Source organism: Triticum urartu, chromosome 5A, assembly GCF_056163025.1.
Source record: "Triticum urartu cultivar PI428250 chromosome 5A, HENAU_Tu73, whole genome shotgun sequence".
Lineage (NCBI taxonomy): Eukaryota > Viridiplantae > Streptophyta > Magnoliopsida > Poales > Poaceae > Triticum > Triticum urartu.
In genome coordinates this window covers 585,947,538-586,019,626 of record NC_141877.1, presented here as the reverse complement: position 1 = coordinate 586,019,626, position 72,089 = coordinate 585,947,538, and the positions used below count along the sequence as shown (strand labels likewise).

Below are 72,089 nucleotides of genomic sequence, written 5' to 3'. Positions count from 1 at the left end.
GCAACGTATGTAGTTATGCGGTCTGACCGATAAAGATCTTCGTAGAATATGTAGGAGCTAATATGGGCATCTAGGTCCCGCTATTGGTTATTGACCGGAGACGTGTCTCGGTCATGTCTACATTGTTCTCGAACCGTAGGGTCCGCACGCTTAAAGTTATGATGACAGTTTCATTATGAGTTTATGTATTTTGATGTACCGAAGGTTGTTCGGAGTCCCGGATATGATCACGGACATAACGAGGAGTCTCGAAATGGTCGAGACATAAAGATTGATATATTGGACGGCTATATTCGGACACCGGAAGTGTTCCGGGGAAGTTTCGGATAAAACCGGAGAACCGGGGGGTTACCGAAACCCCCCGGGGGGTTAATGGGCCTCATGGGCCTAAGGTGGAGAAGAGGAAAGGCAGCCAGGGCAGGCCGCGCGCCCCCTCTCCCCCTTGTCCGAATTGGACAAGGAGGGAGGGGCGGCGCCCCCCTTTCCTTCCTCTCCTCTCTCCCTTCCTTCCCCCTCTCCTACTTGGACAAGGAAAGGGAGGGGAGTCCTACTCCCGGTAGGAGTAGGACTCCTCCTGCGCGCCTCCTTCTAGGGCCGGCCGCAACCCCCCTTGGCTCCTTTATATACGGGGGCAAGGGGGCACCCTAGCACACACAAGTTGATCTTCGTGATCGTTCCTTAGCCGTGTGCGGTGCCCCCCTCCACGATATTACACCTCGATCATATTGTAGCGGTGCTTAGGCGAAGCCCTGCGACGGTTAAACATCAAGATCGTCACCACGCCGTCGTGCTGATGAAACTCCTCCCCAAAGCTTTGCTGGATCGGAGCCCGGGGTGCGTCATCGAGCTGTACGTGTGTCAAGAACTTGGAGGTACCGGAGTAACGGTGCTTGGATCGGTTGGTCCGGGAAGACGTACAACTACTTCCTCTATGTTGCGTCAACGCTTCCGCTTCGGTCTACGAGGGTACATAGACAACACTCTCCCCTCTTGTTGCTATGCATCTCCATGATCTTGCGTGTGCGTAGGAATTTTTTTGAAATTACTACGTTCCCCAACACTTGGCTCGAACCGGGACAGAAGGCTGGGGTTTAGTCCCGGTTCCAGCCACGAACCGGGACAAATGAGTTGCCTATATATACCCCTCACCCATGAGCAGAGCTCTCCACAGTGCTCTGTTTTTTCTGGCCGGCGAGGAGAGGGCATTTGGGTGCTCTATCTCACCTCCTATGCACACGAGGTGTTCGATGAAATGCCCGAGCCACGCTAGTTAAGCTTTCTCCTCTCGAAGCTCGACCGCCAAGCTCCATTTTCCCCGAGATTTGTCTAGGTTTAGCGGTCCATCACGTCCCGTCCCCGTCTTCACCGCCGTCGATTGCCTGCGCCGATCTCGTCGCCTGCACCACTGTGGTGAGCCTCTTATCTTCTTCTGAAAGAAAAAAAATTCTTACTTTAGATAGATACTTGTCTAATTTTCTTACTTTTATTATTGCTTGTTATTATATAGTGCGATGGTTTTGGTATCCGCCACCGTCGGCCCTCGTCCTGGCTATGATTCGGATGTGGTATATATTATCTTTTATAACTATTTGGTCCATTTATTGTTTATGACAATTATGCCCATCAAGTTGACATAGATTTTATTTATGTAGGAGGTAGTTGAACCGGAAATTCCAACCGACCTATTGTCGAGAGGTTAAATTTAGTTGAAGAAGAAAACAATTACTTGAAGGAAAAAATAAAAAAAATTGAGAAGGAGAAGATGATATTGGAGTTGCATGTTGCGGATGTCGTCGATGATCAAAAGATCAAGATGGATGCAATGCGGTTGAAGATGAGAAAGATTAGAAAATATGTCATTCATACCGAGGCTTGGTATCATTATGCCGTTGGATCAATTTTTACCTTGGTTGTGATTATGATCGCATTTATTGTTGCATTAAAAGGTTTCACATAGTTTCAATATATGTTTTAACTAGATGCTCTGGAGAGCTATATGTTGTTCAATGAGAACTATGTATGTACTTTGTTTTTAATGTGATGATGAATTTCTATTAATTTGGTCACTTATCAATCCATGTGAATTTGTAATGGTCTTTGACACACATAATGTGATGATGAACTTCTATTATTTTGGTCACTTATCTATACATGTGGCTTTGAATGGTGCATTTTGAACACACAAAAAGTCTGGAGTTGAAATAAGTTTTAAAAAATGAAATCCCTTTGTAACAGATGAGTTTTCGTCCGAAACCCTGATACTTCGAAAGAGATTGTCCATTTTGTACACGAAGTGCATCTAGTTTTTGTCGTAACCCTCTCAACTTTTTAGCACATGCTATGTGGGTGAAATGATGATACCATGCCGACTTTCAACCTTTTTAGAGTTCATTTGTAGTGCTTTTCAATTTCAAGGTCATCCAGCTCAAAAAAATCAGTAAATGCATGAAAATAACAAATCAAGTCAGGGTTGAAAATTGATGATGTGGCTTTGAATGGTGCATTCTGAACACACGAAAAGTCTGGAGTTCAAATAAGTTCAAGAAAATGAAATCCCTTTATAACAGATGAGTTTCCGTATGAAACCCTTATACTTTGAAAGAGATTGTGTGTTTTGTACACGAACTGCATCTAGTTTTTGCCGTAACCCTCTCAGTTTTTATGCACATGCTATGTGGGTGAAATGATGATACCATGCCAACTTTCAACATTTTCAGAGTTCATTTGAAATTCTTTTGAATTTCAGGGTCTTATAGCTCAAAAAAAATCAGTAAATGCATGAAAAACAACAAATGAAGTCAGAAAGGGTTGAAAATTGATGATATGGCTTTGAATGGTGCATTTTCAACACAGAAAAATTCTGGAGTTGAAATAAGTTCAAAAAAATGAAATCCCTTTGTAACAGATGAGTTTTCGTCCGAAACCCTGATACTTCGAAAGAGATTGTCCGTTTTGTACACGGAGTGCATCCAGTTTTTGCCGTAACCCTCTCAACTTTTTAGCACATGCTATATGGGTGAAATGATGATACCATGCCAACTTTCAACATTTTTGGAGTTCATTTGTAGTGCTTTTCAATTTCAAGGTCATTCAGCTAAAAAAATCAGTAAATGCATGCAAAATAACAAATGAAGTTAGAAAGGGTTGAAAATTGATGATGTGGCTTTGAATGGTGCATTTTGAACACACAAAAAGTTTGGAGTTCAAATAAGTTCAAGAAAATGAAATCTCTTTGTAATAGATGAGCTTTCGTCCGAAACCTTGATTCTTCGAAAGAGATTGTACATTTTGTACACGAAGTGCATCTAGTTTTTGTCGTAACCCTCTCAACTTTTTAGCATATTCTATGTGGGTGAAATGATGATACCATGCCAACTTTCAACCTTTTTAGAGTTCATTTGTAGTGCTTTTCAATTTCAAGGTCATTCAACTTAAAAAAATCAGTAAATGCATGAAAAATAATAAATGAAGTCAGAAATGGTTGAAAATTGATGATGTGGCTTTGAATGGTGCATTTTGAACACACACAAAGTCTGGAGATCAAATAAGTTCAAGAAAATGAAATCCCTTTGTAACAGATGAGTTTCCGTATGAACCCCTTATACTTCGAAAGAGATTGTCTGTTTTGTACACGAAGTGCATCTAGTTTTTGCTGTAACCCTCTCAATTTTTATGCACATGCTATATGGGTGAAATGATGATACCATGCCAACTTTCAACATTTCCAGAGTTCATTTGAAATGCTTTTGAATTTCAGGGTCTTATAGCTCAAAAAAAATCAGTAAATGCATGAAAAATAACAAATGAAGTCAGAAAGGGTTGAAAATTGATGATGTGGCTTTGAATGGTGCATTTTGAACACACAAAAAGTCTGGAGTTGAAATAAGTTCAAAAAAATGAAATCCCTTTTGTAACAGATGAGTTTTCGTCCGAAACCCTGATACTTCGAAAGAGATTGTCCGTTTTGTACACGAAGTGCATCCAGTTTTTGCCGTAACATTCTCAACTTTTTATCACATGCTATGTGGGTGAAATGATGATACCATGCCAACTTTCAACATTTTCAGAGTTCATTTGTAGTGCTTTTCAATTTCAAGGTCATTCAGCTAAAAAATCAGTAAATGCATGAAAAATAACAAATGAAGTCAGAAAGAGTTGAAAATTGATGATGTGGCTTTGAATGGTGCATTTTGAACACACACAAAGTTTGGAGTTCAAAAAAGTTCAAGAAAATGAAATCCCTTTGTAACAGATTAGTTTTCGTGCGAAACCCTGATACTTCGAAAGAGATTATCCATTTTGTACACGAAATGCATCCAGTTTTTGCCATAACCCTCTCAACTTTTTAGCACATGCTATGTGGGTGAAATGATGATACCATGCCAAATTTCAACCTTTTTAGAGTTCATTTGTAGTGCTTTTCAATTTTAGGGTCATTTAGTGCAAAAAGAATAAACTAATAGCAAAAATAATGAACTTAAAATAATCAATTATAATAATATGTTATGATAAACTAAAAAAAACTATAATATTCTTCAATAGAAAAAACAATAAACTAAAAAGTTTTTATAAAAATCTAATAGCAAAAGAAATCAACTAAAAAGTTTTTATAAACCTCTAGTATTTTTTAAACTACAATTATAGAAAATTTATGCAACTAAAATTATCAAAGTATTTTCTGTTCAAAACATTAATGAAAAAAAGAATTTTCATAAATAAATTTTTTTGTTAAAAACTTTAATAGAAAACTAAAATAACAAAATCTGTTCTTGATTAAAATACAGATTTAAAATTACCTAAAAATTACCAAATTTAATATAATGATAAAACACAATAATGTTAAATAGCTGGAAAAAAGAATCACTCAAAAATATATTTTTATAGTAAACTTATTCACAAACTAGTAATTCACACTAATTTAAAAGAATTCAAATTTGAAAATTAATGGCACTAACAGAAAGTCTATAATTTTAGTGACCCTACAGCAAAAAAATTAAAGAAATAAAGCAAAAAAGAAAAGAAAATAAATAATGCAAAAACAAAACAAAAAACTAGAAAAAATGCCACCTACTAGGCCATAACGGCCCGAATACGACTAGAAACCCCATTGGGCCAGGATTCAGGCCCACGGTTGGCCCAGCAGGCCCACAGGCACAAGTGACAGATTAGGCCCGACAGCCTGCAGTTAAAAGGAGCTCGACAGGGTGGGCGCAGCAGCGCTTATAAACCACTCTCGAGCTCTTTCAACTAGCGAGGTGGGACTAAACTTTTGACGCCGGCAGCACAAGGCATCTGGTCCCGGTTGGTGGCACCAATCCCCCCCCCCTTTAGTTCCGGTTGGTGCCACCAACCGGGACCAAAGGCTGCTGAAAAGAGGCCTTTGGTCCCGGTTGGTGGCACCAACCGGTACTAAAGGTGGCATTCGTCCCGGTTGGTGCCCGAACCGGGACCATTGCTTCATCTATATAACTGGCACTTGTGAAATTCTTCATTCAGTTCGTCTTCCCCACCCCGACGACGCCGCCAGGCTGCCCCTCTGCGCCTCGCCCTCGCCGTCGTCGCCCTGCCTCCGACGCCGTCCCGCGCCGCCTAAACGCCGTCGCCGCCCTGCGCCCCCTGCCTCCTCGACGCCCGTCGCCGCGCCCCACCCGCCCCCGGCCTGCCTCCTCGTCACCCGTCGCCGCCCCCTGCCTCATCGTCGCCTGTCGCCGCGCCCCTCACCGTCGCCGCGCCCCTCACCGTCGCCCCCGTGCATGCTCTGCCTCCTCGTCGATCGCCGCCCCCTTAGTGAGCTCATATGAATTTTCCTAATTTAGATGTGTAGTTTAGACGTGTAGTTAATTGAGTTGTTGTAATTTGTTCATAAATGAATATGCAAAAGTTAGATTTTTTTTCATATATAATGTAGATGTATATGTAGTGTATGTATGTATGGATGGATGTGTAGTTATATTATTTTAGTTTATGTTTAGTTTAGTTTTAAGATTAGGAAAATTTTAGATGTGTAGTTATATTTATTTAGATGTATAGTTAATTTAGATGTTGTAATTTGTTCATAAAAATTGTGCACTTTTGTATAGAAACTTTATTTTTTTTCGTATGTACGAAAATGTAGAATGAAAACAAAAACAAACATATAAGAAAAAACAAAGGAAAAAAATGAAGAAGGAAAAGAAAACCGCCCGACCCGGCCACCACCGCATTTTCATAAAGTGTTTCCACCGATGAGTCCGCGTCGCACCGATCGAGCACCGGCGGCGAAGCAAGTCTTTGTTTAAGGTAGTTCTTTGTTACAGTGAGGGGGGCGTCGGGAGCACCCCCCGGCCCTCTCGCTCGACCAAAACTCTCGAGGACACCCAAACCCTAGAAAAAACGATGTCGGTCTCCTACCCCCTCCCGCCGCGCCCCTACCCAATCGACAAACTCTCTTGAGGCCACCCAAATTTACCAAGTTAAAAGAGCGTTGTCGTCGAGGCCACCCCGAACCCTTGAAGCATTGTTGAGGCCACCCTAGACCCTTGAAGCGTTGTCGAGGCCACCCCAAACCCTAGAGAAGCATCGAGGCCAGGCCACTAATATGATTCCTTATTGTGCTTAGCTAGCTAGTTCTACGTTTTCCACTAATATATCCATCTGTCATGTTTGAATAATAATTTCCATGTTGTAAATATTTGCAGAAACTATGGATCCGCACCACTGAGACGAAGCAACAGAAGCGGTGTTGGGGGAGATAATCGCACACGGAAGTGATGCCGTCTTGTCGCTTCTCAACGACACATGCACCGATGGTCTGGAAAGACATGATGAAGAAGCAGACTACGACGACGATGATCAAACAATGGAGGAGGAAGGAGACCATGATGACGGCTCCGGTGACTGAATGGAGGGGGAAGGACACCGTGATGTCAGCTCCGGTGACCGAATGGAGGGGGAAGGACACCGTGATGACGGCTCCGGTGACCGAACGGAGTCCGGCCAGGTATATATATTAATTAATTAAGCTTGTGCTGACTATAGCTAATTGATGCATTAATTGTTTTTGGTATGTACACATATTAACTCTCTTCTTTTTCTTCTTTTCTAGCCCTCCGGATCGAGCAACACTTCGGTAACGAGACGAGGCTTGAAGAGAAAGTTGCGCGCGGATGAAAGGTACAAGATCATCGAAATTGATCGCGCTGGCCAACCGATTGAACCCCTCCGGACCAAGCAAAAATTTAATGCTCAGTGCGGGGTTCTAGTTAGGGACATGATCCCGATCAGCATCGAGCAATGGTTGAAGCCTAAGGACAAAGACTCTCAAGTGTCTTATGTCAGCGATAGGCAGAAAGTTGATCCTTGGACCGCGCTGCAGGAAAATTTCACCTTCCCGCCAGAGGAGGATCCGAAGAATCTAGTTAAAAAGCCAATGATCAAGGCTTATGCTCTTAAGAAGATGGCTGAGCTATTCAGGAGGTGGAAGAATGAGCTGAAATCATCGTTTGTCGACCAAGACAAGACTCCAGAATTCATCGGCCGATTTGAGAAGATAAAAGATCAGTGGCCCGCATTTGTCACCAAGAAGAAATCTGAGAGAGCAGCGAAGATGTCAGCGACAAACAAGAAAAATGCTGCAAAGGAGAAGCATCATCATCGCATGGGGTCAGGTGGCTACCTGAAAGCCCGGCCGTTGTGGGCCAAGGCTAAGAATGACCTCATTGATAAAGGGATCGAACCAGAGACGCGACGCTGGCCAGACCATTGCAGGACTTGGTTCTTCGGGGTTGGGGGAAAATTGGACCCTGTAACAGGAAAGTGCGTTTGGACCAACGAGCAGCTGAACACACCCATCGAGAAGCTTCAGGAGTATATCAAAAAGGCGCAGCAAGGGACGTTCGTTTTGGACAGAGATAACGACGAGCTCACAGAGGCCCTCGGGAATCCTGAGCACCCCGGACGGACCCGAGGCATGCCAGGCTCCCTTTCGTGCAAGGCTGGATTTCCTGACGCAGGCGGTTACAAACGCTGGGAGAGGAAGAAGAAAAAGGAGTTGACCCAACTACGGGCGCTGCACGCAAGGGTACAAGCGCTAGAGGAACGAGACGAGGCCCGCAGCACGCGACCTGCCGAAGCTGCTACACCCGAAGCTACCCTGCCATCTCAGCGGAGAAGCAGCGTGGCTTCCACGGAGCTGCTTCAGGAGCCTGTCTTCACGGCTCCTGCTAGCTACCCCGTGGATTCTATCACGGAGTCTCGGAATTGCCACCTTATGACGTAGTGGATGGAATTTAAAGTCAAGGCGGCTGTTGGCTCTGTTGCACCTCCTGAACCTGGCTCAACTTTTCGGTGCCGGCCGATTCCAGAAGGATATGCTAGGGTGATGGTGGATGAAATCACAGAAGGATTTGAGGACCTCCAGCTTGACCACCCTACGGGTGACGGGGAGACTCGGCTGGGTTCTTATCTGAAGACTCCATGCCTATGGCGGAAGGAGCTCATCAACCTTCCGAACTGGACGCCTCCGCCTCCTCCTCCTCCTCCGGCGAGTCAGGGCACTCCGCCTCCTCCACTGCCTCCTCCTCCGGCGAGTGATCAGGGCACTCAGCCTCCTTCTCCGGCGCGTGGCGGCACTCAGCCTCCTTCTCCGCCTGCGCCGGCGCGCCCGAGCAGCCACCAGCCTCCTCCTTCTCTGCCTCGCCAGCAAGGGCGGAAGAGACCCGCCGCCGCCCCGGCTGCTCCGGCGCGTCCTAGTCCTTCTCCTCCGCCTCGTAAGCAAGCACGAAAGAAAACAGCCGCAGCCGCTCCGTCTGCTTCGGCGTCTAGCAGTACAGCCAGAGGCGGGAGGCAATACAGATTCGGTCCACCTCTCAAGCCTCTAGAGAAGTTACCATACGAGAGGACCGTGGAAGAAAACGCGAAGATCGTGGAAAAAGAAGTGAAGGACTTCTTTGAAGGGGTGAAAGCAAATAGACATCCATCTCCGGAGGAGAAGGTAGACCGGGTGAAAGCAAAGCGCACTATCGATGCCCTGAGGAAACCACCAAAGTCTCCGCTGAAAAACAACTATGAGCGCATTACTGCAAAGGTATATATCAAAGCAGAGCGGTCGGGAAATACTATCAGTGATCGAAGGTTAGCAGAACGACGAGTTGGGAAAAAAATTGTCCAGCTCGGCGAACAAGAGGACCAATCGTGCCCCCCGCTCAAGGTGTCTAGCGATATCGTCGCTAATGATCCGAGGATGGTGCCCGGTTATAGCAATCTTGAAGATTACCTGCCCGACGATGTACATTATGATTTCTTGGAGGTGGAAGAACACCAATACGGGAAGCCTCTTGTGAAAGATGAAAATTCTCTAACAACGATGATGCAAAGATTCCATGATTGGTACATGAAAACCTACAGAGAGTCTGGGGGGACGAATACTTTGTATCTGAGAGTTAAAGAGGAGCACGACCTCGTTGGAATTGATTTGTTAACTGTTCCATTTGAGGAGCTCTTCCAGTGGTTCAATCAAAAGGCCCTCGATAAATTAATGGTCACCTGCTACTGTCTGTAAGTACTACGTACTTCTGTCATTAAGTTTCTATATATAGCTCAGCTCTTTCATTGCATGTATATATGATTATCCTCACTATATTATGCAGATTGAAGATCGTCGAGTGCAGAAAAGCAGAAATGTATGATATTGGGTTCATTAACACAAATCTCATAGATGAATTTTAGGTTAAAAATAACGCCGATGATGCTGAGGCCAACTTGCTCAAATCATTGATAATAAATCAAAACAAAGATAAAATACTCTTTCCTTACAACTTCGAGTGAGTGTTACTGTCTTGTGCATATTCGATTTCCCTTATTACTCGAGCGAGGTTATAGTAATGTAATTGATGAGTTATGCATGCGTGCGCAACTTCCACTATATTCTCCTGGAGATTAAGCTTGAGCAAGGGACTAGTAACCGTCTTAGACTCGAGACGAAAAGATCCCGAGACCTATGCGGATATGACTAAAATTCTCAACAAGTAAGTTCAATCGATCATTATCGCACCATATCGGCAACTTTTTGTTCATTTCCTGATATCTCAAGTAATAATTATTTTCTTTGTCTTGCAGGGTTTGGAAAAAGTTCACCAAAGAAGCTCCGGGACTGCCAAAGGAGCTGCAATATACATACCCGAAAGTAAGTACTACTAGCTAGCTAGTTCCGCGCATCTCCCGTTGATTCTAGCTACTTTCATCAATGCCATTTATAATGCTTCATTATCAGTTTGATTGACCTCTATTTCTCATAAAGTACTTGTGGCAGGAACAAGGAAATGATTACTGTGGATACTACGCGTGCGAGTTCATCTACAACGTGACTTGCAAAGATAAGCGGGGCTACTCTAAAAGACAGTTGATGTGCGTAAGCAATAATATTCACAATTTCATTTTATTACACCATCATTTCTATTGAGTTTCATTCATATATATGTATTAACCCCCTCTTGAAATTAGACGTGGGAGATGCGGAATGAACTCCTACCAGAAGATCGCACGAAAGCAATTCAAGAGGAATTAGCGGGATTCTTTCTTGACCACGTCATCAATAAAGCCGGAGAATACCATGTGGAACTTGATTTCAGATGCTAGGGGATTGTAAGAGATCTTACATATTGTATATGTATGTAGCCAGTAGCGTCGGATAGATAATATGAAAACTTGTTGTTCGACCAATCTCTCGGAGAAGAAGAGGTCAATCACTTCTCTCCTTATGCATGACGAACTTCTGTACTTAATGGTTTCCTTCATTTTCTTACTGGCTAGCGTGTCGAGGGCCTCTCTATACGTATAATACGTAGCGTCGACCAAGCACGGAGATAAGAGAGGACACTTCTCTCTATTAATTAATTAGCTACCTAACACAATATATGAAACACCTTAATTAACCATACAAAACCCCCAAATCCACCCCTTCAGAAAAAAACAAAAACCATAGCCCCTGAACAGCTGACGCGTGGATGCCTATTGGTCCCGGTTGGTGCCACCAACCGGGACTAAAGGGCCTCCTGCCTGGGCTCGCAGCACCGGCCACGTGGAGACCCATCTGTCCCGGTTAGTATAAGAACCGGGACTAAAGGCCTAGGGCATTAGTAATGACCCTTTAGTCCTGGTTTCCCAACCGGGACAGATGGGCCTTATGAATTGGAACAAATGACCCCTTTTCTACTAGTGTAAGTCTAGGACTTGAACACTTGTGGGCGAATTCCACTCTCCTCCTAACTATCCAACCACAAATTGGTTCGCTCCAGCAACATATGTTGGACGGTAGGCATGGGTTTAGCTCCTTCTCGGGCCCAGCTCATTCACCAGATGAACACGGTGGATTTCTAAATGGTAGGAAGGCGTGGTGCCATGGGCATTGGGGCTGGACGGAGAAGGGTTGGCCTCGAGCCCGCGGAGCTCGCGGTTCCGGCCACCACCGACGGGGCAAGATGGGGAGGCCATGAGGTGGGCGGCGGAGCCAGAGTGGCTAGCGATGTGAGAGGTCATGGACGTCGGGGCCGGAATGGCCGCCGGTGTGGGAGCGTGGAGCGTGGGAGCGTCGAGGCTGTCATTAGCATACAACTATAACATAAACGTCAACACGACATGCCCGCTAGAGTGTCCACTGCCGCCATATGACGCCACGCTGTTGCTCCGCTTGAGAGAAAGCTGTGCGCACGTTTCCATTTAGAAAAATAGTCCTGGTCTACGTTCACCTCCATCTGAAAAGGAAAAAATACATTTAAAAATAATCCATATCTTCGTTTAAAGAAAATCTAAAAAATTTCTCATCACGACCAACCACCTTGCGTCATGTAACATAGTTGATTGACCGTCCTTCACACATAGCTTAATGGGTTTAATGATAGTATCTTTTGTTTGGACACATCCCTGAACTGCCTCCCGGGTCGCTTAGGGCGACTTCGGAGGCGCCGCCGCCGGGACCTTACAAGGCCCTTCCCCGCCTCCCAGTTCACCACTCCGCCGCCGGAGGAGGCCGTCGCACGGCGGACGGCGGCGGCGGGGCATGTCCACTCGTCTTTTTTCTTTCTCTAGCTTTTCGGTCTTCAACTCAACCCTATCAAGAATGCTTCCGATCTGGTCATCGTCGTCCTGCCTCTCGGCCTCTTGATCTGGCTGCGGCCGAAGGCATCGCGATCTGGCCGCCAGCAGCTTCACGATCTGGCAGGCCACCGGTCTTTGGATCTGCAGTCATCTCCGCGGATCACGGCTGCGTCGCACAAGATACGCAGCAAGATTCGTTCGTCCAAGCCTCATGCATGCCAAGCATGCAACGCATGTACCATTGCTAGGCTGGATGCATGTCGCTCCACCATCAGGGCCATGCACATGCACTCGGTTCCTGCGTGGAGAAGATCAGCGGCGGGCTAGCCTGCCGGCGCACCACCCCTTTGTTGACACCGGGCACTGGGTCTGGGTCTGGGTGTGCTGTTGGTGACCCTTTCCCATGGGTGCCGCCCGATCGACGTACAAACTGGTCTCGGGTGTGGTGCCGCCACAGGATGGCTGCAGGCCAAGGCGACATGATTTCTCCGGTCTTCCTCATTGTGGAGATCTATACGGATTGGCATCCCTGGATATCTATATCGGAAGATCGCGGTTGCGTGCGCTCACATTACTAGCCATCACGGCTTCAAGGGTTCGGCGCGGAACTTCGCTTTCTTATCCGAGTTATGTGACACGTCTAAGTCAAGATTCCCAAGGCATTGATAGAGGCAGTGTAAATCATGGCAGCTGCGATTGGATGTCTCAAAGAGTTGGCGCAACGGTGTATTGGATGCATTGAAGACTGTGTGCTAGGTGTTTGGTGACTTGCAATAGCAGCCTCGGCAAGCGGGGACGGCAATACTGGAGGATTGCAAATTTGGTGGTGCTCCTCAAGTACCGAGTCTCGATTCCCAAGGTGAAAATCCAAGGTCTGGCCTTTACTAGTTGTTCCTGGCAATGACCTTGTTGAAGGCATTGTTTTTGAGTGAATTCGGACTTTCTCCAGGATGAAAACTCAAGATCTTCGATCAGGTAATGACAACGCTTGTGCATTGTTTCCTTCTTGAAGGTGTTGCTTTTGGAGAACCTCTTTTGTAATCCGAGTGTTGTTTTCGGCAGTGGTTAGAGTGTTGTTGTTGCTAGTGATTGATCATTATGGCAGGGTCTTTTTTCTTCGGTTCTCTTTATTTTCTTTTTTGGCTGTGTGTATCCTTGATGTTTTTAGACATTTTGTTGGTACAAAGGTTGGGTGTAATTGATATCTCCTCGATATTAATATATTTTCTTTGTCAAAGAAATGACCATGTGAGGTGGCATCGGCAGAGGCACACGAATTACAGCCTAAAATGCAATGGCTGTTGAGTCACGAACACGAGAGGCAACAACATATGCTGGATGGTAGGCATACTAGTACCTGCTATTGAACTGCTAACCATAAGTCTAATTTATGACATATCAAAAGCTGATATTTCGGTTGTTCCTTAGGCATAGCCATCACTTTTTTTGTTCACTCCATCTTATATGAACCAACTCTTTTGATCGATCAGCCATATATATACAGCGCTTTGTATTCTATATCTCTTGGATATTGTAGCGTACCTAATTAGTCTTTTGGTTCAGATGGCCACAACATAAGCTTGTCATAGTCAGCTGCCCATTCTACGATATGAAGAACGAAGAACTTCGATCATGCCCACGCACAGCGGGTACACATTTGTCTGGGAATAAGAGGCCTAGGGAAAACTCTGACAATATGGCTTGGAACTGGTGCAACCACCAACCCATTTCCAGCGAATGAGCGCTCCCAGTCAAGAAGAAAATAGAATTAATTTGTCCCCACACTATTGCTTCTTCACAGGCAAACTGGCCGTCTCTGTCAGCCAGAAGCATGGTCCGGTGCACAACGACTGCCACGCGGATGACGCTGATGAGTGAGACGCCATAATTACTCAGGACGAGGAGGTCGCCTCGCTGCCTTGGAGGAGCCCGCCGTGGCACTATGGACTAGGAGGAGGTCGCCCCGCTGTCTCAGAGGACCTCGCCGTGGCGCCTTAGAATAGATCTGCATGTCGGACCGCCGCAAGGGAGCTCGTCACGTCACGCAGCCACGACAGGTTCTGACAGCTCGTGCCGCCATGAGAGGAACTGGCCGTGCGATGCCTCCACACGGGGCCTTGCTGCTCGCTCTGTGTGATCCGTCGGCCGTCACGTAGGAGAAATGGGATGGGATTTGTTTTTGAATCACAAAGGTAGCCTGAACAAAGTTTGTTCTTCATAATTCTCGCCGCCGTGGCTTCTACTTCCACGACAGATCGCATGCCTCGGCCATGATGATTTGTTTTTTTCCTTGCAAAACGACGGCGTTGTGCTCGCTGTGTCGCCGGCGTGGTGTTGATCTTCTTCAAACACAAGATCTTGATCTAAGATGTCCCGTTTTACATAGTATTTCTTTTTTTGCAAAATACTGCAGGACATGAATTCAAATTCTTATTTAATAAAATGTAATTCTTTTTATCCTCAAATCCATTTTTATCACTTTCTTAAGCAAAAGCAACATACTAGTTTTTTTTTCTTCTTTTGCGCAAAGCGGCCCAAGGAGCTCACCTCTGCCCATTAATTATTTATTTTCCTCGGGGCTAATGGGAATCTGGGACTATAGCCATGCTAATGTTGAGCAACCGCATCAGGAATGCTAGACAGAGACGTTTGACGTTTGCCAATATCATGCGTAGTCAGTTAAAAAGCACACACAGAAAACACTATCGGGGTACACCATGAACAAAGGGACAAAATTGATGGTGTGCACGATGGCCTCATGGACAATGCTGCATTGGTACCTTGCGGGTGAGGACTGACTCCAAGCACAACTAGCTTGGCTCCTTGGTTCTCACCTCGTCCATTGCCTGCCTCTTCTCAGATTTCTCCAAAAGGAAGAGATATCATTATATCATAAGTGCGTAAGGAAGAGCTCGCAACAGTGGGCTGCATAGTAAAGAGGTGGAGGGGGGCACTAGAGGGGGTGATTGCGGATCTTTGGCCGTTGGATGTTGCTTAGACGGGTTGGATGATGGTATTGCCAAAGTTGCAGTCACTAATATAGTGAGTGACTACATGCTTTGAATCATCCTCCGAAAGTTATAGTCACTAATGAAGCTAGCATTGCTCTGGTAGTCTATGCAAACAAGTCTATACAAGGGAAATAATAATCATGTCTTGAAGTACTTAGGCTGGAAGACATGAGAATATTTTGTAAGGACTTTTTTATGTAGGAGAGAAAGGAAGTAAGTAAGACACTCTTTCTGGCTAGTTGCACTTCTGCAAAAAGGCACTCCTCTAACATGCCTTGTCCCTGCACAACTCACTAACGCAGAGTGAAGCACTAAGAATTAATGGGAATTTGGTGTTGGTTGCTAGTGTCATGGAGAAGTCACACACCTCATTATCTTTGCACTCTAAAGTGACGAAGTAGTCATGCTTGGCAGGATGCAACTTGGGTAATAAATAGAATGTTCATGCATGGATTTGCAGTACTACTCTATCTTTAGTGTGTGTGAAGGCTAAAAGTTTTTTGTATTTGGAATGGCTTTGGAGAGCGGCGTTCCTGAGAAGGGTGGTATCTGCACATGTTATCCTGATCGTAGGTCCAGCTCTAGGGATTCGTGCAAGTGGGTCCATGCCATCATATACGGTCGTGAGGAAAGTGAGAAACGCTGGCAGAATACGGGATGGAACAGTACTATACGCTAGCTGGCGGGCTTCTTTTTGAATTGATCGTTACGGTGGGGAGCCAAGCCATGGATCGGGTTCGTCATGCGAAACCTGATACTGGATCAGAACCGTAAAAAGCGCACCATGAGATGAGATGGTGCCGCCATCAAAGGGTGAGTAAATGCTGGTCGCCTGGTCGGTAGATGACAGTGTGGCTCAACCAAAGAAATCGAGCCTCCCCCTCCCCTGTAGATAGTTCAGCACCTTTCCTTTCCCCTTTTCCCCTCTTCCTACCAACGCTACCAGGCGGAAGGCGAACCAATGGCGGCGGCTGGAAGTGCGACGACGGCCGTGGAGTTGCTCCATGGCGGGATGGAATATCTGCTAGATCCAGTTGATAGGTACGGTCCGCACCGCTCTATTCAGTTCGATTCGAAACTGGGGCGCGGTAGCAAGGAAAACTCACTGTTTTTTGGGATTCATTGACATTCCATAGATTCGCGCTGACAGAAGTCACCGCCTGAAAGCACAAGTGCTCCCTAGGTGGTTTTGGTAATTAATGACAACATATCTCTTGTTGGACTAACAATTTTACCTAGTATGTTTCAGACAAGTTCAACAAATTAAGTGGCATGGACTAAAGGATGTGGAACCCCTTCAAGGTGCTAAGGACAAAGGATTGGCTCAAGCTTCAAGATCAAGACTCTACATTTTATATTTCAGTGATCCAAGATCACATTGAGTCTATAGGAAAAGTCAATACTATCAAGGAGGGATGAGGTGTTGCTTAATGGCTTGCTTGCTTAAAGTGCTTAGTGATATGCTCCAAAACCCTCAACTACCTTCCCACATCCACATATGACCTAAACTAAAAATCAAACTCGGCCCCACCAATTCCTTCTATCCGGCGCCACCGAGTTCAGACGTCATAGCCACTGCCAAAACCCTAATCAATCCGGTCTCACCGATGGGATCTCGGTCTCACCGAGATGGGCTTGCAAACTCTCTGTTACCTACTGCAATATTTTCGGTCCCACCGAGATATGCAATTGGCCCCACCAAGTTTGCTTGGCCAACTCTCTGTTTCACTTATTACCCAAATCGGTCCCACCGAGTTTGAGTAATAGGTCAAACCGAGTTTTGGATTTACCCTAACCGTAGCACATCGGTCCCACCGAGTTGATCCAGTCGGTCCCACCAAAAACCCTAATGGTCACTAGGTTTGCTAAATCGGTCCGACCGAGTTTCTCAATTCGGTCTCACCGAGATTGGTAAATTGTGTGTAACGGTTAGATTTTGTGTAGAGGCTATATATACCCCTCCACCCACTCTTCATTCGTGGAGAGAGCCATCAGAACATACCTACACTTCCAATACACATTTTCTGAGAGATAACCACCTACTCATGTGTTGAGGCCAAGATATTCCATTCCTACCATATGAATCTTGATCTCTAGCCTTCCCCAAGCTGCTTTCCACTCAAATCTTCTTTCCACCAAATCCAAATCCTGTGAGAGAGAGTTGAGTGTTGGGGAGACTATCATTTGAAGCACAAGAGCAAGGAGTTCATCATCAACACACCATTTGTTACTTCTTGGAGAGTGGTGTCTCCTAGATTGGCTAGGTGTCACTTGGGAGCCTCCGACAAGATTGTGGAGTTGAACCAAGGAGTTTGTAAGGGCAAGGAGATCGCCTACTTCGTGAAGATCTACCGCTAGTGAGGCAAGTCCTTCGTGGGCGATGGCCATGGTGGGATAGACAAGGTTGCTTCTTCGTGGACCCTTCGTGGGTGGAGCCCTCCATGGACTCGCGCAACCGTTACCCTTCGTGGGTTGAAGTCTCCATCAACGTGGATGTAGGATAGCACCACCTATCCGAACCACGGGAAAAACATCCGTGTCTCCAATTGCGTTTGAATTCTCCAAACCCTTCCCTTTACATTCTTGCAAGTTGCATGCTTTACTTTCCGCTGCCTATATACTCTTTGCATGCTTGCTTGATATGTATTGTGATTGTTAAATTGTGCCTAAACTCCACTTAAACCGAAAAAGCTTAAAACTGCAACTTTAGCATTAAGTGTCTAATCACCCCCCTCTAGACACATCTACTTCAAGGTCCTACAAGTGGCATCAGAGCTTTGGTCTCCATTGCCTTGGTTTAATCACCATTGGAGGAAGATGGATGTGTGTACTTTAGGGAGTCTTAGACATAGAGTGCCTATTCTTGATGGAGAGTATTTTCATGAGTGGAAAAATGAGATGCTTGTAATTTTCAATCAATATCATTTGAACAATTATATTGCTAGCCCTTGTGCACCTCATATTGATCCTTTGCATCCTACCCTAGATGAAGATATTGACATAATTCGCAATCTTAGAACTGTTGAGCTCATCATTAGAGGATTGCCCAAAAAATTGATTGCTAGTTTGCCTACTCTTAATTGTGCCTATACTATATGGAAATTTCTTGAGGAACGATTTCCCGATTATTCCTTGAAAAATTTGGATGAAATTCTCCATAAATCTATTGCCTTGAGTAAGATGAACTCTAGTGATCCTAGTTTTGGTGATTGTCTATTTGAGCTTACCAATCTCAAGCGTGCTAAAGGAGATGTTGGAATCATTATATCCGAAGCTATAAGAATTCATAAAGGTGACCACTTTGATGATCATTTATCTAATGAATTACCCTCTCTAGGAAATGATGAGTCACAAGATCATGGTGAACATGGATACTATGATGATGATGATGATAGTGACTTCGATCTTGATGATGCAATGAGACATTTTGGTCTTACGGCAAATCTTCGGGGATATGTGTCAGGAGGAAAGGAATGGGTTCTTGATAGTGGATGTACTGATCATATGACCGGAGATGAAGAGATGTTCCGTGAGCTTGCTGAAAATGACGACCCTCGAAAATATGTCACCTTTGGTGATAATTCAAAGGGTAAAGTGGTTGGCCTTGGTAAGGTAGCCATCTCACATGATAGTTCCATTCAAAATGTCATGCTCGTTGAATCTCTCGGCTACACCTTACTTTCAGTATCTAGACTTGCTGATTTCGGTTTGAATGTCCTATTTACTGAGGTAGATTGCCAAATGTTTCGTCGAGACAATCATAAAATGGTCTTTACTGGTATACGTAGAGGTGATCTTTACATTGTCGATTTCTCTAAAAAGGCACAACCTAAAACTTGCTTTATTGCTAAGTCCTCAAAAGGTTGGTTGTGGCATAGACGACTAGGTCATGTTGGCATGAGAAATCTTGACAAGCTTATTAAAGGAAATCATATCCTTGGAGTTAACGATGTCATATTTGATAAGGATAGACTTTGCAGTGCTTGTCAAGCAGGTAAACAGGTTGGAGGAAGGCATCCCGTGAAGAACATCATGACCACAAGGAGGCCACTCGAGCTACTTCATATGGATCTTTTTGGTCCCAACGCCTATAAGAGTCTCGGTGGAAATTCTTTTGGTCTAGTTATAGTTGATGATTTTTCAAGATTTACGTGGGTGTTCTTTCTTGATGACAAGTCGCAGGTCCAGAAGATCTTCAAAAACTTCGCTAGGAAAGCCCAAAATCAGTTTGACGTGAAGATCAAGAAGGTTCGGAGTGACAACGGAACGGAGTTCAAGAACGCAAATGTGGACACCTTTCTTGACGAAGAAGGGATTTCACACGAGTTCTCGGCTACGTACACACCTCAACAAAATGGAGTTGTTGAGAGGAAGAACCGGACGCTCATCGAAATGGTGAGGACGATGCTTGATGAGTACAAGACGCCGAAGCACTTTTGGGCAGAAGCGGTTGAGACAGCTTGTCATGCAACAAATCGCTTGTATCTTCACAAGCTACTCGGCAAGACAGCATACGAGCTCCTCACCGGTAACAAACCCCAAGTTGGATACTTTCGAGTATTCGGCTCAAAGTGCTACATTCTTGACAAGCATCATCGTTCAAAGTTTGCTCCTAAATCTCATGAAGGTTTTCTACTTGATTATGGCTCAAACTCTCACACTTACCATGTCTACAACAATTTCACCCGAAAGGTTGAGAGACGGTAGATGTGAAGTTTGATGAATCTAATGGCTCGCAAGTAGAGCAATTGCCAATTGATGTAGGAGACAAAGACCCTTCAGAAGCAATCCAAGACTTGCCTATTGGCAAAATTCGTCCAACGGAGGTGAAGGAGAGTACCTCGTCTGTCCAAGTGGAAGCTTCTACTTCATGACAAGGTGAACCAAGAATTGATACGGAAGCATCCACAAGTGGGACACACCAAGATGAAGAAGACGAGGAAATGCATCAAGACGAACATCAACAACCTCCTTCTCCACCACGACAAGAGAACGAGAACGTCAACAATGAAGAAGGCCAAGAAGAAGAACCAGATGAAGAAGATGTTCAACGAAGACCCAAGCAAAAGCTCTCACGAGTTCGAGCAAGAATTGCCAAAGATCATCCCGTCGAGCAAATCTACAATGATATTCAAACCGGGAGAATCACTCGCTCAAAAACTCGTTTAGCTAACTTTTGTGAAAACTATTCATTCATCTCTAGCATAGAACCTATGAAGGTTTAAGAAGCATTGGAAGATCCGGATTGGATAAACGCTATGCATGAAGAGCTACACAACTTTGAGAGAAACCAAGTTTGGACATTGGTTGAGAAGCCCGACAACAACCACAACATCATTGGTACCAAATGGGTGTTTTGCAACAAGCAAGATGAAGATGGACAAGTGGTTCGCAACAAAGCACGTCTCGTCGCCCAAGGGTACACACAAGTTGAAGGTATGGACTATGGTGAGACATATGCTCCCGTTGCTAGACTTGAGTCCATTCGCATCTTACTTGCCTATGCTAATCACCATAATATCACCTTGTACCAAATGGACATTAAAAGTGCTTTTCTAAATGGTGAAATAGAGGAGGATGTTTATGTCAAACAACCTCCCGGCTTTATCAATCCTAAGAAACCAAATCATGTTTACAAACTTCACAAAGCTCTTTATGGTCTTAAACAAGCTCCTAGAGCATGGTATAAATGCTTGACCAAGTTCCTTATTGCAAGTGGTTTTGAAATTGGTAAAATTGATTCTACTCTTTTTACTAAAAGGGTTAATGGGGAACTATTTGTATGCAAAATTTATGTTGATGATATCATATTTGGTTCAACTAACCCTCTCTTTAGTGAAAAGTTTGGAAAGCTAATGTCAGAGAAGTTTGAGATGTCTATGATGAGTGAACTCAAATTCTTTCTCAGTTTGCAAATCAAGCAAACTAAGGAAGGTACATTTGTCTCTCAAATGAAGTACACCAAGGACTTATTCAAGAAGTTCAATATGCAAGAATGCAAAGGTATGCCTACACCCATGCCTACTAGTGGACATCTTGATTTGACCAAAGATGGTGAACCGGTTGATCAAAAGGTTTATCGTTCTATGATTGGTTCTTTGTTATACCTATGTGCTTCACGTCCCGACATTATGCTAAGTGTGTGCATGTGTGCACGTTATCAAGCTGCTCCTAAAGAATGTCATCTTAAGGCCGTGAAAAGGATAGTGAGATACTTAATTCATACACCAAACTTTGGCATTTGGTATCCTAAGAGGTCTTCTTTTGATCTTGTTGGCTATTCCGACTCGGATTATGCCGGAGACAAGGTTGATAGAAAGTCCACTTCGGGTACTTGTCAATTTCTTGGTAGATCTCTTGTGTCTTGGTCTTCCAAGAAACAAAACTCGGTATCCTTATCCACCGCCGAAGCGGAATACATTGCCGCTGGTTCATGTTGTGCTCAATTACTTTGGATGACCCAAACTCTTAAAGATTATGGGATCTATGTGAAACATGTTCCACTTCTTTGTGACAATGAAAGTGCTATCAAAATTGGTCATAATCCTGTACAACATTCTCGAACTAAGCATATTGAAGTTCGTCATCATTTCATTCGAGACCATGTTGAAGGAAATATGCCCTAGAGGCAATAATTAAGTTATTATTTATTTCCTTATATCATGATAAAAAGTTTATTATTCATGCTAGAATTGTATTAACCGAAAACATAATACATGTGTGAATACATAGACAAACAGAGTGTCACTAGTATGCCTCTACTTGACTAGCTCGTTAATCAAAGATGGTTATGTTTCCTAACCATGGACAAAGAGTTGTCATTTGATTAACGAGATCACATCATTAGTTGAATGATTTGATTGACATGACCCATTCCGTTAGCTTAGCACCCGATCCTTTAGTATGTTGCTATTGCTTTCTTCATGACTTATACATGTTCCTATGACTATGAGATTATGTAAATCCCGTGTGCCGGAGGAACACTTTGTGTGCTACCAAACGTCACAACGTAACCGGGTGATTATAAAGGTGCTCTACAGGTGTCTCCAAAGGTACATGTTGGGTTGACGTATTTCGAGATTAGGATTTGTCATTCCGATCATCGGAGAGGTATCTCTGGGCCCTCTCGGTAATGCACATCACTTAAGCCTTGCAAGCATTGCAACTAATGAGTTAGTTTCGGGATGATGTATTATGGAACGAGTAAAGAGACTTGCCGGTAACGAGATTGAACTAGGTATTGGATACCGACGATCGAATCTCGGGCAAGTAACATACCGATGACAAAGGGAACAACGTATGTTGTTATGCGGTCTCACCGATAAAAGATCTTCGTAGAATATGTAGGAACCAATATGGGCATCCAGGTCCCGCTATTGGTTATTGACCGGAGACGTGTCTCGGTCATGTCTACATTGTTCTCGAACCCGTAGGGTCCACACGCTTAAGGTTTCGATGACAATTATATTATGAGTTTATGCATTTTGATGTACCGAAGGTTGTTCGGAGTCCCGGATGTGATCACGGACATGACGAGGAGTCTCGAAATGGTCGAGACATAAAGATTGATATATTGGAAGCCTATGTTTGGATATCGGAAGTGTTCCGGGTGAAATCGGGATTTTACCGGAGTACCGGGATGTTACCAGAACCCCCCGGGAGATATATGGGCCTTAGTGGGCCTTAGTGGAAGAGAGAAGAGGCAGCCAGAGATGGGCCGCGCGCCCCTCCCCTCCCTTGGTCCGAATAGGACAAGGAGAGGGGACCGACCCCCCTTCCTCTTTTCTCTCCTCCGCGAATCCTATTCTAACTAGGAAAGGTGGGGGAGTCCTATGAGTAGTACTCCTCCTGGCGCGCCTCCTCTTGGCCGGCCTCCCCCTTGAGCCTTTATATACGGAGGCAGGGGCACCCCCTAGAGAAAAAAGTTGATCCACGTGATCATATTCTTAGCCGTGTGCGGTGCCCCCTTCCACCATAGTCCTCGATAATATTGTAGCAGTGCTTAGGCGAAGCCCTGCGACATTAGTACATCAAGGTCGTCACCACGCCATCGTTCTGACAGAACTCTTCCCCGACACTTTGCTGGATCGGAGTCCGGGGATCGTCATCGGGCTGAACGTGTGCTAGAACTCGGAGGTGCCGTAGTTTCGGTGCTTGATCGGTCGGGCCGTGAAGACGTACGACTACATCAACCGCGTTGTGCTCACGCTTCCGCTGTCGGTCTACAAGGGTACGTAGATCACACTCTCCCTTCTCATTGCTATACATCACCATGATCTTGCGTGTGCGTAGGAAATTTTTTGAAATTACTACGTTCCCCAACAGTGGCATCCGAGCCTAGGTTTTATGTGTTGATGTTATATGCATGAGTAGAACACAAGTGAGTTGTGGGCGATATAAGTCATACTGCTTACCAGCATGTCATACTTTGGTTCGGCGGTATTGTTGGACGAAGCGGCCCGAACCGACATTACGCGTACGCTTACGCGAGACCGGTTCTCCTGACGTGCTTTGCACATAGGTGGCTTGCGGGTGACAGTTTCTCCAACTTTAGTTGAACCGAGTGTGGCTACACCCGGTCCTTGCGAAGGTTAAAACAACACCAACTTGACAAACTATCGTTGTGGTTTTGATGCGTAGGTAAGATTGGTTCTTGCTTAAGCCCGTAGCAGCCACGTAAAACTTGCAACAACAAAGTAGAGGATGTCTAACTTGTTTTTGCAGGGCATGTTGTGATGTGATATGGTCAAGACATGATGCTAAATTTTATTGTATGAGATGATCATGTTTTGTAACCGAGTTATCGGCAACTGGCAGGAGCCATATGGTTGTCGTTTTATTGTATGCAATGCAATCGCGTTGTAATGCTTTACTTTATCACTAAGCGGTAGCGATAGTCGTGGAAGCATAAGATTGGCGAGACGACAACGATGCTACGATGGAGATCAAGGTGTCGCGCCGGTGATGATGGTGATCATGACGGTGCTTCAGAGATGGAGATCACATGCACAAGATGATGATGGCCATATCATATCACTTATATTGATTGCATGTGATGTTTATCTTTTATGCATGTTATCTTGCTTTGATTGACGGTAGCATTATAAGATGACCTCTCACTAAATTATCAAGAAGTGTTCTCCCTGAGTATGCACCGTTGCGAAAGTTCTTCGTGCTGAGACACCACGTGATGATCGGGTGTGATAGGCTCTACGTTCAAATACAACGGGTGCAAAACAGTTGCACACGCGGAATACTCAGGTTATACTTGACGAGCCAAGCATATACAGATATGGCCTCGGAACACAGAGACTGAAAGGTCGAGCGTGAATCATATAGTAGATATGATCAACATAGTGATGTTCACCAATGAAACTACTCCATCTCACGTGATGATCGGACATGGTTTAGTTGATTTGGATCACGTAATCACTTAGAGGATTAGAGGGATGTCTATCTAAGTGGGAGTTCTTAAGTAATATGATTAATTGAACCTAAATTTATCATGAACTTAGTACCTAATAGTATCTTGCTTATGTATGTTTGATTGTAGATAGATGGCTCGTGCTGTTGTTCCGTTAAATTTTAATGCGTTCCTTGAGAAAGCAAAGTTGAAAGATGATGGTAGCAATTACACGGAGTGGGTCCGTAACTTGAGGATTATCCTCATTGCTGCACAGAAGAATTACGTCCTGGAAGCACCGCTGGGTGCCAGGCCTGCTGCTGGAGCAACACCAGATGTTATGAACGTCTGGCAGAGCAAAGCTGATGACTACTCGATAGTTCAATGTGCCATGCTTTACGGCTTAGAACCGGGACTTCAACGACATTTTGAACGTCATGGGGCATATGAGATGTTCCAGGAGTTGAAGTTAATATTTCAAGCAAATGCCCGGATTGAGAGATATGAAGTCTCCAATAAGTTCTATAGCTGCAAGATGGAGGAGAACAGTTCTATCAGTGAGCATATACTCAAAATGTCTGGGTATAATAATCACTTGATTCAAATGGGAGTTAATCTTTCAGATGATTGCGTCATTGACAGAATTCTCCAATCACTGCCACCAAGCTACAAGAGCTTCGTGATGAACTATAATATGCAAGGGATGAATAAGACTATTCCCGAGCTCTTCGCAACGCTGAAAGCTGCGGAGGTAGAAATCAAGAAGGAGCATCAAGTGTTGATGGTCAACAAGACCACTAGTTTCAAGAAAAAGGGCAAAGGGAAGAAGAAGGGGAACTTCAAGAAGAACAACAAGCAAGTTGCTGCTCAAGAGAAGAAACCCAAGTCTGGACCTAAGCCTGAAACTGAGTGCTTTTACTGCAAGCAGACCGGTCACTGGAAGCGGAACTGCCCCAAGTATTTGGTGGATAAGAAGGATGGCAAGGTGAACAAAGGTATATGTGATATACATGTTATTGATGTGTAACTTACTAATGCTCGCAGTAGCACCTGGGTATTTGATACTGGTTCTGTTGCTAATATTTGCAACTCGAAACAGGGACTACGGATTAAGCGAAGATTAGCTAAGGATGAGGTGACGATGCGCGTGGGAAACGGTTCCATTTTGAGCTTAAACGATGAGTATGACCTATGATCAAGTGTTCTCACTTGACTCCTAAGTCAATATACTCGAACATAGGTGACTATGTCACCGCCCAAATCTAGATGAAGTTCTCTTGTGTTCTTCATCTAGATCTTTCAGTTTCTTCTCTTTTCTTTTTGTTTTTGTTCTGCATTTTCTGCATTTAATTCATTGCAAATCTTTGTGAGATGCTACATGTTTAGTGAGCTGAGGTGACAAGTGTTTTTCTCTGTGTTGAACTCGGTTTCACCGACTTGTAGTTTTCGGTCCAACCGAATCTTTTCGGTACCACCGAAACATGCCACTCGGTGCCACCGACTTCACAACAGTAAAAACACTTTGCCACTTGTTCTATATTTCTTCTGATCCAGCTCTACTCAATGAATCTTGTCCTCTACAAGCATCACAGTTTTATCCATTGCTTTGTGCTGAGTCTCAAGGACCAAACCGATACGACGGATTCCAGAAAGCCCTTCTTGGAAATTGATGTCAAAGGGGGAGAGAGAGATCACATCAAAGCTTATCACCTACAAGGGAGAAAGTATTAAGGGGGAGAAAGAGATTTCCAGGGGGAGAGAATACTCAAGGATCCCAGATGCTTGATGTTCAAGAGGAGAGATGTCACATGTCTTTTTTTGGGGGAAAGACATGTTCATATGTGCTTATTTGCATTAAGTTCTATCCATTTGTATCTTTCAGCTCTGATTTTCTGTTCCCTATCTTCTCCCAATATCCCATGTAAGATTCAGGGGGAGCAAGACACCTAAGGGAAAGAAATCAGTCAAATTCATTGCATATCTTTACTCTTGGGGACATGTTGAATCCATTGTGGTACCTGGTACTCACTCTCTACATGTCATCCCAGTCTTGGTAGTATTGTGGCTTGTTTGGTTTGCTCTGGCTAGTGGAGGTACCTGTGTTATCTAACCTTGTTTGTGCAGGTTCATTCCATCCTAAGCCAGCTAAAGAATACAAGGTAAGTGTATGCATCAAAATCATGAGTATGAGGAATTCTTGCTTATGTACATACTGTTTGCAAGGACTCGTGAGCATGAAGGTATTTTCCTTGATAATCTTTTACTCTGATGCATATGGCCAAGATACATGTAACACATTGCCTACTCTGTCATGGTTATGCTCTCACATGCCTCTATATTTCACATTTACATGAGTGCATACATGTAGGGGGAGCCTATGCTTGTTACATGTCCTTCCAAAGCTTTACTTGCTGTTCTTTATATCTTTATCTAAAGCTTTGATGTATGTTGCCATAAATTACCAAAAAGGGGGAGATTGAAAGCACAAGTGCTCCCTAGGTGGTTTTGGTAATTAATGACAACATATCTCTTGTTGGACTAACAATTTTACCTAGTATGTTTCAGACAAGTTCAACAAATTAAGTGGCATGGACTAAAGGATGTGGAACCCCTTCAAGGTGCTAAGGACAAAGGATTGGCTCAAGCTTCAAGATCAAGACTCTACATTTTATATTTCAGTGATCCAAGATCACATTGAGTCTATAGGAAAAGCCAATACTATCAAGGAGGGATGAGGTGTTGCTTAATGGCTTGCTTGCTCAAAGTGCTTAGTGATATGCTCCAAAACCCTCAACTACCTTCCCACATCCACATATGACCTAAACCAAAAATCAAACTCGGCCCCACCGATTCCTTCTATCCAGCGCCACCGAGTTCAGACGTCATAGCCACTGCCAAAACCCTAATCAATTCGGTCTCACCGATGGGATCTCGGTCTCACCGAGATGGGCTTGCAAACTCTCTGTTACCTACTGCAATATTTTTGGTCCCACCGAGATATGCAATTGGCCCCACCGATTTTGCTTGGCACCCTCTCTGTTTCACTTATTACCCAAATCGGTCCCACCGAGTTTGAGTAATCGGTCAAACTGAGTTTTGGATTTACCCTAACCGTAGCACATCGGTCCCACCGAGTTGATCCAGTCGGTCCCACCGAAAACCCTAACGGTCACTAGGTTTGCTAAATTAGTCCGACCGAGTTTCTCAATTCGGTCTCACCGAGATTGGTAAATTGTGTGTAACGGTTAGATTTTGTGTGGAGGCTATATATACCCCTCCACCCACTCTTCATTCGTGGAGAGAGCCATCAGAACATACCTACACTTCCAATACAGATTTTCTGAGAGATAACCACCTACTCATGTGTTGAGGCCAAGATATTCCATTCCTACCATATGAATCTTGATCTCTAGCCTTCCCCAAGTTGCTTTCCACTCAAATCTTCTTTCCACCAAATCCAAATCCTGTGAGAGAGAGTTGAGTGTTGGGGAGACTATCATTTGAAGCACAAGAGCAAGGAGTTCATCATCAACACACCATTTGTTACTTCTTGGAGAGTGGTGTCTCCTAGATTGGCTAGGTGTCACTTGGGAGCCTCCGACAAGATTGTGGAGTTGAACCAAGGAGTTTGTAAGGGCAAGGAGATCGCCTACTTCTTGAAGATCTACCGCTAGTGAGGCAAGTCCTTCGTGGGCGATGGCCATGGTGGGATAGACAAGGTTGCTTCTTCGTGGACCCTTCGTGGGTGGAGCCCTCTGTGGACTCGCGCAACCGTTCCCTTCGTGGGTTGAAGTCTCCATCAACATGGATGTAGGATAGCACCACCTATCCGAACCACGGGAAAAACATCCGTGTCTCCAATTGCGTTTGAATTCTCCAAACCCTTCCCTTTACATTCTTGCAAGTTGCATGCTTTACTTTCCGCTGCCTATATACTCTTTGCATGCTTGCTTGATATGTATTGTGATTGTTGAAATTGTGCCTAAACTCCACTTAAACCGAAAAAGCTTAAAAACTGCAACTTTAGCATTAAGTGTCTAATCACCCCCCCTCTAGACACATCTACTTCATGGTCCTACACCGCCGATGTGGAGTAGCCAGATCCATTGGTGTCGATGGACGCCCGACGGTCAGCACCAGCCACCAACGACTCTTCTTGCGCCGTTGTGATCGGCAACCTCGGTGATTCTTCAGAACAAAACAAAATCCCCCGCAAGAGGGCGCATTCGCCGACCCAGTCCGCCGAGTCCACGAGAAAGGTGAACATAGAAGCGCTGGGGTGGACCAGAAGGTATATATGTAATTTATATCGAATGGAAAAAAATGTTCATCCTGAAATATCTCCATGTTGAAAATTTTTGTACAAGATGGAAAAATATGTCCGTAAAATAAAAAATGGTACAACTACTGTTGGTAGTCAGAAGCGTTGTTTGAAAATGTGACTGTACTAAAAGACAGCAGTTTGAAAATTTCAGGCTCCGAATTGGGCGTGCACCTCTGGATAGGGCACCATGTGCTGATAGAGTCACCCCTTTAGAAGAAACCATAAGGAAATTGCTGACAAACCTACGGATAACGTAGTGAAGCCCGAGATTGGGATGAGTTTTGATTCTCTTGGTGAAGCATATGATTTTTGTAACCTATACTTTTGGGAGCTTGGATTTGGTATAAGATATGGTAAGAGTCGTTTGAGTGTCGAGAGAACAAAATGTATGCAAGAGATTGTGTGTGGATGCTCGGTGAGTACTTAACATATTTACTTTGGCATTCTAATTGGTATGTGTAGCTCTAGACTTCAAGTTATGTTGTGATCTGACAAAAATGAGGAAAACATTGCAGGGGAAACCAGAGCAACAAAACAGCCGGTCCTGCCGCTGCGAGTGCCCTGCGATGATCAGATTACTAAGAGCCGCAGACAATGGGTGGTACATTGTTGAGCATAGGTCCAGTCACAACCACTCACTCTCTCTTACTTGCGGTGAAAAGGTTCATTGGCCGGGTCACAAGCACATAGACGTTTACACAAAAGATTTGGTGAAACAGCTTAGGGTGAACAATGTGAACCTCAACAAAGTTTATAGCATAATAGGCAGCTTCTTCGGGGCATCACAAAAAGTTCCTTTCACAAAGAGATCGTTACGCAATCTGTGTGGGCGACTTAGTCGGGATCAGGCTGACGATGATGTGAAAAAAACGCTAGCAAGTCAGGACCAACTTGTATGACATGCCCTTTGGGTTATTTGTTGGCGTGAACAATCACTTCCAAAGCATAATACTTGCTGGAGTCCTTATGTGTGATGAGCAAGCGGAAAGCTTCCAGTGGGTTTTTTCTGAATTCGTCAACATAATGGGCCGTAAACATCCAGACAATATTGACAGGTATGTGCCAAGCTTGAATGTGTGCAACCATATGTAGGTGTGCCTTGTTATATAAAAGCATTCATTTTGACCGTGTTCTTTCTACTCTGCTATGCTATTTGTAGACTAAGCAAGGGCCATGGAGGTAGTGATAAAGAGTGAACTTCCTGGGACTGTGCATAGATGGTGCAAATGGCATATACTCAAGAAAGCAAAGGAGAACCTTGGCCCTCTGTACATCAGCAAGAGCGAATTCAGGGCTGAATTCCACAAAGTGGTGAATCACATGATAACTGTGGAAGAATTTGAGACGGCATGGGGTATACTAGTCGAGAAATATAATCTGAAGAGCCACAATTACATGACAAATCTATACGAGATACGTCGGTAGTGGGCGAAGCCATACTTCAAAGGTGTATTCTGCGCCAAAATGACCAGCACGCAGCGGAGCGAGAGTGCAAACAATATGCTGAAAATGTACATGCCACCGTCATGCCCGATGCATGTGTTCGTTCATTAGTACATGAGTCTTCAATTTGACAGGGAATCAGATGAGAGCTACCAAGAAAAGAGGACACGGATTGTAAGCAAAAATATATTTGCATCACCTTTAATTTTTCTCTCTCTCTCTCATTTGAAGGTTTATTTATGTACTTTTGCTCTCTTCTCAGAGTGGAGCTGTGATGAGGACAAACATTGCTATCGAGAGGCATGCAAGTAAAATGTATACAAGGAGGATGTTTGAACAATTTGGTGAGCATCTGTTTGAAGGGGGGTCGTACCAGGTCGAGGAAGTGGAAAATAAAAAGAAGTATATCGCAAGGCACTACAACGCCGAAAGACGAGAAAGGTGAAGTAAGGTGGAATATGAGGTGACAATATCAGACGAGGGGGATTGGTCCGAATGTGAGTGCGGGCAGTTTGCCCACATGGGAATGCTTTGCTGCCATGCATTGAAGGTTTGTTGATAGCTATGAACTTATCTATGGGTTGTCAACTTGTCATCGCTCGTCCTCGATATCAGACATTGCATACTTACATAATAGCTAATTTGCACAGGTGATGGACCACATTGGCGTACAGGAGATACCCAAACGACACATTCTAAAAAGGTGGACAAAAGATGCTAGGGACATCTTGCCACAACACATTGCTCACTTCCAAAGAGACCACGCTTCTCATCAATCTTTTACTTGCCGGAACTCAACTCTGTACCTGCACGGTATGGAGCTGGTGAGGATTGGGGACTCATTGGTCCCTGCATACGAGCTTGTGCTTTTTTTGGGAGGTTGAAAGACTTAATCGCACTCCGATGGCGGAAAACAGAGATGGACTAGGTATCAATGACATGATAGCTGTTGAAGCAAGTAGGAAAAACAATGTTTCCGCTGTAGCATTCCTGGAAAAGGACACTGAAATGGTTGACAATGAGAACATCATGACTGCATCTGGCAGCTGGGACGCGCTCGCTGCACTGTCAGCTCCAAGCAAGAAGCGTGCAGTTGGCTGGCCATGTTCGAGCAGAGATAAAGCCCCATACGAAGGGTTGAGCAAACAGACAAGGTTATGCAGTATATGCAACCTCCCAGGGCATAAGAGAACCACCTGTCCAGAGAGAGGTGATTTGCCAATGCCACCGCGCAAACCTGTTACGTCCTGCACGAGGCCTCTTGTCCCAAATGCATTTTAAGGCTTCCAAATAAACTTAAAATGACATGTGTAACACTAGAATAATCAACAATGTTGTACTTTGTGCCCTGTGGACGTAATTCAACACTTTGTTTCCTCCAGTCTGTAAACTGATTCTTTTCCAGTTAGAAGTTGAGTTTGTCTGAACGAATGAATCTGAATATTGCAACCACAATACTATGCATTTTGGAATCTGAATCTTCCTCTTATGGCTGAGCGATGCTGAATTGCATATGAATCAGCAGATTGGTGCTGCATGCTGGTGACACAATAGAAGTTCCAAAAAAAAATTCATGGTAATTCCCTGCTGGCATTTTTTGAATATGGATTGCTGGTGCAAAAATTAATGCGTTCCTCCACGTGTCAATGGCTTTGTCTCCAGGGGAGCGCACGTATGCGGGGCATGCATTCAAATTTGAAACACAATCTGGCGCTCGGATGTGGACTGCTCTCAGTACTTAAGCTGCTATGGGGGGCGTGGACGAGAGGGAGTGAAGTCTTCGCAACTAGCTACCGCTCTGCTTCAACAGCTGCGTGTGACAACCATGGCGCCGGTGTTCAGTGAGCACCCGGGGGCCGGTTCGGCAAGCACAGGAACGTAACTGATCCATCCATGCTTATCTTGATCCGCCACGGAGTGAACGCTTAGCACCGATTAAATGCGCGGGGCCCATCATCATATACAGAGTGCGAAAAACGGCAAAAACGCTCTGAAATATGTATGTACACGTCAATCCCGGGAAAGACCAACGGATGGGATTCCGGCTTCATCTGTGCCCACGATCAGAAACGAATTTTCGGAAATAGCACTACTACTAATCAATGTATCAAAATAGAAAGACGAAAATTCGTTTCTGATCGTGGGCACAGATGAGGCCGGAATCCCATCCGTTGGTCTTTCCCGGGATTGACGTGTACATACATATTTCAGAGCGTATTTTGCCGTTTTTCGCACTCCGTATATGATGATGGGCCCCGCGCATTTAATCGGTGCTGAGCGTTCACTCCGTGGCGGATTAGGATAAGCACGGATGGATCAGTTACGTTCCTGTGCTTGCCGAACCGGCCCCCGGGTGCTCACTGAACACCGGCGCCATGGTTGTCACACGCAGCTATTGAAGCAGAGCGGTAGCTAGTTGCGAAGACTTCACTCCCTCCCGTCCACGCCCCCCATAGCAGCTTAAGTACTGAGAGCAGTCCACATCCGAGCGCCAGATTGTGTTTCAAATTTGAATGCATGCCCCGCATACGTGCGCTCCCCTGGAGACAAAGCCATTGACACGTGGAGGAACGCATTAATTTTTGCACCAGCAATCCATATTCAAAAAATGCCAGCAGGGAATTACCATGAATTTTTTTTTGGAACTTCTATTGTGTCACCAGCATGCAGCACCAATCTGCTGATTCATATGCAATTCAACATCGCTCAGCCATAAGAGGAAGATTCAGATTCCAAAATGCATAGTATTGTGGTTGCAATATTCAGATTCATTCGTTCAGACAAACTCAACTTCTAACTGGAAAAGAATCAGTTTACAGACTGGAGGAAACAAAGTGTTGAATTATGTCCACAGGGCACAAAGTACAACATTGTTGATTATTCTAGTGTTACACATGTCATTTTAAGTTTATTTGAAAGCCTTAAAATGCATTTGGGACAAGAGGCCTCGTGCAGGACGTTACAGGTTTGCGCGGTGGCATTAGCAAATCACCTCTCTCTGGACAGGTGGTTCTCTTATGCCCTGGGAGGTTGCATATACTGCATAACCTTGTCTGTTTGCTCAACCCTTCGTATGGGGCTTTATCTCTGCTCGAACATGGCCGGCCAACTGCACGCTTCTTGCTTGGAGCTGACAGTGCAGCGAGCGCGTCCCAGCTGCCAGATGCAGTCATGATGTTCTCATTGTCAACCATTTCAGTGTCCTTGTCCAGGAATGCCACAGCGGAAACATTGTTTTTCCTACTTGCTTCAACAGCTATCATGTCCTTGATACCTAGTCCATCTCTGTTTTCCGCCATCGGAGTGCGATTAAGTCTTTCATCCTCCTAAAAAAAGCACAAGCTCGTATGCAGGGACCAATGAGTCACCAATCCTCACCAGCTCCATAGCGTGCAGGTACAGAGTTGAGTTCCGGCAAGTAAAAGATTGATGAGAAGCATGGTCTTTTTGGAAGTGAGCAATGTGTTGTGGCAAGATGTCCCTAGCATCTTTTGTCCACCTTTTTAGAATGTGTCGTTTGGGTATCTCCTGTACGCCAATGTGGTCCATCACCTGTGCAAATTAGCTATTATGTAAGTATGCAATGTCTGATATCGAGGACGAGCGATGACAAGTTGACAACCCATAGATAAGTTCATAGCTATCAACAAACCTTCAATGCATGGCAGCAAAGCATTCCCATGTGGGCAAACTGCCCGCACTCACATTCGGACCAATCCCCCTCGTCTGATATTGTCACCTCATATTCCACCTTACTTCACCTTTCTCGTCTTTCGGCGTTGTAGTGCCTTGCGATATACTTCTTTTTATTTTCCACTTCCTCGACCTGGTACGACCCCCCTTCAAACAGATGCTCACCAAATTGTTCAAACATCCTCCTTGTATACATTTTACTTGCATGCCTCACGATAGCAATGTTTGTCCTCATCACAGCTCCACTCTGAGAAGAGAGCAAAAGTACATAAATAAACCTTCAAATGAGAGAGAGAGAGAAAAATTAAAGGTGATGCAAATATATTTTTGCTTACAATCCGTGTCCTCTTTTCTTGGTAGCTCTCATCTGATTCCCTGTCAAATTGAAGACTCATGTACTGATGAACGAACACATGCATCGGGCATGACGGTGGCATGTACATTTTCAGCATATTGTTTGCACTCTCGCTCCGCTGCGTGCTGGTCATTTTGGCGCAGAATACACCTTTGAAGTATGGCTTCGCCCACTACCGACGTATCTCGTATAGATTTGTCATGTAATTGTGGCTCTTCAGATTATATTTCTCGACTAGTATACCCCATGCCGTCTCAAATTCTTCCACAGTTATCATGTGATTCACCACTTTGTGGAATTCAGCCCTGAATTCTCTCTTGCTGATGTACAGAGGGCCAATGTTCTCCTTTGCTTTATTGAGTATATGCCATTTGCACCATCTATGCACAGTCCCAGGAAGTTCACTCTTTATCACTACCTCCATGACCCTTGCTTAGTCTACAAATAGCATAGCAGAGCAGAAAGAACACGGTCAAAATGAATGCTTTTATATAACAAGGCACACCTACATATGGTTGCAGACATTCAAGCTTGGCACATACCTGTCAATATTGTCTGTGGATGTTTACGGCCCATTATGTTGATGAATTCAGAAAAAAACCCATTGGAAGCTTTCCGCTTGCTCATCACGCATAAGGACTCCAGCAAGTATTATGCTTTGGAAGTGATTGCTCATGCCAACAAATAACCCAAAGGGCATGTCATACAAGTTGGTCCTGACTTGCTAGCGTTTTTTTCACATCATCGTCAGCCTGATCCCGACTAAGTCGCCCACACAGATTGCGTAACGATCTCTTTGTGAAAGGAACATTTTGTGATGCCCCGAAGAAGCTGCCTATTATGCTATAAACTTTGTTGAGGTTCACATTGTTCACCCTAAGCTGTTTCACCAAATCTTTTGTGTAAACGTCTATGTGCTTGTGACCCGGCCAATGAACCTTTTCACCGCAAGTAAGAGAGAGTGAGTGGTTGTGACTCGACCTATGCTCAACAATGTACCACCCATTGTCTGCGGCTCTTAGTAATCTGATCATCGTAGGGCACTCGCAGCGGCAGGACCGGCTGTTTTGTTGCTCTGGTTTCCCCTGCAATGTTTTCCTCATTTTTGTCAGATCACAACATAACTTGAAGTCTAGAGCTACACATACCAATTAGAATGCCAAAGTAAATATGTTAAGTACTCACCGAGCATCCACACACAATCTCTTGCATACATTTTGTTCTCTCGACACTCAAACGACTCTTACCATATCTTATACCAAATCCAAGCTCCCAAAAGTATAGGTTACAAAAATCATATGCTTCACCAAGAGAATCAAAACTCATCCCAATCTCGGGCTTCAATACGTTATCCGTAGGTTTGTCAGCAATTTCCTTATGGTTTCTTCTAAAGGGGTGACTCTATCAGCACATGGTGCCCTATCCGGAGGTGCACGCCCAATTCGGAGCCTGAAATTTTGAAACTGCAGTCTTTTAGTACAGTCACATTTTCAAACAACGCTTCTGACTACCAATAGTAGTTGTACCATTTTTTATTTTACGGACATATTTTTCCAGCTTGTACAAATTTTTTCAACATGGAGATATTTTAGGATGAACATTTTTTTCCATTCGATATAAATTAGATATATACCTTCTGGTCCACCCCAGCGCTTCTATGTTCACCTTTCTCGTGGACTCGGCGGACTGGGTCGGCGAATGCGCCCTCTTGCGGGGGATTTTGTTTTGTTCTGAAGAATCACCGAGGTTGCCAATCACAACGGCGCAAGAAGAGTCGTTGGTGGCTGGTGCTGACCGTCGGGCGTCCATCGACACCAATGGATCTGGCTACTCCACATCGGCGGTGTAGGACCATGAAGTAGATGTGTCTAGAGGGGGGGTGATTAGACACTTAATGCTAAAGTTGCAGTTTTTAAGCTTTTTCGGTTTAAGTGGAGTTTAGGCACAATTTCAACAATCACAATACATATCAAGCAAGCATGCAAAGAGTATATAGGCAGCGGAAAGTAAAGCATGCAACTTGCAAGAATGTAAAGGGAAGGGTTTGGAGAATTCAAACGCAATTGGAGACACGGATGTTTTTCCCGTGGTTCGGATAGGTGGTGCTATCCTACATCCATGTTGATGGAGACTTCAACCTACGAAGGGAACGGTTGCGCGAGTCCACGGAGGGCTCCACCCACGAAGGGTCCACGAAGAAGCAACCTTGTCTATCCCACCATGGCCATCGCCCACGAAGGACTTGCCTCACTAGCGGTAGATCTTCACGAAGTAGGCGATCTCCTTGCCCTTACAAACTCCTTGGTTCAACTCCACAATCTTGTCGGAGGCTCCCAAGTGACACCTAGCCAATCTAGGAGACACCACTCTCCAAGAAGTAACAAATGGTGTGTTGATGATGAACTCCTTGCTCTTGTGCTTCAAATGATAGTCTCCCCAACACTCAACTCTCTCTCACAGGATTTGGATTTGGTGGAAAGAAGATTTGAGTGGAAAGCAACTTGGGGAAGGCTAGAGATCAAGATTCATATGGTAGGAATGGAATATCTTGGCCTCAACACATGAGTAGGTGGTTATCTCTCAGAAAATGTGTATTGGAAGTGTAGGTATGTTCTGATGGCTCTCTCCACGAATGAAGAGTGGGTGGAGGGGTATATATAGCCTCCACACAAAATCTAACCGTTACACACAATTTACCAATCTCGGTGAGACCGAATTGAGAAACTTGGTCGGACTAATTTAGCAAACCTAGTGACCGTTAGGGTTTTCGGTGGGACCGACTGGATCAACTCGGTGGGACCGACGTGCTAGGGTTAGGGTAAATCCAAAACTCGGTTTGACCGGTTACTCAAACTCGGTGGGACCGATTTGGGTAATAAGTGAAACAGAGAGTTGGCCAAGCAAACTCGGTGGGGCCAATTGCATATCTCGGTGGGACAAAAAATATTGCAGTAGGTAACAGAGAGTTTGCAAGCCCATCTCGGTGAGACCGAGATCCCATCGGTGAGACCGAATTGATTGGGGTTTTGGCAGTGGCTATGACGTCTGAACTCGGTGGCGTCGGATAGAAGGAATCGGTGGGGCTGAGTTTGATTTTTGGTTTAGGTCATATGTGGATGTGGGAAGGTAGTTGAGGGTTTTGGAGCATATCACTAAGCACTTTGAGCAAGCAAGCCATTAAGCAACACCTCATCCCTCCTTGATAGTATTGGCTTTTCCTATAGACTCAATGTGATCTTGGATCACTGAAATATAAAATGTAGAGTCTTGATCTTGAAGCTTGATCCAATCCTTTGTCCTTAGCACCTTGAAGGGGTTCCACATCCTTTAGTCCATGCCACTTAATTTGTTGAACTTGTCTGAAACATACTAGGTAAAATTGTTAGTCCAACAAGAGATATGTTGTCATTAATTACCAAAACCACCTAGGGAGCACTTGTGCTTTCAATCTCCCCCTTTTTGGTAATTGATGGCAACATACATCAAAGCTTTAGATAAAGATATAAAGAACAGCAAGTAAAGCTTTGGAAGGACATGTAACAAGCATAGGCTCCCCCTACATGTATGCACTCATGTAAATGTGAAATATAGAGGCATGTGAGAGCATAACCATGACAGAGTAGGCAATGTGTTACATGTATCTTGGCCATATGCATCGGAGTAAAAGATTATCAAGGAAAATACCTTCATGCTCATGAGTCCTTCTTGCAAACAGTATGTACATAAGCAAGAATTCCTCATACTCATGATTTTGATGCATACACTTACCTTGTATTCTTTAGCTGGCTTAGGATGGAATGAACCTGCACAAACATGGTTAGATAACACAGGTACCTCCACTAGCCAGAGCAAACCAAACAAGCCACAATACTACCAAGACTGGGATGACATGTAGAGAGTGAGTACCAGGTACCACAATGGATTCAACATGTCCCCAAGAGTAAAGATATGCAATGAATTTGACTGATTTCTTTCCCTTAGGTGTCTTGCTCCCCCTGAATCTTACATGGGATATTGGGAGAAGATAGGGAACAGAAAATCAGAGCTGAAAGATACAAATGGATAGAACTTAATGCAAATAAGCACATATGAACATGTCTTTCCCCCCAAAAGACATGTGACATCTCTCCTCTTGAACATCAAGCATCTGGGATCCTTGAGTATTCTCTCCCCCTGGAAATCTCTTTCTCCCCCTTAATACTTTCTCCCTTGTAGGTGATAAGCTTTGATGTGATCTCTCTCTCCCCCTTTGACATCAATTTCCAAGAAGGGCTTTCTGGAATCCGTCGTATAGGTTTGGTCCTTGAGACTCAGCACAAAGCAATGGATAAAACTGTGATGCTTGTAGAGGACAAGATTCATTGAGTAGAGCTGGATCAGAAGAAATATAGAACAGGTGGCAAAGTGTTTTTCCTGTTGTGAAGTCGGTGGCACCGAGTGGCATGTTTCGGTGGTACCGAAAAGATTTGGTTGGACCGAAAACTACAAGTCGGTGAAACCGAGTTCAACACAGATAAAAACACTTGTCACCTCAGCTCACTAAACATGTAGCATCTCACAAAGATTTGCAATGAATTAAATGCAGAAAATGCAGAACAAAAACAAAAAGAAAAGAGAAGAAACTGAAAGATCTAGATGAAGAACACAAGAGAACTTCATCTAGAGTTGGGCGGTGACATAGTCACCTATGTTAGAGTATATTGACTTAGGAGTCAAGTGAGAACACTTGATCATAGGTCATACTCATCGTTTAAGCTCAAAATGGGGTTACCATTTTTTGTTTAAGCATCTTGATGTATTCACATCTTGTTGAGTTGCTTTGACTCATGTCTTGGAGTAAAGCTTCTCTAAGATGGAATGCCATACCTTGGGTGGTGGTGTGGTTCTTGCTCATGTAGTTGAACTTGTGTGGCTGATCAAGGTTGATGTAGCTCATCAAGAGTTGGGAGCACCACTTGGAGTTTGAGTTCATCTACCTACATGGGTTAGTTCTTGCAAGGAAGAGCACTTGTGTATCCAAAAATGACAATCATGAAGCTCAACATAGAATTTGTCAAAGGATATGTTTGAATGGTTTTGTGCTTCCTTGTCTTCAACCACCATTGTGTAGAGACTTGGTGATGTAGAGATTGCTCAAGATGTGAGTGAGTCACAATCTCATGGAATTAGATTCAACCAAGCACCTACATGGGTTAGACAACATGCAAGGTACAAATGTATCCAAGACATAAGATAGTCATCATAAGAGATATGTCCTGGATTAGTCATAAGCTCATGTCTTGCATGTATCCAATGGAGTTCCTACTCCAAGTTCGAAGCATCAATAATGTTCAATTCACCTCTCAACCTGCAAAATACTTTCTCATCAAGAGGTTTAGTAAATATATCCGCTAATTGCTTATCGGTGCGAACATGCTTAAGATCAATGTCACCCTTAGCAACATGTGTTGGGGAACGTAGTAATTTCAAAAAATTTCCTACGCACACGCAAGATCATGGTGATGTATAGCAACGAGAAGGGAGAGTGTGATCTACGTACCCTTGTAGACCGACAGCGGAAGCGTTAGCACAACGCGGTTGATGTAGTCGTACGTCTTCACGGCCCGACCGATCAAGCACCGAAACTACGGCACCTCCGAGTTCTAGCACACGTTTAGCTCGATGACGATCCCCGGACTCTGATCCAGCAAAGTGTCGGGGAAGAGTTCTGTCAGCACGACGGCGTGGTGACGATCTTGATGTACTAATGTCGCAGGGCTTCACCTAAGCACTGCTACAATATTATCGAGGACTATGGTGGAAGGGGGCACCGCACACGGCTAAGAATATGATCACGTGGATCAACTTTTTTCTCTAGGGGGTGCCCCTGCCTCCGTATATAAAGGCTCAAAGGGGGGGGGGGGGCGGCCGGCCAAGAGGAGGCGCTCCAGGAGGAGTCCTACTCCCTTCGGGAGTAGGACTCCCCCTCTTTCCTAGTTGGAATAGGATTCGCGGAGGAGAGAAAAGAGGAAGGGGGACCGGCCCCCTCTCCTTGTCCTATTCGGACCAAGGGAGGGGAGGGGTGCGCGGCCCATCTCTGGCTGCCTCTTCTCTCTTCCACTAAGGCCCACTAAGGCCCATATATCTCCCGGGGGGTTCCGGTAACCTCCCGGTACTCCGGTAAAATCCCGATTTCACCCGGAACACTTCCGATATCCAAACATAGGCTTCCAATATATCAATCTTTATGTCTCGACCATTTTGAGACTCCTCGTCATGTCCGTGATCACATCCGGGACTCCGAACAACCTTCGGTACATCAAAACGCATAAACTCATAATATAATTGTCATCGAAACCTTAAGCGTGCGGACCCTACGGGTTCGAGAACAATGTAGACATGACCGAGACACGTCTCCGGTCAATAACCAATAGCGGGACCTGGATGCCCATATTGGTTCCTACATATTCTACGAAGATCTTTTATCGGTCAGACCGCATAACAACATACGTTGTTCCCTTTGTCATCGGTATGTTACTTGCCCGAGATTCGATCGTCGGTATCCAATACCTAGTTCAATCTCGTTACCGGCAAGTCTCTTTACTCGTTCCGTAATACATCATCCTGCAACTAACTCATTAGTTGCAATGCTTGCAAGGCTTAAGTGATGTGCATTACCGAGAGGGCCCAGAGATACCTCTTTGACGATCGGAGTGACAAATCCTAATCTCGAAATACGTCAACCCAACATGTACCTTTGGAGACACCTGTAGAGCACCTTTATAATCACCCAGGTACGTTGTGACGTTTGGTAGCACACAAAGTGTTCCTCCGGCACACGGGAGTTACATAATCTCATAGTCATAGGAACATGTATAAGTCATGAAGAAAGCAATAGCAACATACTAAACGATCGGGTGCTAAGCTAATGGAATGGGTCATGTCAATCAGATCATTCAACTAATGATGTGATCCCGTTAATCAAATGACAACTCTTTGTCCATGGTTAGGAAACATAACCATCTTTGATTAACAAGCTAGTAAAGTAGAGGCATACTAGTGACACTCTGTTTGTCTATGTATTCACACATGTATTATGTTTCCGGTTAATACAATTCAAGCATGAATAATAAACTTTTTATCATGATATAAGGAAATAAATAATAACTTTATTATTGCCTCTAGGGCATATTTCCTTCAGTCTCCCACTTGCACTAGAGTCAATAATCTAGATTACACAGTAATGATTCTAACACCCATGGAGCTTTGGTGCTGATCATGTTTTGCTCGTGGAAGAGGCTTAGTCAATGGGTCTGCTACATTCAGCTCCATATGTATCTTGAAAATCTCTATGTCTCCCACCTGGACTAGATCCCGGATGGAATTGAAGCGTCTTTTGATGTGCTTGGTTCTTTTGTGAAATCTGGATTCCTTCGCCAAGGCAATTGCACCAGTATTGTCGCAAAAGATTTTCATTGGAACCGATGCACTAGGTATGACACCTAGGTCGGATATGAACTCCTTCATCCAGACTCCTTCGTTTGCTGCTTCCGAAGCAGCTATGTACTCTGCTTCACATGTAGATCCCGCCATGACGCTTTGTTTAGAACTGCACCAACTGACAGCTCCACCGTTTAATGTAAACACGTATCCGGTTTGCGATTTAGAATCGTCCGGATCAGTGTCAAAGCTTGCATGGACGTAACCGTTTACGATGAGCTCTTTGTCACCTCCATATACGAGAAACATATCCTTAGTCCTTTTCAGGTACTTCAGGATGTTCTTCACCGCTGTCCAGTGATCCACTCCTGGATTACTTTGGTACCTCCCTGCTAGACTTATAGCAAGGCACACATCATGTCTGGTACACAGCATTGCATACATGATAGAGCCTATGGCTGAAGCATAGGGAACATCTTTCATTTTCTCTCTATCTTCTGCAGTGGTCGGGCATTGAGTCTGACTCAACTTCACACGTTGTAACACAGGCAAGAACCCTTTCTTTGCTTGATCCATTTTGAACTTCTTCAAAATCTTGTCAAGGTATGTGCTTTGTGAAAGTCCAATTAAGCGTCTTGATCTATCTCTATAGATCTTTATGCCTAATATGTAAGCAGCTTCACCGAGGTCTTTCATTGAAAAACTCTTATTCAAGTATCCCTTTATGCTATCCAGAAATTCTATATCATTTCCAATCAGTAATATGTCATCCACATACAAGATCAGAAATGCTACAGAGCTCCCACTCACTTTCTTGTAAATACAGGCTTCTCTGAAAGTCTGTATAAAACCAAATGCTTTGATCACACTATCAAAGCGTTTATTCCAACTCCGAGAGGCTTGCACCAGTCCATAAATGGATCGCTGGAGCTTGCACACTTTGTTAGCTCCCTTTGGATCGACAAAACCTTCCGGTTGCATCATATACAACTCTTCTTCCAGAAATCCATTCAGGAATGCAGTTTTGACATCCATCTGCCAAATTTCATAATCATAAAATGCGGCAATTGCTAACATGATTCGGACAGACTTAAGCATCGCTACGGGTGAGAAGGTCTCATCGTAGTCAACCCCTTGAACTTGCCGAAACCCTTTTGCGACAAGTCGAGCTTTGTAGACAGTAATATTACCGTCAGCGTCAGTCTTCTTCTTGAAGATCCATTTATTCTCAATTGCTTGCCGATCATCGGGCAAGTCAACCAAAGTCCATACTTTGTTCTCATACGTGGATCCCATCTCAGATTTCATGGCTTCAAGCCATTTTGCGGAATCTGGGCTCACCATCGCTTCTTCATAGTTCGTAGGTTCATCATGATCTAGCAGCATGACTTCCAGAACAGGATTACCGTACCACTCTGGCGCGGATCTCACTCTGGTTGATCTACGAGGTTCAGTAGTATCTTGTCCTGAAGTTTCATGATCATTATCATTAGCTTCCTCACTAATTGGTGTAGGTGTCGCAGAAACAGGTTTCTGTGATGTACTACTGTCCAATAAGGGAGCAGGTACAGTTACCTCGTCAAGTTCTACTTTCCTCCCACTCACATCTTTCGAGAGAAACTCCTTCTCCAGAAAGTTTCCGAACTTAGCAACAAAAGTCTTGCCTTCGGATCTGTGATAGAAGGTGTATCCAATAGTTTCCTTTGGATATCCTATGAAGACACATTTCTCCGAGTTGGGTTCGAGCTTATCAGGTTGAAGCTTTTTCACATAAGCATCGCAGCCCCAAACTTTAAGAAACGACAACTTTGGTTTCTTGCCAAACCATAGTTCATAAGGCGTCGTCTCAACGGATTTTGATGGTGCCCTATTTAACGTGAATGCGGCCGTCTCTAAAGCATAACCCCAAAACGATAGCGGTAAATCAGTAAGAGACATCATAGATCGCACCATATCTAGTAAAGTACGATTACGACGTTCGAACACACCATTACGCTGTGGTGTTCTGGGTGGCGTGAGTTGCGAAACTATTCCGCATTGTTTCAAATGTACACCAAACTCGTAACTCAAATATTCTCCTCCACGATCAGATCGTAGAAACTTTATTGTCTTGTTACGATGATTTTCAACTTCACTCTGAAATTCTTTGAACTTTTCAAATGTTTCAGACTTATGTTTCATTAAGTAGATATACCCATATCTGCTTAAGTCATCTGTGAAGGTGAGAAAATAACGATATCCGCCATGAGCCTCAATATTCATCGGACCACATACATCTGTATGTATGATTTCCAACAAATCTGTTGCTCTCTCCATAGTACCGGAGAACGGTGTTTTAGTCATCTTGCCCATGAGGCACGGTTCGCAAGTACCAAGTGATTCATAATCAAGTGGTTCCAAAAGTCCATCAGTATGGAGTTTCTTCATGCGCTTTACACCGATATGACCTAAACGGCAGTGCCACAAATAAGTTGCACCATCATTATCAACTCTGCATCTTTTGGCTTCAACATTATGAATATGTGTGTTACTACTATCGAGATTCAATAAGAATAGACCACTCTTCAAGGGTGCATGACCATAAAAGATATTACTCATATAAATAGAACAACCATTATTCTCTGATTTAAATGAATAACCGTCTCGCATCAAACAAGATCCAGATATAATGTTCGTGCTTAACGCTGGCACCAAATAACAATTATTTAGGTCTAATATTAATCCCGAAGGTAGATGTAGAGGTAGCGTGCCGACCGCGATCACATCGACTTTGGAACCGTTTCCCACGCGCATCGTCACCTCGTCCTTAGCTAATCTTCGCTTAATCCGTAGTCCCTGTTTCAAGTTGCAAATATTAGCAATAGAACCAGTATCAAATATCCAGGTGCTACTGCGAGCATTAGTAAGGTACACATCAATAACATGTATATCACATATACCTTTGTTCACCTTGCCATCCTTCTTATCCGCCAAGGGCAGTTCCGCTTCCAGTGACCAGTCTGCTTGCAGTAGAAGCACTCAGTTTCAGGCTTAGGTCCAGACTTGGGTTTCTTCTCTTGAGAAGCAACTTGCTTGCTGTTCTTCTTGAAGTTCCCCTTCTTCTTCCCTTTGCCCTTTTTCTTGAAACTAGTGGTCTTGTTGACCATCAACACTTGATGCTCCTTCTTGATTTCTACCTCCGCAGCTTTCAGCATTGCGAAGAGCTCGGGAATAGTCTTATTCATCCCTTGCATATTATAGTTCATCATGAAGCTCTTGTAGCTTGGTGGCAGTGATTGGAGAATTCTGTCAATGACGCAATCATCTGGAAGATTAACTCCCATTTGAATCAAGTGATTATTATACCCAGACATTTTGAGTATATGCTCACTGACAGAACTGTTCTCCTCCATCTTGCAGCTATAGAACTTATTGGAGACTTCATATCTCTCAATCCGGGCATTTGCTTGAAATATTAACTTCAACTCCTGGAACATCTCATATGCCCCATGACGTTCAAAACGTCGTTGAAGTCCCGGTTCTAAGCCGTAAAGCATGGCACATTGAACTATCGAGTAGTCATTAGCTTTGCTCTGCCAGACGTTCATAACATCTGGTGTTGCTCCAGCAGCAGGCCTGGCACCCAGCGGTGCTTCCAGGACGTAATTCTTCTGTGCAGCAATGAGGATAATCCTCAAGTTATGGACCCACTCCGTGTAATTGCTACCATCATCTTTCAACTTTGCTTTCTCAAGGAACGCATTAAAATTCAATGGAACAATAGCACGGGCCATCTATCTACAATCAAACATACATAAGCAAGATACTATTAGGTACTAAGTTCATGATAAATTTAGGTTCAATTAATCATATTACTTAAGAACTCCCACTTAGATAGACATCCCTCTAATCCTCTAAGTGATTACGTGATCCAAATCAACTAAACCATGTCCGATCATCACGTGAGATGGAGTAGTTTCATTGGTGAACATCACTATGTTGATCATATCTACTCACGCTCGACCTTTCGGTCTCTGTGTTCCGAGGCCATATATGTATATGCTTGGCTCGTCAAGTATAACCTGAGTATTCCGCGTGTGTAACTGTTTTGCACCCGTTGTATTTGAACGTAGAGCCTATCACACCCGATCATCACGTGGTGTCTCAGCACGAAGAACTTTCGCAATGGTGTATACTCAGGGAGAACACTTCTTGATAATTTAGTGAGAGATCATCTTATAATGCTACCGTCAATCAAAGCAAGATAAGATGCATAAAAGATAAACATCACATGCAATCAATATAAGTGATATGATATGGCCATCATCATATTGTGCCTGTGATCTCCATCTCCGAAGCACCGTCATGATCACCATCGTCACCGGCGCGACACCTTGATCTCCATCGTAGCATCGTTGTCGTCTCGCCAATCTTATGCTTCCACGACTATCGCTACCGCTTAGTGATAAAGTAAAGCATTACAACGCGATTGCATTGCATACAATAAAACGACAACCATATGGCTCCTGCCAGTTGCCGATAACTCGGTTACAAAACATGATCATCTCATACAATAAAATTTAGCATCATGTCTTGACCATATCACATCAACATGCCCTGCAAAAACTAGTTAGACGTCCTCTACTTTGTTGTTGCAAGTTTTACGTGGCTGCTACGGGCTTAAGCAAGAACCAATCTTACCTACACATTAAAACCACAACGATAGTTTGTCAAGTTGGTGTTGTTTTAACCTTCGCAAGGACCGGGTGTAGCCACACTCGGTTCAACTAAAGTTGGAGAAACTGTCACCCGCAAGCCACCTATGTGCAAAGCACGTCGGGAGAACCGGTCTCGCGTAAGCGTACGCGTAATGTCGGTCCAGGCCGCTTCGTCCAACAATACCGCCGAACCAAAGTATGACATCCTGGTAAGCAGTATGACTTATATCGCCCACAACTCACTTGTGTTCTACTCATGCATATAACATCAACACATAAAACCTAGGCTCGGATGCCACTGTTGGGGAACGTAGTAATTTCAAAAAAATTCCTATGCACACGCAAGATCATGGTGATGTATAGCAATGAGAAGGGAGAGTGTGATCTACGTACCTTTGTAGACCGACAGCGGAAGCGTTAGCACAACGCGGTTGATGTAGTCGTACGTCTTCACGGCCCGACCGATCAAGCACCGAAACTACGGCACCTCCGAGTTCTAGCACACGTTCAGCTCGATGACGATCCCCGGACTCCGATCCAGCAAAGTGTCGGGGAAGAGTTTTGTCAGCACGACGGCGTGGTGACGATCTTGATGTACTAATGTCGCAGGGCTTCGCCTAAGCACTGCTACAATATTATCGAGGACTATGGTGGAAGGGGGCACCGCACACGGCTAAGAATATGATCACGTGGATCAACTTTTTTCTCTAGGGGGTGCCCCTGCCTCCATATATAAAGGCTCAAGGGGGGGGGGGGGGCGGCCGGCCAAGAGGAGGCGCGCCAGGAGGAGTCCTACTCCTAGGACTCCCCCCCTTTCCTAGTTGGAATAGGATTCGCGGAGGAGAGAAAAGAGGAAGGGGGGCCGGCCCCCTCTCCTTGTCCTATTCGGACCAAGGGAGGGAAGGGGCGCGCGGCCCATCTCTGATTGCCTCTTCTCTCTTCCACTAAGGCCCATATATTTCCCGGGGGGTTCCGGTAACCTCCCGGTACTCCGGTAAAATCCCGATTTCACCCGGAACACTTCCGATATCCAAACATTGGCTTCCAATATATCAATCTTTATGTCTTGACCATTTCGAGACTCCTTGTCATGTCTGTGATCACATCCGGGACTCCGAACAACCTTCGGTACATCAAAACGCATAAACTCATAATATAATTGTCATCGAAACCTTAAGCGTGCGGACCCTACGGGTTCGAGACCAATGTAGACATGACCGAGACACGTCTCCGGTCAATAACCAATAGCGGGACCTGGATGCCCATATTGGTTCCTACATATTCTACGAAGATCTTTTATCGGTCAGACCGCATAACAACATACGTTGTTCCCTTTGTCATCGGTATGTTACTTGCCCGAGATTCGATCATCGGTATCCAATACCTAGTTCAATCTCGTTACCGGCAAGTCTCTTTAGTCGTTCTGTAATACATCATCCCACAACTAACTCATTAGTTGCAATGCTTGCAAGGCTTAAGTGATGTGCATTACCGAGAGGGCCTAGAGATACCTCTCCGATGATCGGAGTGACAAATCCTAATCTCGAAATACGTCAACCCAACATGTACCTTTGGAGACACCTGTAGAACACCTTTATAATCACCCAGTTACGTTGTGACGTTTGGTAGCACACAAAGTGTTCCTCCGGCACACGGGAGTTACATAATCTCATAGTCATAGGAACATGTATAAGTCATGAAGAAAGCAATAGCAACATACTAAACGCTCGGGTGCTAAGCTAATGGAATGGGTCATGTCAATCAGATAATTCAACTAATGATGTGATCCCATTAATCAAATGATAACTCTTTGTCCATGGTTAGGAAACATAACCGTCTTTGATTAACGAGCTAGTCAAGTAGAGGCATACTAGTGACACTCTGTTTGTCTATGTATTCACACATGTATTATGTTTCCGGTTAATACAATTCTAGCATGAATAATAAACTTTTTATCATGATATAAGGAAATAAATAATAACTTTATTATTGCCTCTAGGGCATATTTCCTTCAACATGGTCTCAAATGAAATGATGACGAACTTCAATATGTTTAGTTCGAGAATGTTGTACAGGATTATGACCAATTTTGATAGCACTTTCATTGTCACAAAGAAGTGGAACATGTTTCACATAGATCCCATAATCTTTAAGAGTTTGGGTCATCCAAAGTAATTGAGCACAACATGAACCAGCGGCAATGTATTCCGCTTCGGCGGTGGATAAGGATACCGAGTTTTGTTTCTTGGAAGACCAAGACACAAGAGATCTACCAAGAAATTGACAAGTACCCGAAGTGGACTTTCTATCAACCTTGTCTCCGGCATAATCCGAGTCGGAATAGCCAACAAGATCAAAAGAAGACCTCTTAGGATACCAAATGCCAAAGTTTGGTGTATGAATTAAGTATCTCACTATCCTTTTCACGCCCTTAAGATGACATTCTTTAGGAGCAGCTTGATAACGTGCACACATGCACACACTTAGCATAATGTCGGGACGTGAAGCACATAGGTATAACAAAGAACCAATCATAGAACGATAAACCTTTTGATCAACCGGTTCACCATCTTTGGTCAAATCAAGATGTCCACTAGTAGGCATGGGTGTAGGCATACCTTTGCATTCTTGCATATTGAACTTCTTGAATAAGTCCTTGGTGTACTTCATTTGAGAGACAAATGTACCTTCCTTAGTTTGCTTGATTTGCAAACCGAGAAAGAATTTGAGTTCACTCATCATAGACATCTCAAACTTCTCTGACATTAGCTTTCCAAACTTTTCACTAAAGAGAGGGTTAGTTGAACCAAATATGATATCATCAACATAAATTTGGCATACAAATAGTTCCCCATTAACCCTTTTAGTAAAAAGAGTAGAATCAATTTTACCAATTTCAAAACCACTTGCAATAAGGAACTTGGTCAAGCATTTATACCATGCTCTAGGAGCTTGTTTAAGACCATAAAGAGCTTTGTGAAGTTTGTAAACATGATTTGGTTTCTTAGGATTGATAAAGCCGGGAGGTTGTTTGACATAAACTTCCTCCTCTATTTCACCATTTAGAAAAGCACTTTTAATGTCCATTTGGTACAAGGTGATATTATGGTGATTGGCATAGGCAAGTAAGATGCGAATGGACTCAAGTCTAGCAACGGGAGCATATGTCTCACCATAGTCCATACCTTCAACTTGTGTGTACCCTTGGGCGACGAGACGTGCTTTGTTGCAAACCACTTGTCCATCTTCATCTTGCTTGTTGCGAAACACCCATTTGGTACCAATGATGTTGTGGTTGTTGTCGGGTTTCTCAACCAATGTCCAAACTTGGTTTCTCTCAAAGTTGTGTAGCTCTTCATGCATAGCGTTTATCCAATCCGGATCTTCCAATGCTTCTTCAACCTTCATAGGTTCAATGCTAGAGATGAATGAATAGTTTTCACAAAAGTTAGCTAAACGAGTTTTTGAGCGAGTGATTCTCCCGGTTTGAATATCATTGTAGATTTGCTCGACGGGATGATCTTTGGCAATTCTTGCTCGAACTCGTGAGAGCTTTTGCTTGGGTCTTCGTTGAACATCTTCTTCATCTTGTTCTTCTTCTTGGCCTTCTTCATTGTTGACATTCTCGTTCTCTTGTCGTGGTGGAGAAGGAGGTTGTTGATGTTCGTCTTGATGCATTTCCTCGTCTTCTTCATCTTGGTGTGTCCCACTTGTGGATGCTTCCGTATCAATTCTTGGTTCACCTTGTCGTGAAGTAGAAGCTTCCACTTGGACGGACGAGGTACTCTCCTTCACCTCCGTTGGACGAATTTTGCCAATAGGCAAGTCTTGGATTGCTTCTGAAGGGTCTTTGTCTCCTACATCGATTGGCAATTGCTCTACTTGCGAGCCATTAGATTCATCAAACTTCACATCTACCGTCTCTTCAACCTTTCGGGTGAAATTGTTGTAGACACGGTAAGTGTGAGAGTTTGAGCCATAATCAAGTAGAAAACCTTCATGAGATTTAGGAGCAAACTTTGAACGACGATGCTTGTCAAGAATGTAGCACTTTGAGCCGAATACTCGAAAGTATCCAACTTGGGGTTTGTTACCGGTGAGGAGCTCGTGTGCCGTCTTGCCGAGTAGCTTGTGAAGATACAAGCGATTTGTTGCATGACAAGCTGTCTCAACCGCTTCTGCCCAAAAGTGCTTCAGCGTCTTGTACTCATCAAGCATCGTTCTCGCCATTTCGATGAGCATCCGGTTCTTCCTCTCAACAACTCCATTTTGTTGAGGTGTGTACGTAGCCGAGAACTCGTGTGAAATCCCTTCTTCGTCAAGAAAGGATCAATATGAGGTGCACAAGGGCTAGCAATATAATTGTTCAAATGATATTGATTGAAAATTACAAGCATCTCATTTTTCCACTCATGAAAATACTCTCCATCAAGAATAGGCACTCTATGTCTAAGACTCCCTAAAGTAGACACATCCATCTTCCTCCAATGGTGATTAAACCAAGGCAATGGAGACCAATGCTCTGATGCCACTTGTAGGACCTTGAAGTAGATGTGTCTAGAGGGGGTGATTAGACACTTAATGCTAAAGTTGCAGTTTTAAGCTTTTTCGGTTTAAGTGGAGTTTAGGCACAATTTAACAATCACAATACATATCAAGCAAGCATGCAAAGAGTATATAGGCAGCGGAAAGTAAAGCATGCAACTTGCAAGAATGTAAAGGGAAGGGTTTGGAGAATTCAAACGCAATTGGAGACACGGATGTTTTTCCCGTGGTTCGGATAGGTGGTGCTATCCTACATCCACGTTGATGGAGACTTCAACCCACGAAGGGTAACGGTTGCGCGAGTCCATGGAGGGCTCCACCCACGAAGGGTCCACGAAGAAGCAACCTTGTCTATCCCACCATGGCCATCGCCCACGAAGGACTTGCCTCACTAGCGGTAGATCTTCACGAAGTAGGCGATCTCCTTGCCCTTACAAACTCCTTGGTTCAACTCCACAATCTTGTCGGAGGCTCCCAAGTGACACCTAGCCAATCTAGGAGACACCACTCTCCAAGAAGTAACAAATGGTGTGTTGATGATGAACTCCTTGCTCTTGTGCTTCAAATGATAGTCTCCCCAACACTCAACTCTCTCTCACAGGATTTGGATTTGGTGGAAAGAAGATTTGAGTGGAAAGCAGCTTGGGGAAGGCTAGAGATCAAGATTCATATGGTAGGAATGGAATATCTTGGCCTCAACACATGAGTAGGTGGTTATCTCTCAGAAAATGTGTATTTGAAGTGTAGGTATGTTCTGATGGCTCTCTCCACGAATGAAGAGTGGGTGGAGGGGTATATATAGCCTCCACACAAAATCTAACCGTTACACACAATTTACCAATCTCGGTGAGACCGAATTGAGAAACTCGGTCGGACCGATTTAGCAAACCTAGTGACCGTTAGGGTTTTTGGTGGGACCGACTGGATCAACTCGGTGGGACCGATGTGCTAGGGTTAGGGTAAATCCAAAACTCGGTTTGACCGATTACTCAAACTCGGTGGGACCGATTTGGGTAATAAGTGAAACAGAGAGTTGGCCAAGCAAACTCGGTGGGGCCAATTGCATATCTCGGAGGGACCGAAAATATTGCAGTAGGTAACCGAGAGTTTGTAAGCCCATCTCGGTGAGACTGAGATCCCATCGGTGAGACCGAATTGATTAGGGTTTTGGCAGTGGCTATGACGTCTGAACTCGGTGGCGCCGGATAGAAGGAATCGGTGGGGCCGAGTTTGATTTTTGGTTTAGGTCATATGTGGATGTGGGAAGGTAGTTGAGGGTTTTGGAGCATATCACTAAGCACTTTGAGCAAGCAAGCCATTAAGCAACACCTCATCCCTCCTTGATAGTATTGGCTTTTCCTATAGACTCAATGTGATCTTGGATCACTGAAATATAAAATGTAGAGTCTTGATCTTGAAGCTTGAGCCAATCCTTTGTCCTTAGCACCTTGAAGGGGTTCCACATCCTTTAGTCCATGCCACTTAATTTGTTGAACTTGTCTGAAACATACTAGGTAAAATTGTTAGTCCAACAAGAGATATGTTGTCATTAATTACCAAAACCACCTAGGGAGCACTTGTGCTTTCAGGCGGTGACTTCTGTCAGCGGGAATCTATGGAATGTCAATGAATCCCAAAAAACAGTGAGTTTTCCTTGCTACCGCGCCCCAGTTTCGAATCAAACTGAATAGAGCGGTGTGGACCGTACCTATCAACTGGATCTAGCGGAAATTCCATCCCGCCATGGAGCAACTCCACGGCCGTCGTCGCACTTCCAGCCGCCGCCATTGGTTCGCCTACGCCTGGTAGCTGTGATAGGAAGAGGGGAAAAGGGGAAAGGAAAGGTGCTGAACTATCTACAGGGGAGGGGGAGGCTCGATTTCTTTGGTTGAGCCACACTGTCATCTACCGACCAGGCGACCAGCATTTACTCACCCTTTGATGGCGGCACCATCTCATCTCATGGTGCGCTTTTTACGGTTCTGATCCAGTATCAGGTTTCGCATGACGAACCCGATCCATGGCTCGGCTCCCCACCGTAACGATCAATTCAAAAAGAAGCCCGCCAGCTAGCGTATAGTATTGTTCCATCCCGTATTCTGCCAGCGTTTCTCACTTTCCTCACGACCGTATATGATGGCATGGACCCACTAGCACGAATCCCTAGAGCTGGACCTACGATCAGGATAACATGTGCAGATACCACCCTTCTCAGGAACGCCGCTCTCTGCTATTTCTATCTTTATACATGCTCATCAACACTTGGCATTCTTTTATATAGAGGTAACGGTGGAGTATGTTGTTTGTAAGTTGAGTGCACAGAGAAAAAAATGGAGATATAGTTCAGCTGAAGATGCAATCCATGCACTGGAATTGGGATGGCCATGTTGGAGGTACTGGTAATGTTGGCACACTACAGAATGATTGCTTCATGCATGAATTTGGGAACCTACTATGCTCATGCCTGTTTCGACCATTATGGTCTAAACAACTGATTTGTTTGTGTAAGGTACCTTGACATGCCTTGGGGGCTAGAGCACATAGGAGATGTTGCTTTCTATCCAACAAGTTGTGCTTGGGAAATAAGCCGTGAGAGATTTCCATAAGATGAGTGTACGCATCCTCAAGTCGAAGGAAAATATTTACTTACATTCGTTGATGCTAGGCATGGGATAGCCTCGTGGATACTATTTTTAAATAAACTTGGTAGAACTTCATAAAGTTAACTTTTGAAAAAAATCCATAAGCACTACATTATGGAACAGAAGGAGTACTACTTACTTTCTAAGAACGCTGAGTGTGATCATCTATTTGGTCGTGTTTATGCGATCAAGAATTCTGAACTTGATAGTTTCATAAGTGTCTTTGCTGCTTTTTAGGTAGAGACGCCAGTAGGTGTAGTTAGATCATTAGAAATAGGACAAGTTTTCAGTCACTTTTTTCCAAAAAAGAGCGATGCATACGGCCAAATAGGACAAGTTTTCAGTCACTGCACCAAATGGTCCATGGTTTACTCATGACGTGTCAGTGGTAATGGACCGATCTAGCCTGCTAGCATTCTAGTACTCCTCCAAGTACTAGCTGCAACCCATCTGTCCTTGTACTTTCCATAAACATCTCATTCGGAACAAATGCATGGACGCTATCATAAAATAATGCTACACGTACAAACGAGTTATAAGGTTTTACAAAAAAGGTTAATTTGATTGGTCAATAGGTGGGGAGGCGGTCCACCCTCCTGAAAATCAAGGAGGGGGGAGAGGGGGGAGGGACAAGTTTATGATTGGTTAGTAGATGAAGAAAATCCTAGTCAGCGTGTAATTGCGTGTACCTTTTTATATGTTTAGCATTATTGCGCTTGCTATCATGCATGCGTCACGTGCACGTTATCAGGTTGAAGTGCTACATGGGCAACAATTACATTCTACGGGTGCCACGCATTGGGGCACTAGCTCCCCAATGCGTTCGTCAATGTTAACAGTGCGGACATGTCCCATGTGGTGCATTGACCTGGATACATGCATGTCTCAGTTCTATGGTTACATCCTAGTCGATGAGAAACATACATCAGATACTTCAATGATCATGATGTGATGTGGCAGCCTTGGGCAACAGAATAAGGTACATATGGACAAAATAGGTGTAAAGGCTACAATTTCTAATCAGTCGCAAGAACTGCTAGTGATTTAAACACTCTTATATTAGTTTATAGAGGGAGTACTAGTTGAGTAGAAGATCAGTGGAGTATGGCACTGAGAGGGAAAAATATGGTCTTTTGCAGGGAAATATGAGTTTATTTTAAATCTATAAAGAACAAGATTTGATGGATGACATAATTCAATGAGTTTGTTTTTGTAACTAGCATAGTACGATTAGAAGATGACAATATACATGTTTTTGCTTGCGGACGAACGTTTTGTTTCATATAGAAGAAAGGAATCTTCTTTTCTTGACTAACCACCATTTACTTGTTCACTCAATCAACCTACTCCCAGTGCGAGCTGTGACAAGAACGCATACGGTTCATGCCCACTCGTCATCGTTACTCTGATGAAGCATAGCACACTCCTAGAGAAAACGAAGCTATGTGACAGGACCACTAGTGTGGACTAGCTATCTCGATGGGCAACATTGTTGAAGATGTTCTTGTGCTGCAAGCCTGCCACTCATTCCAGGCTTCAAAGAAGTGCATACACATTGCCACACACACAAGTATGTGACACTGAGTTGACATGGACTGCTTGATCATGCACTATTCTACTTTCAATGGATTTGTTGCCGTATTTTGTGTGACGCAATTACAAACATCCCGGAGAGGAACAAGAGAAGAAGAATCTAGTTGGGAGAGTGCCCAGCCCTGCCATGTGAGGTGCGAGATTGCACTCGCCTCTGTATATAAATAGCATCCATATATGATAGTAAAACAGCTAGTGATAAATCTATTTATTTTATCTACCAACTCAAAATTTTCTTGGTTCATTTATACTTGCTGGTAACGTGCGCACACTCAATTTGCTTGCGCATACAACACAAGTCATGGTTGCTCCTCCACTTTAACTGGTTCCACGTACAGAAGCCATGCATGGAGCAGTCCACATCGACGAAGGTGTGACTCAAACATGTTCTTTTCCTTCTGAAAAGTGCCAATTACGTGTGTTTGTGATAACGTGTGCACATTTCTTGGGAGATCGGAGTGAGTGGCATCAGAAAAACATATCCAACTAATGTGACTGGTCACAGATAACGTATGTCTGCTCTCTTGAGCAGGCCGCCCAGAGTTTGCTATTGTACAATTCAGGCTATTAGTGAAGCAACTAATGTGACTGGTCACAGATAACGTATGTCTGCTCTCTTGAGCACGGCGGCGAATCCAAATTTTAGTTTGTGGAAGCCCAGTGATGTAATTAACCAGTATATTAGTGAAGCAACTATTACATCCACATCATTATGCATACAGAGAACCAGTGATCTTAATTTAAATATATATGCGCGTAGCTGGTCCACACGATTTGGTCGATGCTGGAATCTCATAGAAGTTCCCAGCCTGAGTGTAGTGCAAGTTGTGCAACTCAGTTGAATGTGGGGATTCATCACGATTTTGGAACGAGAGGCATCAGAAAAACATTACCTTGTATCTACGTTGCATGACATGAGATCGTCCTTACAACTGGCTTCAATGGCGCTGCATAGGCAGAGTATTAAGGTGGTTCATGGTCGACCCCCCCCCCCCCCCGCCCCCCCCCCCCCCCCCCCCCCCCCCCGGCCCTGCAAGACTACCATCTCACTGCTGCTCTACAAGTAATTGATGTGCTTTCCATGGAAGCAAGAAGTGTCGGGGCATGTCCGAGCCCCATTTGTTCGGCAAACATGGTGTCTCTTAATTTATCTCCATATTGTCCTGATGCATGCATAGAGAAGAGAAATAAAAAGAAAGACGAAAGTGGTCCGTGGTGGGCCGGGTCTGACAGGGTGAACTGTTCGGACACGTCCAAACACCCCTATTTCCTCTCCACACACGTTTGAGAATTTGCGTACAGCCTGAACAAATAAGGGAATTTTGAGATCTTCATTGAAAAGGCGTTTTTGTGTCCGAACGTCTCGGCTGTCCGTCCGGACATAGGATCGGAGGAGAATTTAGAGGCCTCGGTTCAAGATGCTCTAATGACATGTCCACTCTCACTTCACGAGCAAACCACTGGAGACCACGTACGAACCACAAGCGGAATGGCAAGAACCAGAGGCTAGGGTTGTTGGGAAAAGAACTACTTCTCAGTTTTCCCTTTTCGAGAAATATATGTACCTCACATTTTTCCATATGTGCTTGTGTGTTTTCCTTCACTAAATGTCAATTGTTTTATTGAATATTTAATTTGTAAGTAAGATGTTGAAAAAACAGCAAAGCAAGAAAATGAACCACACTATTGAGTGTTTTCGTGTCCTTGTATTTTGTCTTGCTGTGAAGTGATGAAGGCGAACACGGGAGCTCCTGGGGCGGGTGGGAGATGGAGCTGAACATAGGAGCTGTTGAGGCGGCGATGGCGGATCATCGACGCACAGCGACCAGGGTGGCGCCCCTGCGTTGGGGTGGTGGTGGTGATCTTCCCGGGTGGCAAGGATCTGGCGGAGGAGGTGCTGTTCATTGCCTTCGGGGGATCCCCATGGAAAAGCTAGGTCGTGGACGAACCTCTTCCCTTGTTGCCTCCGGGAGATCAAGGCGCAGGATGTCGCGACCCTAGTGGTCGGGTCCATAGTGCAAGCCGGAGAGGTGAGGTAGACACGTACGGCACAACGGCCACTTTCTCCTCCGCTGATTTGATCGGCGGCGTTGGGGCCTGGTGGATTTGCTTGAATAAGAAGTCGGTCCTTGGATTCTTCTCATGCCAAGCTGATGACCTTCTTGATGCTTGTCTTCCTTGATCTGGTCGTTGATGAGTTTCGGAATGCTCCGCCGGAGATATCCTTTGGGCGCGTTACACCTCTATTGCTGGATCGGATGGGATCCGGTCGTGTGCGTCCTTATTTCAGCTCGTGCGGCTTCGGGAGGATGTGGCGCAAACCTCCATTGGTTGTTGACATTATGGGACATGTTGGTCTTTCTATTTCCTTGGTGTATACAATGGCAGACAATGTCATAGCGGCTGAGGTTTGAGGAGTAGTAATGGAGGACTGTGTTTTTGAGGCAATGAAGAATTTCTCGGTGTGTCGTGACTTGTGGCAGCGACATCGACAAGCTGGGGTTGCAACACTAGGAGGAGTACAAAGTCTTATTAGGATGAAAATCTAAGGTTTGACCTTAATTGGTTGTGCCTAGCAGTGGCCCTGTTGAAGGCACCGTTTTGAGAGCGCGGACTTTCTCCAGGGTGAAAAACTATGATCTTTGATCGGGTAATATGATTGCCCCTGACTATAAATAGCCGCCCTCACTACCACTTGTTGGTTGGCTGCTCTAGAGAGAAATTGACACTTGTCATTTAAGAGCAACCCTTCCTCTGACGACTTTGTGATTAACCTAAGTGAGGATAAACCTAAAACCAAAGTGATTGAGGATCACTGAAGAGTTTGATCTGTGTGATCCAACACTTGTTACCTTTGAAGACTGCCATTCTTCTAGATGGTTAGGCGTCATGTTCTGAGCAACCAAGAGTAATTGTGGCGCGTCGGTGAACAAGTCTGTGAAGGTTTTGGAAGTCTACCTTGAATACTTACCAAGAATGAATGGGCGAGGTATGCTCTGACCTTAGCTCAGGAGGAATACGGTGAAGACATGTTTCTTCAGAGTTCAATCTCAGCCATCTTAACCAGACATATAGTTGATATAGCAACCGGAACATGTCTACCAAAGCATCTTCTCCTCACCGAGCCAAACTGGTTTCAAATTCCTCAACTCCTTTACTTTCTATTATTATGCTGCTGAATAATCTGTGATCTACTTTGAAAAATTTGAACTGAAGACTTTCATCCTGTTGCATTTCATTTTCTTAGTTCATCTTTTGTATGTCTGGATTCTTGTATGATTGCATGTTCTTCACTTGCATCTATCTTGTATGCATGTTTTATGTTTCTGTGATGAATTAGTCTCGTTCCTATTTCTGTTTCTTCAGTCCGATCTTCGTCAAATTCATCAGAGTTAGATGAATTTCTAAAAATCGCCTATTCACCCCCTCTGGGAGTAAACCTGCGCTTGCACAATCCCATCAAGCCACGAGATACACAACATATGACACTCGTACTTTGATTAATTTTCTTGTCTACGTGTGATCATTATAATCATTAACGTTTTTAGAATGCCATAATCTGACAAACCGATCATTATAATCATTAATGTTTTTAGAATGCCATAATCTGACAGAGAACATAAATAGCACATTCTGTTCATGTTAACAGATAATATTATTACTTATGCAATTGATAATCGTAAACAACTAAGCTTAGCAGAATTTACCCGGTATGCATACGAACTATATATGTAGATGTGGATTGACCGCCCGTTCGCCTAGCCTGGCCGCGGCGATATAAGTCATGCTCCTGCGATGCACATCTGCATCTCCTGCTCTCCAAGCTCGTCCTCTACCTCTCTGAGCCCCTCCTCCTATAGAGGCGATGCCAAAGTCGTGGTGGTCCACGCCAATAGGCGGTGGCAATAGGAGTTCATCGTCAGGTGGATCTTGGCTCCGATGCCCGCGAGTTCTGAGCCCCTCGACGTCCATGGCGGCTGGCTCCACCGGCAATGAGGAGATCGTCCTCAACTCCAGCAACAAGGAGGACTAGCAGCCGGAGCAGCGAGGGCCTCCTCGCTCTGACGGACAAAGAATTTGACCGTCAGATGGAGATCATGCCGAAGTGCTTGCTCCGTCAGATTGGCCTGGCACCACCGTCGTCGGCGCGGGTCAAGGAGGAGCCACCGTCCCAGCTGCGCTACCGTCCCCACCCCGACGGGTCAAGGAGGAGCTTTCCTCCCCACCCCCGCGCAGGCACGGTCGCCAGGTCCATATTTGACACAGTATGAAGGACGAACCCACATCGCCGCGGCGCACAACCGATGCGTACACATTAGTGGGCCTGACTCGCAGCCCCGCCGTATCTGCCGCCAAGCTGTCGAGGAGCTGCCGCCGCCATAAGGAAGGCGCATAGCAGCATCCTCCATCACCTCGGAGGCATCGATATCGGTGGCTCCTCGGGGTCGAGGGTCGTCATCTCCGAGGAGGAGCAGGTGGCGCGCCTGCAGGCATGGTACAACCGACACAACGCCGCCATAAGGAAGGCACGTGGCAGCATCCTCCATTAGCTCGGAGGCATGAAGGACGAAGATTGTGCGATACCTCTTCATAACGAAGGGCATGATTGTCATATATTTAAAAAGATGCTACCCGCCCATCGACGGCGGGACGTGCCTGTATGTATATGTATATAATATTTTTTTCTTTACTAGTGGGTCCGATTTGGGGCAACTTGCGGCGTGGGTCAGCCGTCAATCGTGCCAGTTTCGGTCGTGGACATGCGCGGTACCTGTGGCCTGTCATGCCTGCCACCTCTCATCAGCGCCTGCCATGCACCGCCCGCTTGCCCGCAATAACGCAGACTTGTCCCATCGCCAGCCACCGCCTCGCCTGGCGCGCGCCGCTCGCCTGCCCGCATTAATGCCAACGCGTCTTGAAAGCCGTCGCCTCGCCTGTCTGCAGTAACTGATATGTTCGCATTGAGCAGTCCAACCGATATAACTACTTATTGTGAGATTTAAGATTTTCGCCAAAGTTGGGACTAATCACGTGACAAAAATTGTGTATACTGTGGTACAGCCGATCCAAACGGCGTTCATGGCTGGATGACATATTATGGAGGGAGTGGTTGTCTTGCATGAAATTCACTCGAAGAAAACAGATGGAGTTGTCTTCAAAGTGGATTTCGAGAAGACTTATGATAAAGTCAAGTGATCATTCTTGCTGTTGGGGAGCGTAGTAATTTGAAAAAATGTCCTACGTACACACAGGATCATGGTGATGCATAGCAACGAGAGGGGAGAGTGTCTCCACGTACCCTCATAGACCGAAAGAGGAAGCGTTAGCACAACGCGGTTGATATAGTCGTAAGTCTTCACGATCCGACCGATCCAAGTACCGAACGTACGGGACCTCCGAGTTCAGCACACGTTCAGCTCGATGACGTCCCACGAACTCCAATCCAGCAGAGCTTCAAGGGGGAGTTCCGTCAGCACGACGGCGTGATGACGGTGATGATGATGCTACCGACGCAGAGCTTCGCCTAAGCACCGCTACGATATGACCGAGGTGGATTATGGTGGAGGGGGCACCGCACACGGCTAAAAGATCAATGATCAATTGTTGTGTCTCCAAGGGGTGCCCCCCTCCCCGTATATAAAGGAGTGGAGGAGGGGAAGGGCCGGCCCTCTTTATAGCGCGCCCTAGGGGAGTCCTACTCCCACCGGGAGTAGGATTCCCCCTTTCCTAGTAGAACTAGGAACCCTTCCAAGTAGTAGGAGTAGGAGAGAAGGAAAGGGAAAAGAGAAGATAAGGAAGGAGGGGGCACCGCCCCTCTCCCTAGTCCAATTCGGACTAAGCATTGGGGGGGCGCAGCCTCTCCTCTCTCTTTCCCCTAAAGCCCAATAAGGCCCATATACTCCCCGGCGAATTCCCGTAACTCTCTGGTACTCCGAAAAATACCCGAATCACTCGGAACCTTTCCAATGTCCGAATATAGTCGTCCAATATATCGATCTTTACGTCTCAACCATTTAGAGACTCCTCGTCATGTCCCCGATCTCATCCGGGACTCCGAACTACCTTCGGTACATCAAAACACATAAACTCATAATACAAATCGTCACCGGACGTTAAGCGTGCGGACCCTACGGGTTCGAGAACTATGTAGACATGACCGAGACACGTCTCCGGTCAATAACCAATAGCGGAACCTGGATGCTCATATTGGTTCCTACATATTCTACGAAGATCTTTATCGGTTAAACCGCATAACAGCATACGTTGTTCCCTTTGTCATCGGTATGTTACTTGCCCGAGATTCGATCATCGGTATCTCAATACCTAGTTCAATCTCGTTACTGGCAAGTGTCTTTACTCGTTCCGTAATACATCATCCCACAACTAACTCATTAGTTACAATGCTTGCAAGGCTTATAGTGATGTGTATTACCGAGTGGGCCCAGAGATATCTCTCCAACGGTCGGAGTGACAAATCCTAATCTCGAAATACGCCAACTCAATAAGTACCTTCAGAGACACATGTAGAGCATCTTCATAATCACCCAGTTACGTTGTGACGTTTGGTAGCACACAAAGTGTTCCTCCAGTAAATGAGAGTTGCATAATCTCATAGTCATAGGAACATGTATAAGTCATGAAGAAAGCAATAGCAACATACTAAATGATCAAGTGCTAAGCTAACGGAATGGGTCAAGTCAATCACATCATTCTCCTAGTAATGTGATCCCGTTAATCAAATGAGAATTCATGTCTATGGTTAGGAAACTTAACCATCTTTGATTAATGAGCTAGTCAAGTAGAGGCATACTAGTGACACTATGTATGTCTATGTATTCACACATGTATTATGTTTCCGGTTAATACAATTCTAGCATGAATAATAAACATTTATCATGAAATAAGGAAATAAATAATAACTTTATTACTGCCTCTAGGGCATATTTCCTTCAGTCTCCCACTTGCACTAGAGTCAATAATCTAGTTCACATCGCCATGTAATTTAACACCAATAGTTCACATCACCATCTGATTAACACCCATAGTTCACATCGTCATGTGACCAACACCCAAAGGGTTTACTAGAGTCAATAATCTAGTTCACATTGCTATGTGATTAACACCCAAAGAGTACTAAGGTGTGATCATGTTTTGCTTGTGAGAGAAGTTTAGTCTACGGGTCTGCCACATTCAGATCCATATGTATTTTGCAAATTTCTATGTCAACAATGATCTGCACGGAGCTACTCTAGCTAATTGCTCCCACTTTCAAAATGTATCCAGATTGAGACTTTAGAGTCATCTAGACCAGTGTCAAAATTTGCATCGACGTAACCCTTTACGACGAACCTTTTGTCACCTCCATAATCGAGAAACATATCCTTATTCCACTAAGGATAATTTTGACCGCTGTCCAGTGATCTACTCCTAGATCACTATTGTACTCCCTTGCTAAACTCAGTGTAGAGTATACAATAGATCTGGTACACAGCATGGCGTACTTTATAGAAACTATGGCTGAGGCATAGGGAATGACTTTCATTCTCTTTCTATCTTCTGCCGTGGTCGGGCTTTGAGTCTTACTCAATTTCACACCTTGTAACACAGGTACGAACTCTTTCTTTGACTGTTCCATTTTGAACTACTTCAAAATCTTGTCAAGGTATGTACTCATTGAAAAAACTTATCAAGCGTCTTGATCTATCTCTATAGATCTTGATGCTCAATCTGTAAGTAGCTTCACCGAGGTCTTTATTTGAAAAACTCATTTCAAATACTCCTTTATGCTTTCCAGAAAATTCTACATTATTTCCGATCAACAATGTCATTCACATATATTTATCAGAAATGCTGTAGTGCTCCCACTCACTTTCTTGTAAATACAGGCTTCACCAAAAGTCTGTATAAAACTATATGCTTTGATCAACTCATCAAAGTGTATATTCCAACTCTGAGATGCTTGCACCAGTTCATAGATGGATCGCTGGAGCTTGCACCTGTTGTTAGCACCTTTAGGATCGACAAAACCTTCTGGTTGCATCATATACAACTCTTCTTTAAGAAATCCATTAAGGAATGCAGTTTTGACATCCATTTGCCAGATTTCATAAAATGTGGCAATTTGCTAACATGATTCGGACAGACTTAAGCATCGCTATGAGTGAGAAAATCTCATCGTAGTCAACACCTTCAATTTTGTCAAAACCTTTTTCGACAAGTCTAGCTTTGTACATAGTAACACTACTATCATCGTCCGTCTTCCTCCTAAAAATCCATTTATATTCTATGGCTTGCCGATCATCGGGAAAGTCAACCAAAGTCCATACTTTGTTCTTATACATGGATCCTATCTCAGATTTCATGGCCTCAAGCCATTTCACGGAATCTGGGCTCATCATCGCTTCCTCATAGTTCGTAGGTATGTCATGGTCAATTAACATGACCTCCAGAACAGGATTATCGTACCACTCAGGTGTCGATCTCACTCTGGTTGACCTACGAGGTTCGGTAGTAACTTGATCTGAAGTTACATGATCAAACCATTAGCTTCCTCACTTTGGTGTAGGAGTCACAAAAACAGATTTCTATGATGAATTACTTTCCAATAAGGGAGCAGGTACAGTTACCTGATCAAGTTCTAATTTCCTCCCACTCACTTCTTTCGAGAGAAACTCATTCTCTAGAAAGGATCCATTCTCAGCAACAAATATCTTGCCTTCGGATCTGTGATAGAAAGTGTACCCAACAGTTACTTTTGGGTATCCTATGAAGACGCACTTCTTCGACTTGGGTTTGAGCTTATCAAGATGAAACTTTTTCACATAAGCATCGCAACCCCAAACTTTAAGAAACGACAGCTTAGGTTTCTTGCTAAACCACAGTTCATACACTGTCGTCTCAACGGATTTAGATGGTGCCCTTTTTAATGTGAATGCAACTGTCTCTAATGCATAACCCCAAAACGATAGTGGTAAATTGGTAAGAGACATCATAGATTGCACTATATCAAATAAAGTACGGTTACAACGTTCGGACACACCATTCGATGTGGTGTTCCAGGTGGCATGAGTTTGTGAAACTATTCCACATTGTTTTAATTTGAAGACCAAACTCATAACTCAAATATTTGCCTCTGCGATCAGATCATAGAAACTTTATTTTCTTATTACGATGATTTTCCACTTCACTATGAAATTCTTTGAACTTTTCAAATGTTTCAGACTTATGTTTCTTCAAGTAGATATACCCATATCTTCTCAAATCATCTGTGAAGGTCAAAAAATAATGATACCCGCCGCGAGCCTCAACACTCATCGGAACTCATACATCAGTATGTATTATATCCAATAAGTCAGTTGCTCGCTCCATTGTTCTGGAGAATGGAGTCTTAGTCATCTTTTCCCATGAGGCATGGTTCGCAAGCATCAACTGATTCATAATCAAGTGATTCCAAAAGCTATCAACATGGATTTTCTTCATTCGCTTTACATCAATATGACCTAAACGGCAGTGCCACAAATAAGTTGCACTATCATTATTAACTTTGCATTTTTTGACTTCAATATTATGAATATGTGTATCACTACGATCGATTTTCAACAAACCATTTTCATTGGGTATATAACCATAGAAGGTTTTATTCATGTAAACAGAATAAAAATTATTCTCTAACTTAAATGAATAACCGTATTGCAATAAACATGATCAAATCATATTCATGCTTAACGAAAACACCAAATAACACTTATTTAGGTTCAACACTAATCCCGAAAGTATAGAGAGTGTTCCATGATGATCATATCATTCTTGAAACTATTTCCAACACACATCGTTACTTCATCCTTAACTAGTCTCTGTTCATTCTGCAACTACCGTTTAAGGTTATTACTCTTAGCAACTGAACTAGTATCAAATACCGAGGGATTGCTATAAACACTAGTAAAGTACACATCAATAACATGTATATCCAATATACCTTTGTTCACTTTGCCATCCCTCTTATCCGCCAAATACTTGGGGCAGTTCCGCTTCCAGTGACTAGTCCCTTTGCAGTAAAAGCACTTAGTCTCAGGCTTAGGTCCAGACTTGGGCTTCTTCACTTGAGCAGCAACTTGCTTGCCATTCTTCTTGAAATTCCCCTTCTTCCCTTTGCCCTTTTCTTGAAACTAGTGGTCTTGTTAACCATCAACACTTGATGCTTTTCTTGATTTCTACCTTCGTCGATTTCAGCATCACGAAGATCTTGGGAATCGTTTCCGTTATCCCTTGCATATTATAGTTCATCATGAAGTTCTAGCAACTTGGTGATAGTGACTAGAGAACTCTGTCAATCACTATCTTATCTGGAAGATTAACTCCCACTTGATTCAAGTGATTATAGTACTCAGACAATCTGAGCACATGCTCACTGGTTGAGCTATTCTCCTCCATCTTGTAGGCAAAGTAATGTCAGAGGTCTCATACCTCTCGACACGGGCATGAGTATGAAATACCAATTTCAACTCTTGGAACATCTTATATGCTCAGTGGCATTCAAAACATTTTTGAAGTCCCGGTTTTAAGCCGTAAAGCATGGTGCACTAAACTATCAAGTAGTTATCATACCGAGCTTTTGTCAAAACGTTCAAAACGTCTGCATCTGCTCCTGCAATAGTTCTGTCACCTAGCGGTGCATCAACGACATAATACTTCTGTGCAGCAATGAGGATAATTCTAAGATCACGGAGCTAGTCCGCATCTTTGTTACTATCATCTTTCAACTTATTTTTCTCTAGGAACATATCAAAAATAAAACAGGGGAGCTAAACGCGAGCTATTCATCTACAACATAGATATGCTAATACTACCAGGACTAAGTTCATGATAAATTAAAGTTCAATTAATCATAGTACTTAAGAACTCCCACTTAGATAGACATCCCTCTAATCATCTAAGTGATCACGTGATCCAAATCAACTAAACCATGTCCGATCATCACGTGAGATGGAGTAGTTTTGAATGGTGAACATCACTATGTTGATCATATCTACTATATGATTCACGCTCGACCTTTCGGTCTCAGTGTTCCGAGGCCATATCTGCATATGCTAGGCTCATCAAGTTTAACCTGAGTATTCCGCGTGTGCAACTGTTTTGCACCCGTTGTATTTAAACGTAGAGCTTATCACACTCGATCATCACGTGGTGTCTCAGCATGAAGAACTTTTGCAACAGTGCATACTCAGGGCGAACACTTATACCTTGAAATTTAGTGAGAGATCATCTTATAATGCTACCGTCTATCTAAGCGAAATAAGATGCATAAAAGATAAACATCACATGCAATCAATATAAGTGATATGATATGGCCATCATCATCTTGTGCTTGTGATCTCCATCTCCGAAGCACCGTCATGATCACCATTGTCACCGGCACGACACCTTGATTTCCATTGTAGCATCGTTGTCGTCTCGCCAACTATTGCTTCTACGACTATCGCTACCGCTTAGTGATAAAGTAAAGCAATTACAGGACGATTGCATTGCATACAATAAAGCGACAACCATATGGCTCCTGCCAGTTGCCGATAACTCGGTTACAAAACATGATCATCTCATACAATAAAATTTAGCATCATGCCTTGACCATATCACATCACAACATGCCCTGCAAAAACAAGTTAGACGTGCTCTACTTTGTTGTTGTAAGTTTTACATGGCTGCTACGGGCTGAGCAAGAACCGTTCTTACCTACGCATCAAAACCACAATGATAGTTCGTCAAGTTAGTGCTGTTTTAACCTTCTCAAGGACCGGGCATAGCCACACTCGGTTCAACTAAAGTTGGAGAAACTCACACCCGCCAGCCACCTGTGTGCAAAGCACGTCGGTAGAACCAGTCTCGCGTAAGCGTACGCGTAATGTCGGTCCGGGCCGCTTCATCCAACAATACCGCCGAACCAAAGTATGAAATGCTAGTAAGCAGTATGACTTTGTATCGCCCACAACTCACTTGTGTTCTACTCGTGCATATAACATCTACGCATAAAACCAGGCTCTGATACCACTGTTGGGGAACGTAGTAATTTCAAAAAAAATCCTACGCACACACAAGATCATGGTGATGCATAGCAACGAGAGGGGAGAGTGTGTCCACGTACCCTCGTAGACCGAAAGCAGAAGTGTTAGCACAACACGGTTGATGTAGTCGTATGTCTTCACGATCCGACTGATCCAAGTACCGAACGTACGGGACCTCCGAGTTCAGCACACGTTCAGCTCGATGACGTCCCATGAACTCCGATCCAGCAGAGCCTCGAGGGGGAGTTCCGTCAGCACGACGGCGTGATGACAGTGATGATGATGCTACCGACGCAGGGCTTCGTCTAAGAACTGCTACGATATGACCGAGGTGGGTTATGGTGGAGGGGGGCACCGCACACGGCTAAAAGATCAATGATCAATTGTTGTGTCTCCAAGGGGTGCCCCCTCCCCGTATATAAAGGAGTGGAGGAGGGGGAGGGCCGGCCCTCTCTATGGCGCGCCCTATGGGAGTCCTACTCCCACTGGGAGTAGGATTCCCCCTTTCCTAGTAGAACTAGGAACCCTTCCAAGTAGTAGGAGTAGGAGAGAAGGAAAGGGAAAAGAGAAGAGAAGGCAGGAGGGGGCACCGCCCCTCCTCCTAGTCCAATTCGGACTAAGCATTGGGGGGGGGGGCAGCCTCTCCTCTCTCTTTCTCCTAAAGCCCAATAAGGCCCATATACTCCCCGGCGAATTCCCGTAACTCTCCAGTACTTTGAAAAATACCCGAATCACTCGGAACCTTTCCGATATCCGAATATAGTCGTCCAAGATATCGATCTTTACGTCTCGACCATTTAGAGACTCCTCGTCATGTCCCCGATCTCATCCGGGACTCCGAACTACCTTCGGTACATCAAAACACATAAACTCATAATACAAATCGTCACCGAACGTTAAGCGTGCGGACCCTACGGGTTCGAGAACTATGTAGACATGACCGAGACACGTCTCCGATCAAAAACCAATAGCAGAACCTAGATGCTCATATTGGCTCCTACATATTCTACGAAGATCTTTATCGGTCAAACCGCATAACAACATACGTTGTTCCCTTTGTCATCGGTATGTTACTTGCCCGAGATTCGATCGTCGGTATCTCAATACCTAGTTCAATCTCGTTACCGGCAAGTCTCTTTACTCGTTCCGTAATACATTATCCCACAACTAACTCATTAGTTACAATGCTTGCAAGTCTTATATTGATGTGTATTACCGAGTGGGCCCAGAGATACCTCTCCAACGATCGGAGTGACAAATCCTAATCTCGAAATACGCCAACTCAACAAGTACCTTCGGAGACACCTGTAGAGCACCTTTATAATCACCCAGTTACTTTGTGACGTTTGGTAGCACACAAAGTGTTCCTCTGGTAAACGGGAGTTGCATAATCTCATAGTCATAGGAACATGTATAAGTCATGAAGAAAGCAATAGCAACATACTAAAGGATCAAGTGCTAAGCTAACGGAATGGGTCAAGTCAATCACATCATTCTCCTAATGATGTGATCCCGTTAATCAAATGACAACTCATGTCTATGGTTATGAAACTTAACCATCTTTGATTAACGAGCTAGTCAAGTAGAGGCATACTAGTGACACTATGTATGTCTATGTATTCACACATGTATTATGTTTCTGGTTAATACAATTCTAGCATAAATAATAAACATTTATCATGAAATAAGGAAATAAATAATAACTTTATTATTGCCTCTAGGGCATATTTCCTTCACTTGCATAAGGCCTTGCGTATGAAGGGTTTTGATGCAGCCTGGAGGAAGTAGGTAGAATCCTTTGTACAAGCAGAGAATGTAGGGATCAAGGTTAATGATGACATTGGTCATTATTTCCAGACGCAAAAAGGACTAGGACAGGGGGATCCGATATCTCCTATCTTGTTTAATGTTGTTGTTGATATGCTGGTGGTTCTCATTGGTAGAGCTAAAGAGAACGGCTAGGTAGGTGGACTCATCCCACATCTTGTGGATGGTGGGGTGTCCATTTTACAATGTGTAGATGACACATAATTTTCATGGAACATGACATGGCTAAGGCAAGAAACATGGAGCTGGTTTTATGTCTTCTCGAACAATTGTCTGGCTTAAAAATTGATTTCAATAAGAGTTTGTTGTTCTGCTTTGGACGCGTCAAGGAAGAGCTAGATAATTATAGACAGTTGTTTGGGCGTGAGTTGGGGTCCCTTACATTTAGATACCTAGGACTACCAATTCATCATCATAGATTAACCAACAATTAATGGAAATGCATTAAAGATCAATTTGAAAAGAAATTAAGCTGTTGGAAGGGCAAGCTTATGTCCTACGGGGTTCGGTTAATACTTACAAACTCTGTGCTAATGAGTATGTCAATGTTCCTGTTATCCTTCTTTGAAATACCCATGGGGGTATGGAAAAGGTTCGATTTTTATCGATCACGCTTTTTTTGGAAGATAGATGAAAACAAAACGAAATATAGATTAGCCAGATGGGGCATAATTTATAGACCAAAGGACCAAAGAGGTTTAGGTATCGAAAATCTAGAGGTGAAGAATAGATGCTTACTGAGGAGGATGGTGTGTGGATACACCTGTTGCATAACAAGTATCTACAATCCAAAACCGTCACACAAGTCATGGCGCAACCGACTGGTTCTCCTTTCTGGAAGCGGTTAATGAGGACGAAAACAACCTTCATCAATAAGAGTAAATTTACAGTTGGGAATGGAAATAACAGTAGATTCTAGGAACATATCGGCTCGGGGAAAAGCCACTACCCTTACAGTATCCTTCTCGGTATAACATTGTATAACATAAAGATGCTGTTGTCTGTACAATACTTGGTTCTGTTCCTTTTAATATTCAGTTCAGGCGGGTGCTGGTGGGGGGAACAATGGGATACATGGTTGCATTTTGTGCATAGGTTGATTGAGGTTAACCTTTCTGATGCACCGGATACCCTACACTGGAAGCTCTCTGTGTCAGGCGCATTCTCAGTTAAATCCATGGATATAGATGCCCTATCCCAAGGTTACATCATATTTGAAAAGTTAAGGTGTCTTTAAAAATAAAGGTATTTATGTGATTTGTGCGCAAGGGAGTGATCTTAACTAAGAACAACTCGACAAAGGATAGTTGAGAAGGTAGTAAATGTCATTGTTTTTGTGATCAGGATGAGTCAATTCAACGTTTTTTCTCAAATATCCACTAGCCAAGTTATTATGGCGTACTATCCATGTGTCCTTTGATGTTTGTAGCCCAGCACTATTTCCAGTTTATTTGAGACTTGGTTAAACATGATAGATCCCAAGACAACGAGACATATTCGAGTAAGAGTATGTGTATTACTGGGTCATATGAAATTGTCGGAATATGTCACTTTTAGCAAACAAACTATCCCAAATTTTTGCAGGTCATCTTCCGGGCATCTGTTTAGATTCATACGTGGTCGTTACGTACTCAGCCATGCGGATCATAGGGAGCTTATGGCTAGTGGGTGCAACAGTTGGAAATAGTAGACATGATACCTACAGCCGGCTTGGATGACGGACCAACAATAGGGTAGGTGTTTAGTCATCCACTATTTTTGCCGGTTGTGGCACCTTTTCCCTTTTTACTTAGTTACACGTTTTGCTTGAGACCTTTGAAACTTTGTACTTTATTTAATAAAATCAATGTGTGCATCACGTGATGCAGAGTCCGGGGGTCTATCTACTGTTTGAAAAAAAAAATGCATGAATACTAAAAGAGCTGGTGATAAATCAATTTGTTTCATCTACCAACTCAAAAAAATTTCGGTGTATATATATACTCTCTTTGTAACGTGTGCACGCTCAATTTGTTTGCGCATACAACACAGAGAGCTCTACAACAGAAGCCATGATTGCTCCTGCGGTTTAATTGGTTCGACGTATGAGTCACTCGTGTTCTTTTTCCTTATGAAACAATACGACTCACGCACGCTTCTGATAACGCCAACACATTTCTTGAGAGGTAAGAATGAGTGGCATCAGAAAAACATATCCAACAAATGCGACTCTTCACGGATAACGTATGTCAGCTCTCTAGAGTGGCACCAGCGCCAGCTGTTGTACGATTTGGACTGGAAGTGTAACTATTCACCCGTGTCCCGGCCTCCAGCGTATGCTTGCGGCGTCCAGGTAGCTCATGTAGGTGTTCGCGACTGCCCACAGAGCATATGATGGATACAATAATCCTACATCTACGGGTTCACTACTAAATCCTCGGTGAATTAATTTCCTATAAGGGCATCTCCAACGGCAATCCACGAAAATCCTTCCGTATCCGTCTGTAGACAGGGAATCAGTCCTCGGAGACGGATACGGATACGGGAGGACGTCATCCAACGCTAACTGTATAAATTTCAAACACTTTTTCAGCAAACCGGATGAAATTCATTCAAACACGGTTGAGTTTTAAAACAAACATGACAAATTTCATACAAACAACACGGATTTAATTACATTCTGAACATTTAGAACAAAAAAAGACCCGCCCCTAAACCTATCCTACGGCGGTGGCTCCCGGCATCCAGGCCCATCACGTCCTCCTTTCGCCGTCTCCATGAGCACCGGTGATAAGACCAATGAAGTGAAGGTGCGGTCTCCGGCGAGAAAGAGTAGAACACGGGAGATGGACCGACCCACATGGGACACCAGGGCTCGCAGTCTCCCATGGCACACTCATCCTCGGAGGAGTCCACGCCTTGTCCGTCACCGATGGATGTGAGGTCCACATGGGAAATGGTGGCGCTGACGCTGTCGTCGTTTCACCTGGCCGGCTGATGATTCGTCGGCGGCGCGTAGGAAGCACC

General features: G+C 44.2%; 3 pseudogenes; 2 read left to right on the top strand and 1 right to left on the bottom strand.

Moving 5' to 3' along the window:
- Window positions 1-28,601: 28,601 nt before the first annotated feature.
- Window positions 28,602-29,709, top strand: LOC147973087 (putative protein FAR1-RELATED SEQUENCE 10; annotated as a pseudogene).
- Window positions 29,710-29,833: 124 nt separating this feature from the next.
- LOC147973086 (protein FAR1-RELATED SEQUENCE 5-like) lies at window positions 29,834-31,679 on the top strand (annotated as a pseudogene).
- A 1,350-nt stretch (window positions 31,680-33,029) lies between these two features.
- LOC147973085 (protein FAR1-RELATED SEQUENCE 1-like) lies at window positions 33,030-65,628 on the bottom strand (annotated as a pseudogene).
- Window positions 65,629-72,089: the final 6,461 nt, after the last annotated feature.